This window comes from Styela clava, chromosome 15 (assembly GCF_964204865.1).
Source record: "Styela clava chromosome 15, kaStyClav1.hap1.2, whole genome shotgun sequence".
Classification (NCBI taxonomy): domain Eukaryota; kingdom Metazoa; phylum Chordata; class Ascidiacea; order Stolidobranchia; family Styelidae; genus Styela; species Styela clava.
The window spans coordinates 5,423,280-5,484,227 of record NC_135264.1 but is presented as its reverse complement, the minus strand read 5'-3'; the positions used below and the strand labels follow the sequence as shown (position 1 = coordinate 5,484,227).

The 60,948-nt window shown below is 34.6% G+C and overlaps 3 protein-coding genes, 1 long non-coding RNA gene and 1 pseudogene across 5 annotated transcripts; 1 reads left to right on the top strand and 4 right to left on the bottom strand.

The window, feature by feature from the left end:
- Positions 1-4,254: 4,254 nt before the first annotated feature.
- LOC144432452 (uncharacterized) lies at positions 4,255-21,854 on the bottom strand. 2 transcript variants are annotated; one of them, XR_013480690.1, is made up of 6 exons: positions 21,745-21,854; positions 20,868-20,929; positions 19,820-19,935; positions 17,747-17,888; positions 15,762-15,871; positions 4,255-4,400 (listed from the first exon to the last, which is right to left on the bottom strand). It is a non-coding gene; the product is annotated as an uncharacterized LOC144432452 (long non-coding RNA). The 2 variants fall into 2 exon arrangements; XR_013480689.1 differs by lacking the exon at positions 21,745-21,854 and having other exon boundaries at positions 20,868-20,941.
- A 17,645-nt stretch (positions 21,855-39,499) lies between these two features.
- LOC144411808 (microfibril-associated glycoprotein 4-like) lies at positions 39,500-41,770 on the bottom strand. The gene is made up of 6 exons (XM_078109408.1): positions 41,497-41,770; positions 41,178-41,234; positions 40,554-40,705; positions 40,337-40,433; positions 39,954-40,050; positions 39,500-39,871 (listed from the first exon to the last, which is right to left on the bottom strand). The coding sequence occupies exons 1-6, from the start codon at positions 41,768-41,770 to the stop codon at positions 39,547-39,549; spliced, it is 1,002 nt and encodes a 333-aa protein (XP_077965534.1). The 3' UTR covers positions 39,500-39,546.
- Positions 41,771-46,857: 5,087 nt separating this feature from the next.
- LOC144411807 (fibrinogen C domain-containing protein 1-like) lies at positions 46,858-48,237 on the bottom strand (the record flags this gene model as incomplete). The annotated part of the gene is made up of 4 exons (XM_078109407.1): positions 46,858-47,185; positions 47,262-47,358; positions 47,856-47,952; positions 48,076-48,237. Coding segments are annotated over 4 exons (684 nt in total), but the record flags the coding sequence as incomplete, so codon positions are not given.
- Positions 48,238-52,259: 4,022 nt separating this feature from the next.
- On the top strand, positions 52,260-55,667 carry LOC120343223 (uncharacterized). Its single transcript, XM_078109549.1, has 4 exons — positions 52,260-54,317; positions 54,506-54,569; positions 54,884-54,980; positions 55,174-55,667. The coding sequence occupies exons 1-4, from the start codon at positions 54,180-54,182 to the stop codon at positions 55,274-55,276; spliced, it is 402 nt and encodes a 133-aa protein (XP_077965675.1). The 5' UTR covers positions 52,260-54,179; the 3' UTR covers positions 55,277-55,667.
- Positions 55,668-58,414: 2,747 nt separating this feature from the next.
- LOC144411806 (ryncolin-1-like) overlaps positions 58,415-60,948 on the bottom strand; it is a 2,670-nt pseudogene continuing 136 nt past the window's right edge.

Here is a 60,948-nt window from a genome sequence, read left to right as displayed (position 1 = left end):
CTGAGAAGCTAAGATATTAATAACAATATCTAAGCCTAATAAAATGTGTAAAAATATTTACAGTTAATTTGTAGATTTTCCTTGCATCCGTCTTTTTCTAATTTTCTCAGTCTCTTCATAGTTCTGTGCCTGAGAAGCTGGAATAACATTAAAAGTATCTAAGCCTAATAAAAACCCTATTATTCCTAATGAGGGGAATGGGTCTAAATCTATCTATACCAAATAAAATATTAAAAACAAAAAAGCCATGGCAACCCTGTTAATACTTTTCTTCATTTGTCGGTGTCACGATATCCTGGTTCCTGTTGAAAATATCTTAAAAGTAGAAGAGAAATTAATGATTATGACAAAAACAGATAGGAAAATATGGATACAGCATATTACGAAATAAGCTTTATTAAATAAAATTAAATATTCAATATCAGCAATAAACATAGTGCTTCTTGCATTACTGTATCAGTATTAATATAATCAAAAAAATATTATATCAAACTAAAATTGAAATGAACGAGTAAGACTGACTAAATAAACACTTGTAATATACTTACCGGAATTTCAGATTTGTCTCTGATTTCGTCTTTTAATTTCTTCAGTGTCTTCAAAATTTTGTGCCTGTGAAGCTTCGATAATATTAACAATATCTAAGCCTAATAAAATTTGTAAGAATATTTACATTCAATTTGTAAATTTTCCTTGTATCAGTCTTTTCCTATTTTCTTCGTTGTTTCCTTGTATCAGTCTTTTCCTAATTTCCCTATTGCCTTCATAATTCTTTGCCTGAGAATCTAGAATACCATTAAAAATATCTAAGCCTAATAAAAACCCTATTATTCCTAATGGCGGGAATGGGTCTAAATCTATCTATACCAAATAAAATATTAAAAACAAAAAAGTCATGGCAACCCTGTTAATACTTTTCTTCTTTTGTCGGTGTGACGATATCCTGGTTCCTGTTGAAAATATCTTAAAAATAGAAGAGAAATTATTGATTATGACAAACACAGATATGAAAATATGGATACAGCATATTACGAAAAGCACTATCAAATATATCAAATATTCAATATCAGCAATGAACATAGTACTTCGTGCATTACTGTATCAGTATTAATATAATCAAAAAAGTATTATATCGAACTAAAATTAAAAGGAACACTAGATAGGAGTAAGCCTGACTAATGAAACACTTGCAACATACTTACCGGAATTTCAGATTTGTCTCTGATTCCGTTTTTTTTCAATTTCTCCAGTGCCTTCAAAATTTTGAGCCTGAGAAGCTAAGATATTAATAACAATATCTAAGCCTAATAAAATGTGTAAAAATATTTACATGTAATTTGTAGATTTTCCTTGCATCCGTCTTTTTCTAATTTTCTCAGTCTCTTCATAGTTCTGTGCCTGAGAAGCTGGAATAACATTAAAAGTATCTAAGCCTAATAAAAACCCTATTATTCCTAATGAGGGGAATGGGTCTAAATCTATCTATACCAAATAAAATATTAAAAACAAAAAAGCCATGGCAACCCTGTTAATACTTTTCTTCATTTGTCGGTGTCACGATATCCTGGTTCCTGTTGAAAATATCTTAAAAGTAGAAGAGAAATTAATGATTATGACAAAAACAGATAGGAAAATATGGATACAGCATATTACGAAAAAAGCTTTATTAAATAATATTAAATATTCAATATCAGCAATAAACATAGTGCTTCTTGCATTACTGTATCAGTATTAATATAATCAAAAAAATATTATATCAAACTAAAATTGAAATGAACGAGTAAGACTGACTAAATAAACACTTGTAATATACTTACTGGAATTTCAGATTTGTCTCTGATTTCGTCTTCTTTTAATTTCTTCAGTGTCTTCAAAATTTTGTGCCTGTGAAGCTTAGATAACATTAACAATATCTAAGCCTAATAAAATTTGTAAGAATATTTACATTCAATTTGTAAATTTTCTTTGTATCAGTCTTTTCCTATTTTCTTCGTTGTTTCCTTGTATCAGTCTTTTCCTAATTTCCCTATTGCCTTCATAATTCTTTGCCTGAGAATCTAAAATACCATTAAAAATATCTAAGCCTAATAAAAACCATATTATTCCTAATGGCGGGAATGGGTCTAAATCTATCTATACCAAATAAAATATTAAAAACAAAAAAGTCATGGCAACCCTGTTAATACTTTTCTTCTTTTGACGATGCGGCGATATCCTGGTTCCTGTTGAAAATATCTTAAAAATAGAAGAGAAATTAATGATTATGACAAACACAGATAGGAAAATATGGATACAGCATATTAAGCTTTATTAAATAATATTAAATATCAGCATTGAACATAGTACTTCGTGCATTACTGTATCAGTATTAATATAATCAAAAAAGTATTATATCGAACTAAAATCAAAATGAACACTAGATAGAAGGAGTAAGCCTGACTAATGAAACACTTGCAACATACTTACCGGAATTTCAGATTTGTCTCTGATTTCGTCTTCTTTTAATTTCTTCAATGTCTTTAAAATTTTGTGCCTGTGAAGCTTAGATAACATTAACAATATCTAAGCCTAATAAAATTTGTAAGAATATTTACATTCAATTTGTAGATTTTCCTTGTATCAGTCTTTTCCTATTTTCTTCATTGTTTCCTTGTATCAGTCTTTTCCTAGTTTCCTAGTTTCCCTATTGCCTTCATAATTCTTTGCCTGAGAATCTAGAATACCATCAAAAATATCTAAGCCTAATAAAAACCCTATTATTCCTAATGGCGGGAATGGGTCTAAATCTATCTATACCAAATAAAATATTAAAAACAAAAAAGCCATGGCAACCCTGTTAATACTTTTCTTCTTTTGTCGGTGTGACGATATCCTGGTTCCTGTTGAAAATATCTTAAAAATAGAAGAGAAATTATTGATTATGACAAACACAGATAGGAAAATATGGATACAGCATATTACGAAAAAAGCTTTATTAAATAATATCAAATATTCAATATCAGCAATGAACATAGTACTTCGTGCATTACTGTATCAGTATTAATATAATCAAAAAAGTATTATATCGTAATATAATCAAAAAAGTATTATATCGAAATAAAATCAAAATGAACACTAGATAGGAGTAAGCCTGACTAATGAAACACTTGCAACATACTTACCGGAATTTCAGATTTGTCTCTGATTCCGTCTTTTTTCAATTTCTCCAGTGCCTTCATAATTTTGAGCCTGAGAAGCTAAGATATTAATAACAATATCTAAGCCTAATAAAATTTGTAAAAATATTTACATGTAATTTGTAGATTTTCCTTGCATCCGTCTTTGTCTAATTTTCTCAGTCCCTTCATAGTTCTGTGCCTGAGAAGCTAGAATAACAATAAAAGTATCTAAGCCTAATAAAAACCCTATTATTCCTAATGGCGGGAATGGGTCTAAATCTATCTATACCAAATAAAATATTAAAAACAAAAAAGCCATGGCAACCCTGTTAATACTTTTCTTCATTTGTCGGTGTCACGATATCCTGGTTCCTGTTGAAAATATCTTAAAAGTAGAAGAGAAAGAACTGATTATGACAAACACAGATAGGAAAATATGGATACAGCATATTACTAAAAAAGCTTTATTAATAAATATTCAATATCAGCAATAAACATCATACTTCGTGCAAAATTGTATCAGTATTATTATCTTCAGAAAAATATTATACCGACAAAAATCAAAATTAACACTATAGATGGCAAGCCCTGTTAATACTTTTCTTCCTTTGTCGTTGTCACGATATCTTGTTTACCTGTTGAAAATATCTCCAAAAATACAATATAAAATAATGAATATGACAAATAAGAGAGATAGAAAGAATCATATCAAACTTATCATAACAGGACATCAAACACAGGATTGCATTGCAGGGTGTTAGAATACAAATAACAATTGTATTTATTTTTCTGAGCTATGATTTAATTCATTAATAAATATACAATCAAAAATCCGTTTGCAAATATTCAGATTACATAAATATTTAGTTCCTCACGGGTCGACCCATGTCAAACTTCCGCATATAATTCTTTTACAGTGTGTATGACATTTTGGTATAGTTTTAAACAACAGTCTTATTTGATATAAAAGACATGTGTATCTGCTGCCCAATGCATTTGTTTGCGATCTAATATTAGTAATCAGTGCACATACATACGAGCTTAAAGTACGTATGGCAATGAAATACAGTCTCAAACATCAGTCAATTTTTCTATATCAAAGTCTTGTGTGTGGACTCGATGCATTTGTTGGCTAGCACATCTCAGTTATGTTTAATAAAACTCTTCTTCTTATTCAAATAATTGAGTTGTATTTTCTTTTGAAAAACAGAAAGATTCGTCAAGTTCCATAATTGAAGAATCCTGTAAAAATATATATACATTTATTTCTTATGCACTTTTATAGTAGAGGAAGTAAACTATGAGCAACTTATTACGTATGATGAGGCTCTACAAGACGCCTATAACGTGTTGGGCGGTGACGCTGCGCGACATCAACTCCCTTAAGACTTATAACCTGCCAGTTTTCTCGATATTAACTACTACACATCTTTGAATATGATTGAAGTCTGTTACTGGCAATGAAATATCCAGTCTACATGAACCAAAGTACGAGAAACGAATAATATGTGATAAAAAACGTGAAATAGTGTGCTGATAAAAATGATTATTGTAGAGGTCGAAACGCATAATGTAGAAGCCAAAACAATTAACCCTACTTTTCACATAAGCCAATATATTGCGACATCTGTCATACTCGGTCATAATGTATTGGGTTGCTAAAGTTTACGACCAACCCAAGTATGTCTACAACATACATAATTCCAAAAGATGCAAACAATAGCAACATTAATTTATGCAATTTGAATAAACCCTATCATTTAACCAAAATATAAAACAAGCAAACAATCCGATTATTACAGCAATTAAATTGACACTACTTGAACGACAAACTTCCAATGCGAATTAACTTTTAAATAGCCGACCTGCAATGATCCGAAATAACTATAAACAAACAAGAATATGAGGAGACAATATCGATACAAGATTTTGTTGAAGTCAACATGCCTCTTTTCTCCCCACGAACAGAAGATGAATTGCCTTAAAGAGAGAAGTCTATGAGCGGTCATCCACCGAAAGTACAACGCCCGATAACTTTTGAAATAACTCCGGGTCAAATATATATACAGAAGAAAACAATTAAACTTTGTCTGTTGCTGAGTAAATAAATCTTAGTAGTAGTATGTGTAACATACTATTACATGCTTGAGATGGCTTAAAGATGGTATTTGATATCATACGAGGTTTGCAGTAAAAGAGTACATTGTTTTACAACATATTATTTGATACAATAACGCATGAAGTGTATATCTATTTTAAACAATACATTAACGTCCATTACATTATACTAGAGATTCCAACTAAGAGATGTACCGATACCTTTTGTCGCCGATACCAATCCGACAACAACGATAAAACGACGATATTAATATTTTAAAGCAGAAATTGCCGACATTTACATGCTATGTAATTATTATCTTAGGTGTTCAGTCCAAACAAGTTAAAGTAACAGTTTGCAAGCATTATTCATGCCACACAATTTTTCAAATTTGAAAAAGCCATATTTCAGATAAAAAGAAATTAATGTTTTGGATCCTGCTACGTTTTTCGATTTAAATACATTGTACACTGATGTTAATTATATCGGTGTTCGGTTAGAAAACTCATCGGGTTAGGCTACTGTAGGTGTTAAAAAAAATAAATGTTCACTCAATCTATCCAACTGATAAATCGAGTTGTGTGCGCAGAAATTTATGCCATGCCAACATTGTATTTTGTACTTTTGTAATGTTAAAATTGTCAATATAAAAAATAGGTTGCAAAGATAGTCAAATTAGTTGAGCTAGTTGGGCTGATGAATGGCTAAAATCAGTTCATAATCATATTCCCGTTTCTACTAGCGCGGTTGGGAAAAAGCATTGCTCCTATCTAACGAGGCTAATACCGCGAACACGATCACTCCAAGCAAAAAATAATTTTTATATCAGTATTTCAACCTACTTTTTAATTTCACACTATAATATTATGTTCTTTTTTAAACCAAGAGCAAAAAACTGTAAAATCAAAAACTATCATAAAGTCTTGACAACAAGAAAAATGAAAAAGTATGAAACGCAAAGAACTACAGAAACAAATGTTCGTAGAAGTATGTAATGGACAGACGTTTTTCTTCTTTACAGGTATCCCATATTTTCCTCTTTATATTGTTAACGGCGTTTTATATTTTGTACTAAACTAAAAGAGGGTTTATTTGATTTGGGAGATTTGTTTTCTTTAATATTTATAGTCACGTTAACTTATTTTAGAATTTGATTTTAAAACAATCGCACTACAAATAGGAGTTTCAGGATGTACCTACATGAAAGCCAGTAGAATCCGCATTTTTATTTTTTTAAAAGCTCAGACTGATATGATTTTGTCACAATTACATCCAACACGCGCCTTCAGTTAACAGTTAGCTGGACGTGTTTTATTTATTATTTATAAATGCCCACTTATTAGCAGAGGATCAGCTAAAATAGAAGAACAAACGATTAAGCAAAGGCCTAAATAATATGGCTCGGCATGTGTGCAATGTAAATGGGATATTTTCTGCCTTGCCAGCCTGTTTGGGACTGTTTTCTATGCGCTGGAAAATATGAATATTCTATGTAAGCGTCAAGTATACAACAGTGCAGGCTACTACAGATTTAGCAACCAATCACAAGAAATACATTGGATACCCGACAGCCAGAGTGCACCTTCTGAAAAGGAGTCGGAACAACAACCGTTGGAATATCAAGCGCACAAACCGATTATAAACAGATCGAGCAATAATCAAACACATCAATTTAATCACAATCAAAAACTATATGAAATATTTTGTACAGAGACAAAACAAAATGTAAAAGAAAAAACTAGCCTTGACAAAATGAAAAATTTGAAATGTTAGGAACTCCGGAAAAACGGCCCGCGAATGAACCCGAACGACTTTCGTGTACAAAATGACCACCTATTAGCGGAGGATGAGCTAAAAAGAAAAACATACGATTAAGCGAGGAGGGATTAATAAATATGACCTGGCATGCGTGCAGTGTAACTAAGATTTTTCTGGCTTGTCAGCTTGCTTAAAACAACTTAACTTGTTAACTTTTCGTTCAAAAATAAACCATTTCAATACACATATTAGAAACTATGAATATTTAGTGTCAGCGTCGGATAAATAACAATTCAGCTAATAAAACTGAACTAGACAGCAAACAACAGAAAATATCATTTTACTTCCTACAAGCATATTAAAAAGTTAATATTTAGGGTTGAAAATACGATTAAATTCCACGAGAAACTCAATGTTGGCTCGTGAGATACTAAGTAATTACTTTTCACCCAGTTATTTCTTTCTGGTCTTCCTGTTTTATAATTTGTACAACCCTGCTGTTTGATTTACATTTTTTCCCACCAAAACTAAGTCGTGTCTAATGAAGAATATAAGGGAGACAAAATCCGAAAAGTAACTTGCGTTTTTTTATGAATCTGTTGCTGTGCAGCTTTCAAACATCTGATCAAGCGTTTTCGTTATGGCGGAGATATAGTGTGAAGAATTTTGTGTAAAAAGAGGTGTTAGAAACAAGAATTTTGCAGTTCATTTACCTCTCTTCATTACATAGATTAAGATTTTCGCAAAATATCAATATATAATACAGCAATGCTCTGCAAAAGTACTCGCAATCCCTAATGAAAAACAAACTGATCAAGTTCGCTGCGACAAAATCAGAAAATTCTGGAAATTTACCTCCTAAAAGTCCCCATCTTGCGTGCTTTCAAATCTACCAATTTATTACGCTTCATCAGAGAATTAGAAGTGACCACTTCATTTCTTTCTTAAATTTGTGGAAACGTCCAACGCTTTTTTGTTGATACGTTTTCTTTCATTTCACCACTATATAGCTTAACATTCTTACTTTGCATCTTTATTGTTTTACTCTTACAATAAACATCATTTAGCATTCACAAATGTATTTTTGTACGGCTAAGACATTAACGCGACAATGACATAGAAATAAATTATTTTTATTTATTAGAATTTTTTGTATTTAAATAAAAATTTACCAAAGACAAATCTGGGTCGGGCATTCAAGTTAACAACAGAATTCAATTCAATTCAACGAAAGCATTAATTTCAAAAAACACCACCGAATGCAGATTTCAATTTTTTTAATTATTCCTAACCCGAATCCTAACCCAAGCTGGACAACTACTAATTTGTTATTTTAAAGCTTTAAGTTTTAAGTTCAATTCAATGAAGGCATTTTTTTCAAATCAAATCTCTCATTTTTCAAAGAAACATTTACAACTGTGGTAATATATCTAAATAATTAGTATATTGCACTATACGTTTTTTCAAAAATATTGAATTATTTCGAACTTTTCCGACCCAGCGGGGAAAAATTTGAATATTCCATCAAATCGAGGATTGAATAAATAACTTAAATCAACAAAAAGTTGTGGTGGGACAATGTGGTATTCGAAAATGATAAATTTTACAAAAATTGATTGATTTCAGAAAAATATTTAATTATTTTGATCTAATTTCGGCTTGGGGGTTAAAATTTGAATGTACCAATAATTTTTCGAACTATGGCATTATGTGAACTATATAAACTATGTCAAGTTTTGAGTTTATGAATGACAGAAAATGTAATTTGATAAATTAGATATGAATTGGATACATATTTCAACAAATCTATTTGTACCTGTCTGCTGTAGCAAAAAGGCAACATCAAATAAAACAACACTCCGTAGAATTTCCAAATTCTAAATCCTAACCATTCCAAGCTTGTCGAACTCCTGCGCTATCCTGAAAGCTCCCGCCAAGCCCCATTGTACCAAATGGTTGTAATTGAGAGCCCAATTCCCGACTTTATAAAGGGGAAGCATAATTTCGTGCAAGGTTATAGAAAATTAAAAGATTCAGGTTGAAAATCCTTGGCTTGCCATAACAACCCAAGATGTTTCAAAGTCATAATCAGAAAGCATCTAAGGGCACTATCATATAAGCAGAAACACCAGAGCGCGCGACATCCGTGGAGATGACGGGTTCACTAAAACTTACAACTGTGCAACGGTATACAAACAGCAACGCTAATTTATTAGTTGTTGAAAGTTTAAATTTGAATATCTGAGATGAACTGTAGTTAAATTTGCATAATTAATAGATAATGTGATAGAAAAGTCCCATAATATAAAACTGTTTTAATTTAAAGGAACCTCGTCGAATCTCTGGAACAACACCAACAAACACCAAAAATTCGATTAAACCCTGGTTAATTAAAAACTACTGTTCTAGACTATTGAAAAACTGACAAAACGCTATGGCAACGAAATAAACCCATGAAGTACGAATACAATAAATACTATGAAATGAGGCCCGACCAATTGTATTAATGCAGCTGCAAATGCCCTCATTGCCTGTATTATAACCCCATTGATGGCGACTGGCGCATACGCCGATACTTGTCAAACGATGGAAGAACGCCCAAAAGGGAACATAACCCGCGTCTTTCCGGAAATTATGTATACGAAATTAACCAATTAGCAAAATTTATCGCATACCAGCTAAAAACTGCACACTCGCCCGTGAACTAGAGGGTGGAAACCATTGCATTACATGACTCTACGAAATTATAAAAAAAAATGGGCGAAATATTTTGGACATCTTGTGAGAATAATTCACATATTTGCAGCTCTTCATGACTAGCGGGATTTAACATCATATATTAGTTTATACCTGACAAAATATGAATTGAAAGATTTATAAGATTACATACTTGCTCTTTACTCTCTAGACTGAATAGGCTTTCATCTAACTCTGTGATGCACCATACTATTAATTAACACTGTCGATTCCGTTTGATGCAATGACTTTTTCAAGCAGTGTTTTAGAAAACTGAAAATAAATATATGGTTTCATTATCAAGTTTTGGAGTCATAAATCCCAAAAAAATGCTGTTCGACATAGGTAAAGCAAAGGTAATCTTTTAATAAAAATACATAAAAATATCAATTTAATGCCATATTATGTGCATACCGAGTCCATCTTACTTTAGGTGGAACTAAATTTCGTTGACCTAAGACATTATCAAGTTATTTAATTCACAAGACAGAAATACAGAGAAGAGATATAGTTAAAATAAATAAATGTTCACTCATTTTATCTAACTGATACATACTGAGTTGCGTGCACAGAATTTAAGCCATTATAACGTCGTATTTTGTTTTTTGCACATCGAAAAATTCCCATTCGATATATTTCTTCATAATTCCCGTGCAATGTTAAAAATGTCAATATAAAAAATTCGCTGCAAAAATAGCCAAATTAGTTGAGGTGATAAATGGCTAAAATCGTGTCATAATCATATTCCCGTTTCTATTCGCGCGGTTGGGAAACAACATTGTTCCTACCTAACGAGGCTAATACCGCGAACACGATCACTCCAAGCAAAAAATAATTTTCATGTCAGTATTTCAACCTACTTTTTAAAACATTCTGGAATAGAATAAAAGTTAATTATCTTGAAAATATCAGTCTACACTTAGCCGATATCGATACGAATTGCCGATATTACCGATACCCGATACCTTTTACCGAAAGCTTTTTAAATTAGTTTTGAAAAGCACTGACTGTATAACGACATTGATCATTTTAATCATTCCAAACCGAAATTGAAATAAATGAAAAGTCAATTTACCGCAATTAATGATAAAATAAAACAAGTAAATAATACACGATAGTTATATGAACATTTGTTAAAAAATTACTATTCAAGGCAAAAAATAATATTGCAAAATGAACATATCATATTGGGTTAGTTTAGCTGTCCTCAGTTAATATTTGGACGTGATTCGACTTAAAATCCTTCTAATTTGAATCGAGCAATCAAATTAGAACCAAGTTACAGTAAAAAAACGCGAATATCAGAACATAACCCGTAAGTTCAAATGACATTATTATTTCATGGCATCGTGATACCAAAACAAGTTTATATATGACCTATTATTAGGGGGGAAAAGGAGAACAAACGATAAGCAAGAGACTCAAGTAGAAAATGCGTGTAAAAATTCACACTATAATATTATGGTCTTTTTTAAACCAAGAGCTAAAAACTGTAAAAAAAAATCATAAAGTCTTGACAACAAAAAGAAATGAAAAAGTATGAAACGCAAAGAACTGCAGAAAATGTTCGTAGAAATATAAAATGGACGGACATTTTTCTTCTTTTACAGGTATCCCATATTTTCCTCTTTATAATGTTAACGGCGTTCTATAAATTTATACTAAACCCAAAGAGGGTTTATTTGATTTGGGAGATTCGTTTTCTATAATATTTATAGTTACGTTAACATATTTTAAAAGATGATTTTAATTAAAGCAATCGCACTAAAAATAAGAGTTTTAATATGTACCTACATGAAAGCCATCAGTAGAATTCGCATTTTTATTTTTTTTAAAAGCTCAAACTTGTATAATTTTGTCACAATTACATCCAACAAGCGCCTTCAGTTAACAGTTGATTGGACGTGTTTTATCCTAAAATATTCTAACACTCTCCATCTTCAAAATTAGAAGCAATTTGAGAGGGAAAAACGAGTTTATAAATGTCCTAAAATAGAAGAACAAACGATTAAGCAAAAGCTTAAATAATATGACTCGGCATGTGTGCAATGTAAATTGGATATTTTATGCCTTGCCAGCCTGTTTGGGATTGTTTTCTATGCGCTGGAAAATATGAATATCCAGTGTAAGCGTAAAATATACAACAGTGCAGCCTAGAACAGATTTAGCAACCAATCACAAGAAATCTTTTTTTTTTACTACATTGAATACCCGACAACCAGACTGCACCTTCTGAAAAGGAGTCAGAACAACACTCGTTGGAATATCGAGCGCACAAACCGAGGATAAACAGATCGAGCAATAATCAAACACAGCAATTTGATAACAATTATAAACTATATGAAATATTTTGTACAGGGACAAAACAAAATGTGAAATAAAAAACTAGCCTTGACAAAATGAAAAATTTGAAATGTTAGAAACTCTGTAAAAACGGCTCAAGAATGAACCTGAACGACTTTAGCGATTATTGCTGCATTGTATTGTATTAGCACTTATTAGCAGAGGATCAGCTAAAAAAGAAAAACATACGATTGAGCGAGGAATTATTAAATATGACCTGGCATGCGTGCAGTGTAACTAAAATTTTTCTAGCTTGTCAGCTTGCTTAAAACATTTTAATTTTTCGTTCAAAAATAAACCATTTCAACACACATATTAGAAACTATTAATATTCAGTGTCAGCGTTGGAAAAATAACTATTCTAAAGTATTCGCAATTCCTAATGAAGAACAAACTGATCAGTGTCGTTGCGACAAAATCTGAAAATTCTGAAGATTTGATAAAAAGTCCTCATGTTGCGTGTTTTCGAATCTACCAATTTACTACGCTTCATCGGAGAATTAGAAGTGACCATTTCATTTATTTCTTAAATTCGTGGAAACAACGAGCGCTTTTTTGTTAAAACATTTTCTTTCATTACCCCACTATTTAGCTTAACATTCTTACTTTGCATCTTTACTGTTTAACTCAAAGTAAAATACAATTCACATCATTTAGCATTCACAAATGTATTTTCGTACGACTGAGACATTCACACGACAATGACTTAGAAATAAATTATTATTTATCAGAATTTTTTGTATTTAAATAAAAATTTACCATATACAAATCTGGGTTGGGCATTTAAGTTAACAGATTTAAATTCAATTCAACGAAAGCATTTATTTCAAAAAACACCCATGAATGCAGATTTCAAATTTTTCAATTTCTCCTAACCCGAAACCTAACCCAAGCCGGACAACCACTAATTTGTTAACGACGGATTTAAATTCAATTCAATGAAAGCATTAATTTCAAATCAAATCTCTCATTTTTCAAAAAAACTTTTCCGATCTAGCGGGGAAATATTTGAATATTCCATTAAATCGAGGACTAATATAAACAAGAGAGCTGTGCTCAAATATTTGGACACGTCACAAGGTGTCGCTATTTTTTATTCCGACACATAAAAAACGCGAATCTTTGAGGTCCACAGAAATAATTGAAATAAGTAAAAGTAATAGCCTTCTGGCAAAAAAATCAATCTTTAACCACTGAAAATTTCAAAGCAATTGTTCAGTATTCGTAAAGAAAAGCGATTTCATCATGACGAAAGAGAAGAATACTAACATAAACAACAACAAAATATTGAAACGATCGTTATGTACACTGACGTGTCCAAAAACTTAATTCAACAAAAACTTGCGGTGGCACAATGTGGTATTCGAAGATGGTAAATTTTACAAAAATTGATTGATTTCAGAAAAATATTAATTATTTCGATCTAATTTCGGCTTGGGGGTTGAAATTTGAATGTACCAAAAATTTTTCGAACTATGACATTATGTGAACGATATGAACTATGTCAAGTTTCGGGTTTATGAATGACCGAAAATGTAATTTGATAAATTAGATATGAATTAGATATATATTCAAACAAATCTATTTGTACCTGTCTGCAGTGGCGCAGCCATTCGGGGTCGAACCCCCCCCCCCCCCCCCCCCTTTGGAATTTTTTCGAAAACAGAAAAAGTCGCCGATAACACGTGCAATTGCTTTCTGCTAAAATCGCCGTATATTTTCATCGAGGCGGCGTTATTTACGCCGTAAACGCCTTCTCGTTGGTATTTATTCTCTCTAAATCACAAATTTGTGCCAGGGGAACAATTATAATTATTTTATTTTTGTACTCGCACGGAATTGTGAAAACTGAAAAAGCGTGCAATTGCCTTCTGCTAAAATCGCCGATTGATTTCATCAGTGTGCTATTTAGGCGGTAAACCATTACTTTAAAATTGTCGTCGAAAATTTTAGTGTTATCATTAAACAAGGTTGAAAACGCGTTTTTGCCCCTGCTAGTGATGATATATAAGATAATTAATCTGAAGTATATCCATCAATTTTTATTCCACTGAAATAAATTTTACTACATGAGAATTTACAGCAGATTTACGGATTTTTCGAAAGCTTTTATCTTTAAAAATAATCGGAGTGGCAGCATTGCGATTGAACGGAGTCAATGTTACAAGCACATCTCAAATTTGTCGAATTCGCAAAATAGAAAAAATACGGATCAAAATAATACATAATAGGGCAGTTTACCACACAATTTTATGCGGAATTCCGTGATGTTTTAGAGTGGCTCTTGTTTTGTCGGCGCAACCGCAGGTTAAATTGAAGACAATTAAATTAATAAAGCAGGGCATTTTAAATATGCCCTTATCGGTCATGGATTGGTTACCTTGCGCAAGAGAAAAATCATTTTTCGTTAGAAAAGGCGGCTCTTTTAACAAGTGACGCAATCGCGGCGACTGTTCGGCGTGGATTTCGAGGCGGTAAATTAGTATTTTTGATTTACTGGTATACTTTATATCTATTTTCATTGTATGAAGTAAAATTGTACTACACGTGATTTTATATCAGATATCGAGATTTTACTAACGACGATAACGAGGTCACAAGATTGCAAAAATACGTATCAAAATTAAATATATCAGGCAGCTTATCTCATTGTTTTATGTCCACGGCAGTAATGTTTTTATTTTGACGTAGAAAGTCGAGACCGCGAGTTGCGTTGGGGACAATAAAATTAATATATACGTAAGGACATTTTAGAATCTCGTGGTTGTCATGAATTGAATATTTTACGCGACAGAAGCTGAGAAGGCGGCTCTTAACGAGCGCGTGATCGCGGTGACTGCTACAGACGGCATTAGTAATTAGCAATAGCTAATTAGCCACTATCATATAAGCACAAACACCAAATCTCGCGACATCCTTGGAGATGACGGGTTCACTAAAACTTACAACTGCGCAACGCTATACAAACAGCAACGCTAATTTATAAGTTGTTGAAAGTGTAAGTTTAAATATCTGGGATGAATTGTAGTTAAATTTGCATAATTAGTAGACGCTGGGATAGAAATTCCCATAATAGAAAACTTGCTTTAATTTGAAGGAAGCTCATCGAACCCCTGTTACTCCAACAAAAAAACAAAAAGTCGATTGAACCCTGGTTAAAAACTACTCTTATAGACTATTGAATAGACTATTGAAAAACTAACAAAACGCTATGGCAACGAAATAAACCCATAAAGTACGAATACAAAAAATACTATAAAATGAGGCCCGACTAATTGTATTAATGCAGCCGCAATTGCCCCATTACCAGTAATATAACCCGATTGCTGGCGGACTGCCGCATACTTTGATACTTGTCAAACGATGGGAGAACGCCGAAAAGAAACATAACCCGCGGCTTTTCCGGGAATTGTGCATACGAAACTAACAAAGCAGGAACATTTATTGCATATCAGCTAAAAACTGCACACCTCTCGTGAACTAGCGGGTGGAAACCATTGCAATATATGACTTTACGAAATTATATAAATAAAATTGGGCGGAATATTATGGACATCTTGTGAGGATAATTCAAATATTTGCAGTTCTTCCTGACTAGCGGGATTTAACATGATATATCAGTTTATACCGGACAAAATATGAATTGAAAGATTTATAAGATTTCATACTTGCTCTTTACTCTTTACACTATATAGGCTTCCATCTCACTCCGTGAGGCACCAGACTAATAACAATGTCCGTTTGATGCAATGACTCTTTCAAGCAGTGACTTAGAAAACTGAAAATAAATATATAGTTTCATTATCAAGTTTTGGAGTTACAAATCACAAAAAATGCTTATTAACAGAGGTAAAGCAAAGATAAGCTTATATCAAAAATACATAAACAATATTATTTTAACCACGTGGAAATGCCATTATTGCCGATTCATTCATGGGTTAGTATCAATTAAAAAAGTGTTTTAACAATGTTGAGTTACGTGAACATTCAACAGTATTGTAGTGATTACCAATTTACGAAGTTCTTTAATTATTATTTAACACGAAAAGTAACACCGACTCGATCTAAAATTAAACGCATAGAAATGTCCAACTATCCGCTTCAAAAATATCGCACCCTGGGGTCAATAATGATGGTATTGTTCGCCCAAAATTGGGACCGTAATTTACTAACTGTGATAGAAATCCTACACAGAAGATAGAAATCATAATAAAATTAATTTGTGTTGTGAATGCACTTGTTGTACGTGATTGTGAACTCACAATCATGTCCGAAATATAAAAACTACGATATCAGCCGTGATAATTAATATTTACTAGTGGATAAAAAAGTGCTTTAAATATAGTCTAACAATATTAATTGGATTGTCGGCCGCCAAAAAGATCGCGGTGACAAATAATTCACTGAGGCCTTCGATTACGACAAAATTATGAAATAAAAATGCCACACTGTTCAAGTAAAATCCGAAAAAAAAAAGTATTGTCACGGCGATGGTTTCGGCGGCCGACATCCCAATTGATGTCGTTCAAAATGACAATACTGATTATTCGGTGTCCGTTAAAAATATTCGATTAACTCGATTAAAAAATACGATTTTGCCCGCCAGTGATCACGGCGCAAGTAAATAATCATTGAATGGAAATAAAACTTCAACTTCATAACAATAAATTCCAAGTAATAGTTTCATATTTCGTGCATTTGATCGGCGCTACATGCGAGCGTATTTTTGTACACATAAACCATTATGACACTACTGACATCTCTCTGAAATTAATTTTCCCGAATTTTTAATGTTTTATTTCCAAATGCGGGTACCCGCTGACTACGGATTAATAGTCGACGTTTAAAATACGACTTGTAAAATATTCACCAACACCATCAGGCAAAGAGAGACGGGCTACAACGTAACCTCCATTGAAAAATCCTGGCTGCATCCCTTGATGCGGCAATATTTAAAATGCGGTATCTATTGGCTTAATTGTGTTCAATGAAACCTGCAGTTGCGACGACTTACGTCTTACGACAATATAAAATCATTACAACTCAAAATTACCGCGTCAATCAGCGGACTTGAAATGAAGAACAATGAAACCAAGTGGAACAACACTGAATCCGCCCCGCCGCAGGCCTGTCACTCTGATTATTTTTAAGGTTTCACCGTTTGAAATATCCCAAGATATAGACAAAATACGAACGATTGTAATTTAAATTATTGCGAAAAAAAATCAATCGATAAATTTTGCATTAATTATTTTATATATCGTCACATACCGAGAAAACGTCGTATGCGGCTCCATAGGTAGTTAGTTGCAAAATAGACAAAAGGTACATCGCTTGAATAATTTACTGTGTTTCGATTTCAGTTACTATTATGGCATATATTTTGAAGAAATTCTAACATAACACCAAATTTTGTGATTTACAATGTCTAAAAAGCGTTTTCAATCTGCTGCAAAATTGCTAAAACAAAACTTATGGTGATATCTTCCGTTTTATATTTTAATTTTAATATTTTATAATGCCGCAATCAAGAAATTGGGTTGCGGATTCACCTCTATATCATTTATTTCTTCACCGATTTTTATAATATAGTATTCTAACTTGTTTGTGATTAATGTAAATTAGAAAGATTCAGAAGATTTTAAAAACATACCTGCTCTTTAGACTCGATGCATTCACCTCTCTCAGTGATGCATAATCGGACAAATAACTCCGCATGTCTTTTGATGTATAATGATAAACTGTCTTTTCCGCTTTCAAGTTTCAGAAAGCTGAACTTTATGCGAGATAATGAACTGCAAGTAAATTTTGTATAATATTGATTTGAAGACATTTTAGACATTATATATATAAATATAAGAACATGACAGATCATGACTAGGGAAGAAACGATAGCAAAATAAGGAATATATTCCCAGATTCAAACGCTTATGAACATAAGGCTACTAGCAATATAGATATAAGCTGACTATAGTAGATTTACAATTTGTGGGATCTCATGTATATAGTAACCTTCGAAATTTTAGTCTTCGACACAAATCCCATTGTTAACCAGTACTAAAGGGTGTACGATAACCGGTTATATTGATGCATATTGGTGCACTTGATTCTACTCACTCATATAATATCGTTATTGGAAACTTAATGCGATTTTAGTTCGAAACACATGTGAACACGAATGTCATGGTTAACTAGTACCAAAAGGGGGTAAGATACACGATTAATCAAGTCAAGACAAGTTTTTTTTTCCAACCAGTAATAAGTATCACAACCATAAAATACGACACGAAGAAAATTTACACCGTTTTACTGGGGAAGGGACGTAGCGGGGAACCAAACTGGTTATCGAGCAGCAACACCAAAGTTCCTAATATCTAATTAAAAAAGTAAGAATTCTAGAATTTTGAAACTACTATATCTTATATTGACGGGGAGTGACGTATATGAAAGAGACCATTCAGTAGAAATTATATAGGAGAGTTTATATTAATTAAGCTCTTTTCAATATACATGATTAGGCATAACATGACGTGACCCGCACTAACAATGGGGAAAATAGGACACGCATTTCTATTTCTCTATTTTTAAATAGACATGAACATGGTTGGTATGATAACATAAGACTTTTACCAAGGGGATAAGAACCAAAAAGGTGTTTACACTTGGTTGAATATACAGTATCGTTTTTGGAAAATTTAGTTGAAACGCGAGTTCTTTAAGGTGTAAGATTAACGGCTATCTTAATTCACATAGTATGACTCACTCTGATAATATCATTATTGGAAATTTGGGACGATTCCAGTTTGAACTAGTTGGGAACATCATTGGCATGAATATCAACTGTGAACTACCCGAGCGTACAGGTCACAATGAACCACAGTTACCTTTAAAAAATTAGCCTGATTACTTTATATAGTATGTTAGTTAGTGTCAACTACCATTTGTATTCATCAGATTAATGAAAAAGATCAGGACTACGATTTCAAAAATGTCAGACATACTAGTATATATAGGCATCCTATGATAAACAACAAGTTAAACAATAAGTTTTAATATTCGCATGGTTATTAAGTTGGGGTTGTGTTTTAACCGAATTGCACTTAACGAGGCATAGTTTTATTTATGCTGGCCTAATAACCTTTAAATAGACTGACTTTTCAAGATAGTAATTGGCCTTTTGGTTTGGACGATTAAACGAAACGACAGCAGATGGGACAACACAGCAGTTAGCCCCTGCGCTGTATTGACTATGTTATTATTCACCGGATATTGCTACAGTTAATTGTTAGGACAGAATATTTAATTCCGCGATTCTACGTAATGAGCATGGTTTGGTTTAACAGATTTTGCCATAAACAATTATGAGCGCGCATTGGTGGCCCAACTGACAAAAATAAGACCAATTTAATGCATTCCTGTATCTCGACTATTAGGCGGGAACGAAAACAAGCTTAATTTTTATTTCTAAAACATGGCCCTAGCCTTATTCACTCGGCCGACTCAATAGCCAGAATAAAACGGTAGTTGTGCGTATCATGTTATTATGAAATTTTGAGATTGTAATTTTTAGAAAATTTCATTTGACACACAAACCAAAAACTGAGCTCATACTCAATATATTGAACATAATATTTGTTTGTAGATTTCCCGAAAAAAATACAATATATCATTTATTTATACTATAGACATCTAAAATGAAAAGATTTCAAATGATTTGGTTACATACTTGCTTTTCAGACTTGATAGGCCTCCATCTCACTCAGTGATGAAAAGCTGGCTCTTGACGAATTTCTTTTGGTACAATGATAAATTGTCCTGTCAACTTTCAAGCAGTGTTTTAAGCTGAAAATCAATATATATGTCATGATTTTGTGCAAGCCAATTCTAAATTTGATTCAAACTAAATTTCGTTGAGCAAACTATGTCATTAGGTAGTTAATTCACACAAATGCTATTTGACAGAGACACTGCAAAGCAAAAAATATACGTTGGTTTCAATAAAATACGTAACGGGTAAATTTAGACGAATAAAATTTATTCAGGATTGCCATTAAATTTCAAATATTATAGATTACCATAGAAATTGCTTTTCATCGACTCTACAGTTACAGGTATTTGTAATCATTCAATTTTATAAATTCAGCTTAATATTTTATAACATATCAGGTGTAGTTTTTAAACTGCACGAGTTGCAAATATTACAATAACAGTAAAATACCCAATGAACTTTTATTACTGTTTCATGGAGTATATGACTAATTACCTCTGATCAGTAACTTGTAGAATTATCACATTGTTCACGGTGGGGATCGCAAACTGGGGATCGCTATCCAGCAGAGAAGCGAGCAACGAATTTCAGGGGTCGCAAAGAGTACACCAATTTGATACAAGGTACTGTATTTATAGTACTATTTCGGACTTCTGCTTCAAAACACAATTATTAAAACTTGTGCAAAATCTAAATATTAAATTTCGATAGAATGCACAGGATAAAATAAGCGGCATAACAATGTTGGCTCGCATCGAACTATTTATCATTTTAAACGTGAACGTGGGTCTTACTTTTTTGGAATTTTGATTCGGAAGACAATTATTTAACTTTGTGAAAATATAAAACACACGATCAAATATGTGGCATGACTATGCCGACTTTGATCGCAAGACCCGAGACGCGGTGCGCTCGCATCTAATTGTTTAGCATTCTAAACGAAAACAGTGGTGTACAGGAATAAAATAGGCAAAAAATTCAAATAAAATGTTTAAATGATATTTACTTGTATTATTCCTCGTTCGTTACTTTGTGTCTTTGAATCTTCAACCTTTAATAGTTTTGCATCTGAAAAAAGTTGAAATATTGATAAATAAACTGTCGCAGAACTGTAGCTAGCATATTCAATGAACAGCGGGGCTGAATCTATCGGGTTTTCTGCACGAAGCTCCCGCCGCCTTTTAAAATGACATATTAGTAATTATCAATTTGGGGGTAGGAACGATTTATAAATTTGAATTTACAGCACAATCTGCATTCCTAACTTAAACTACCAAGATGGCGCACAACCTGAACCCTAACCAGGTACACATACTGTGTTCAGGTTGTGCGCCATCTCGGTAGTTTAAGTTAGGAATGCAGATCGTGCTGGAAATTCAAGATGACGCACAACTTGAACCCTAACCAGGTACACATACTGTGTTCAGGTTGTGCGCCATCTTGGTACGAATACTATGGGAGCACCCTATACACAATAAAATATGAAAGTGGAAAGGCTACGCGAATCTCTAATAAACCATTGATTTTGCGCTACATTTGCGAAAGTTTTGAAAGTTATGCAATACATTCATGTAAATCTTGTCCTGTTGAATGCAGCTTAGGTAGTGACGTAGATTAGTATATTACGTTTAAGTTTCTTAATATGATAAGTCTATGTATTGCCATATAGCTTTAAAGTTCGACCAGTTGTGAGGAAACGATTGAACCCGATGTTAGTGAGTTCGATGCAAAAGAGAATCACCCACCAATCAAGACTTCTGTAATAGGTTAATAATTCCAATTCGTATAGGCCCGAAAACCTCTAATTTACCACTTATACAATAGAAAAATGAAAGCAATAGAATAGCAATGAAAACAATAAATATAAATAACATTTAGCTCACCTGAATATTGTTTCGAACTCGCTGTCATAACCCAACAGTCAGCTTATCCATACATCCTACCAAAATCAAACCTTATCCTACGACAAACATTTGTGACTGCGATGTCGCTTGTGGCTTCCCGCGCACAAATATTTGACGAAAAAAGCTAACTGATTGTTGTAATCAAATATTTTTAACTGATTACTTTGATTACTCCAGATTGCCGTTACTAGCCGATCACGCTTCTAACGCATGATCTCAAAAATGCAGAATGAAGATGACGGTTGGGATTTGCTTCATACATTTTCTGATCGCATAATAAGGTATTTTCGGGGGTGTTTATCTCGGTGACCGTACATTTTAACCCACGTACATTTGAACCATGTACATTTGAACCCATGTGTATATCCGCGGGTTCAATCTATATGCGGGTGCTAAAACCCATGGGTTAGAGTTAGTATGGGTTCAGATAACCGTAAAACAAAAAAAAATCCTTAAGTGCAATAGTACGCAGGTGCAATTGTCGTAGGTTCAAATGTACACGGGTTCAAATGTAATGGAACCGTTCATCTCAGAGCTCACATTTTTACATCAGTGACGGGAGCTTAGTACAAAGAATCCAGCATTTCCATTATATTTGTCGTTTCATATTTGTCGAGTAAACGCGCACCTGGATGTCATCAAAAATGTAACCTTCCTTCCACTCAATGAAAGAAAAACGGCGTGTTTAGCGTTATATCAATGCATTCTCTAAATTGACGTACAAATCTTAGCTCATTGACTTTCGCAGACAAGAATGTTTTCATAAAATAACGTGCCGGCGATGTCCCTAAAGGTGGAGTCACAATGTGACGTTGTTTCGATGCCTACCCCTACAGTAAAGGTAATTTCTCCGCCCAAACCAAACGGCAGAGACATAACATCAGCAACAGCATTAATCACGGTTCTATGTGAAGTAAATACGGTAATTGACTGCTCAATACAAGTGCATACCGACGACAACGACTGATTCACATATTTGGTGTTATGGTGCTCGTGAAGAGATAGACTGTTATTTACGGAGCCCCACAATAAGAACGTAACAAAAACAATGTGTTACTTACCGATTAATATTAATGAGTGATTTGAAATTACTCTATTTTTATAACTCGGATGTATTTGATGCTTCTTAAATTTTATTAACGTCATTTTGAATAAACGAATAGTTAATGGAGACTCTAGTTCTGTATGAAGCACTTTGAGTCTGTCTCTACAGTAGACTTCTTGGTAAAAAGCGATCATGATACAGGTATGTACGGCCATAAAGAACAAACCTGAGATTTTGTCATCCAGCGTAAGGGTATAGACGTATATTAATGTGTTTAGTATCTATGTCAGTGCACTGCAGTTGACTACGTTCGCGTTGAGTGGCGCATTGTGCTAAGCCTTAGGACTGCGCTTGATTTCTAACCTAAGATTACCCCGCTTGGATTTGCAGGTTCAAATCTAGTAGGAGATAATTTAGTACCAGATGATTGCTGGCGGCTTTCTCCCGCTATCCCTACCCTAAGCTAGCGCTTTCCAAACTTTTTTTGCCACGGAATATTAATACTTTTCACGATGTAATTTCAGTTTTTTCTCTATTTTCGCTTGAGGCACATAATATGCAGCACCTACGCCAAATGGATTTTTCGAACCGTCAGTAAATACTTGTACATAGTCTCGATATCTTTCGTGCGTATGGTCAAGAAATGGCGTTTGAAGTATTGTTGGTGAACATGTTGTACCATGAATCGTTAACGATGTATCAATTTGCGGTGGCTCCATTATCCAGGGAGGAATCTTGAAATTGCCATCTTTTGCAACAGAGAAGTCGGTAAAAAAGCTGTTGGTTGTTTTCATAATAAACGTTGCAAACGACGGTTTGCCAGGAAAATATTCTTCCTACGATTGTTTGAATAATTGTGCTGTAATTTCGCTGTCATAAAGAATAATTCTGCATTTGTAATGTAGACATTTTCTATAATGTATAATGTGTAAAGGCATTTCGTTACACTGGGATTGTAATGCTATAATAGGAGTACTTTTTAATGCAACCAAACATTGTGATTGGATGTATAATATGTAAAGGCATTTCGTTCCACTGGGATTGTAACGCTATAATAGGAGTACTTTTTAATGCAACCAAACATTGTGATTGGATGTATAATATGTAAAGGCATTTTGTTACACTGGGATTGTAACGCTATAATAGGAGTACTTTTTAATGCAACCAAACATTGTGATTGGATGTATACTATGTAAAGGCATTTCGTTACACTGGGGTTGTAACGCTATAATAGGAGTACTTTTTAATGCAACCAAACATTGTGATTGGATGTATAATATGTAAAGGCATTTCGTTACACTGGGATTGTAACGCTATAATAGGAGTACTTTTTAATGCAACCAAACATTGTGATTGGATTACAGCCAGTTTCCGCAATATAGTCGTTGTTCTTATTGTTCCTGTTCTTGTTCTTTGACACGTTTTTAAAAAGTCGCTTTTCTCTTTGCTTACTGGACCAATTGCTTTGAAATTTTCAGTAGTTAAAGATGGAATTTTTTTCTAGAAGGTTATTACTTTTATTAATTTCAAATATTCTTGTGAGCTTTATGAGATTCGTTTTTATTTTGACCTATGACGTCATCAGAATTTGCCAGCATGTGGCGATTCCGCAAACATATATCGATCACTTGATCAACGAACAGGTTCCGTGGTCAAGCCTGCTGGTAAGTTACCGTACCGTACCACAGTGAATTTCAGCGTAACGTGTCTATATATTTGAGCATAACTCTCTTGTTTATTTATCCTGACTGTTGATTGTAATAAATTTGAAGGTAATTTTTGAAGTGTAACAAGTGCAGAAAACAAATTAACTTTTACTTTGCATACAACCGCAAGTTTAGAGCGGAAACATCAAACGCATTAAATGAAATAAAACTATAATACTTTTTCAGCACAAAATAAATGATGCCCTAATCATATAAAATGAATAATTCCAAAGTGTGTAAAATAAGGTCTCAAAACTGAAACCGTGGCGCCGTGATTAGTTCATACCAATATTCACTATAATACTCATTTTTGAAATACAAAGCTATTTATAACATAGTCTCAAATTTTTCAGGTATTCGATGAATCGGAGTGTATACACCAACATCATATATCCAACAGCGGAAGATCTTCTTGGCGCCAGGAATACTTTAATTGATTTGAATGTGACATCACATCTAAGCAGCGCCGGATTAACCATTAAACAATATAGGCACGTGTTGGGACCAAGCGAAGAGGGACACCACAGAAATTTTAGAGAAGAATTTTATATAGTTTATCGGTGTTTATTAAAATATTACGAGTTCACCAGGCGACTCAAACTTCGAAATATTCGCTTATTTTTTGTCTTCTAGTATCATATTACCCTTCTTTACTAAAAATTAACACTGAAACGTATTTATTGGACACGAAATGGGCCTATGAGTCGTTTTCCTAAATTGTTGTTGTTTTTTCTTTTTAGTATTCACCTTGTTGTCACACTTTTATTTTGAAAAAATTTCTATTCTCTTCAACAATTAGACCAATGAACTATTTACCCTATGTGGCGGTTCCACGATCGCATTTCAACGATATATTGGTCAGCAAAGTCGGGAGTTTCTTGATAAGGTAGACCAGGGTGGTCCAAACTCTGTGATGCTGATACATTCCGTGCGGCTCACAGAATAATTTTAGCGTATATTTGTATCTAATGGAGTAACGTTTTTGAGTTTTTTTTTTAGATATTCCAACTGGGGTTGGGATCCCGAAATTCAAACCCTTTTTCTAACGCTTTGTGCCTTTATTTTAGTAAAAACACTCTCTGTTTACAAGCGTCGGCCATGTGACAGTAGTGACGAAACGCAGAGCCGACATAACGCTGCGTAATCCAGTTTTTTTTAGCTAGGTCCCGAAAACCAACTTAGACTGACTTGAATTTGAGTTGGGTTGCGCGAGACGAACTTCCTATCTTTTCTCTATGCCTTTATGCTAGTGGATCCGTATGCGTATACTGCAAGGATACTGTAGCTGGAATAAACATGACTATTCTATTCAATTAAAGAGTCCAGCTGCAAACTAACACAAATGTATTTCTGTAACGTATCGTCCGACCAGAGTCAGACTTCCTCAGACAAGCAGTTTACATCAACGATTGATTGTTGTAAACTGCTTGTCTGGGGAAGTCTGACTCTGGTCGGACGAAACGTTACAGAAATACATTTGTGTTAGTGTGCAGCTGGACTCTTTAATTGAATAGAATAGACTGACTTGGTTGGTATTTGACGATGTCACTAAGCTTGCTCACGCTGTTTTTAAATTACTTAATATAACAATTCGTAATAAAATGAGTGTCTCAAGAAAGGTGACATAAGAGAACACGGCGGAAATGTATTTCCTTGCCCATCACGCAGTGTCTGGTTTGATTTCAAGTAATATCTGTCACGAAAGAATATAATTTGAAGCGACATTGAACGCGAGATGCGCAAAATACAACGGTAATTCTCGGGAATTAAATTTAAAATAACTGAAGGCTTTAAATATCTTCTTTAAACGGACGCCAACCATGCAACATAATAATAGTCTGATTAGAACGGTAAACTTTCGTTGTTTATTAAATTTAAAGTAAGTAAACTCGCGGTATTTTGACCACTTTTGGGTTTTCTCCGACTTGCGGCCCGCGAGACCTCCTCAAAAGTTTTTGCGGTCCTTCAACCTAGCAACCTTGAACCACTCTGAGGTAGACTACTAGGTACCGGTAAAATTTCAAACTACAGTTGTGACTTGTATCCTATGGCATTTCGATTCACGTTGAGACTGGAGGCATGAATCTTTATTGTCACACTTCCTCAGAATTAGAGCTCAACCGATATATCGGCCCGATATTGCGTGTTTGCATATATATATTATCGGCAGTAAACGGCCGATATATATATCGGCTATATATAAGAGTTAAAATCATCAATCATCAATCATCATTTTATTCGTCAGCACAAAATAAACGTATCATAGGAAAAAAAAAAAATTTCAAACACAATATGAACTTAACTTAAGTTGTGTGACAGGAGTCGCGAGGGACCTCATACGGTCTTCAGGCAGCGACACCTAAAAATGTTCGTAAAAGTTGTTTATTTACTGTTGGTTGTGATTATTTTTAATGGATAATACACTTATGTGGTTTATTGTTTTTATAATTAAATTACACATGAGGGGGCACTAAAGTCTTCAGTGCTTAGGGCACCAAAGGGGCTTAATCCGCCCCTGCCCTTTTGCATACTTGAGACCGGAATTCGCGTTCCACAGAGATTAGGAAGAGAACAAATGTTTCGGATGTTGATATGAGACCACCTCTATTGCGCTCTTCAAAGCAATTGGGAAGATCACGCCTCGAAGCTTGGTTTTGGCACCAGAAAGTACCTTCTCCACCTAGACGCTATATTCCCCGTTTTAGCAATCCCCCAGCTAGGTCATCAATCATCATTTTGTCGCCTTTGGTTATTGACGTTTGCATGAATGGTTCAGTTACTTCAAATGCTTCTTTTATAATTTTTGGTGCTGCAGTTTTGATTATGCGTTTTAGGTCCAAATGAGAGAGTTCAGAATTGTTCGAATATGGCTTTTGCAATTTTTCAATGTATTTAGCTGTCATTTTACTTCTGGATTCTTCCCTAGGATTTTCCATCATATCCGCTATAACATCTGCCCATAGTGTTGATTCCTAATTTAATGTGATGATCAAATCATTCAATGCAGTCTGCAGTGTCTTCTTGCAATCAACATTTCCGTAGTCGATTTCTACTACAGATATGCCCCATTTTCCTTCTATCTCGTCATCAAGCTGTGAAATATATAAAATCGGGTCTAAAACAGTGCCTAAGTGCTTGAATAAAGCAAAACAAATGTGATGTAAAAATACTGACCAAATTTTTAGCAAAACAAAAACGGTCTCTACTTTCATATATTAAACTACGGTAATATAAACTCTTACTATTCCTTCTTTCAGGATCAAAACCTATTTTAATAAGCAATCAGTACTATGTAACTCACGTCATCAAAAAATTCAAGCATTTCTTCCTCAGATAAATCCATTTTCATTCGAACTTTGAATACCGTTAATTGAAGAGTTAACAGCGAGCAGCCTAAAATATACTGCCGAAGACGCTGTGGTTATGAATTATCCACGCCAACACTAGATGACGCTGTGAACAACAGATCAGTATACGGCCTTCCAGACTAGTTATATAATGGCTCTGATATAACCAACAATTTTTGATGTGTTAAAAAAAGTAATTAGAGACTTGTAATCATCATTAGCCGAAGCTACAATGGCGTTTCTCTGTGTGAAACATCACCAGAGTTACAGATCTAACGATTGTACGTCAAATCTAATAAAGAAGATTTTTCCAGATTCAAATATTTCAAAAAAAATATTCTTGTGCTCGGACGAAAGTTGAAACTATTGTGAATAATATTCTAGCCTCGATGACTGTTCAACATGCCACAAATAATATTCAACAACTTGATATTTTGTATCTCGGAATAGCGACAGACGGCAGTAATCATAAGGCTACAAAACTTTTCACGATAGTTGTACAATATTATGACTAGAAAAATGGTGGGTTGCAGTCTAAGTTGCTTGAAGTTAAAAGTACTACGAATGAGAAATCTTCAACAATTGCGAATGAAATTAAAGAAACTTCGACCAAAATGAACCTGTTTGAGGAATGTGTTTCATTTACTGCCGATAACTGTAATGCTAACTTTGGCGGATTGGCTTTTAGAAAGGGCAATAACGTATTTTTTCGATTGCAAATCGACCTGCCAAATTCGATTGGGGTAGGATGCCCTGCACATGTTTTGAATAACTGTTTACACCATGGCACCAATCAGACGAGCATTGATGTGGAAAATATTATTTACAAAACGTACCAATATTTCAGCATATACACTGTACGCACAGAAGAACTAAAGGATTGTAACTTTGTGGATACACAGTATCAAAAAACTGCTTTCCCAATGCGTGACCAGATGGCTATCACTTTATCCAAGTTTATCTAGAATGATTCAGTTGTACCTTGCCTTGCAATAATATTTCCGGTCTATTGAAAAGCCACCTGTTGCTCTAAAAAGATTTCATGAAAATCCTGTGAGTGAGTTGTATTTAAAACATTTGCAATCGTTTGTTGCAGTGTTTAATGACCAAATTAGGCATATTGAACACTCAGAGGCCTCAATTATTAAAATCAAAGCTTGTCTTAACACTGTTAAATCTACGATTGAAGAAAAAAAAACACATGTTCATACAAATCCAAATTAAATCTGAATTGCGTAGACTCAGAGACGAATGAAATGGCCGCGAATGTGATGTATTTCTCTCAGATGTGGCTTTGTTGTACGAGTCATGCGTACAATACCTCGAAAAATGGACAGCTTCGTTTAAGGAATTCAAATGCGTTGACTGGATGCTTCTGATTCAAAACACCGAGTGGAGAATTGTTGAACCGTGCGTTGAGTATCTGCTTGCGAAAAATGTTTCGATTGATGAAGTCAAGTAATTCGGCCAATTCCAAAACTTATGCAAGTTCGTAGAAAAGCAACTTCAATCCAATTCAGTTTCCTTCTGTAAGCTTATGGCACATGAAAGATGGACAGAATATTTCAAATCCTGCAGCACCAGCGACTTTAACAGCGAACTGATAAAGATCGCACAATATTACTTCAGCATATTGCGCATAACGCCAACGTTGAGCGCATTTTCTCTTTAATGCAACCACAATGGTCGAAGGAACGCGAAAACTTCCTATTTGAGTCTGTTGCTAGCATAATAACTTTAGTTTACAATTTTAACGACAGTTCTTGAAGCCAGTTTTACGATATTGCAAAAAATAACCCAGCAATGTTGATTAGGATTAGAGGAACTTCCAAATACTCGTGGTCTAAGGACAAATCGATTATTCCGCACATGTTTTTTTTTTTCAATAAAGACAAAAATGCATTAACTCATTGTCGTCACATCGTCTATTGTCACTTCTATTTTTAATCCTAGAAAATTTAGTGGATATATAATAGGTGAGATATGGTTCTACCAAACAATATGTCCTCCTTCCAGGGAATAGAAATATGGTCACCCTACTAATAGCTGACGATTAGAGTTGCCAAAACTTACTCAAATGACACTCAGCGTGGGTCTTCAGAATCAACCAATCAATTTACTTCTGGTAAAATAAAACAACATAAAATATTACAACAAAAGGATAAACAAAATGCAGAGATACCCAGAATACGAGCATAGCTTTAGCCTTAAGACAAAGTTAAAAACATACAAGTACGCCCGTCTACAGTTAAAACGAACAACACATTTAACATATAGAATACTGTTGTGTCCCTGGCACTGCCTAATGAACTATACAAGAATCCAACTTGACAGAAACATCAATTTAATGAAAACAAACAATACCACCGCTCAGCAAGCAAACTCAGAACAGTGTACCGAATCACTAATATCACACAAGGCTCTACAAGAATGATGCAATAGGGGAACAACGTCAACTAGTGGAAACATAAAATATATGAAAAGTCAATACATAACATATACAAAATCGGCCAATAACTTTTGAATCGATTTAAGTTATGAAAACACTGCTCAAAAGAAGAGCAGGACAACACTTTGCCCAAATAGAATTCAATACATTTGTGTAGCCGCGGTTGTCATATGGTGCAATATTTTCAATGAGGATAGAGATACATGACGTCACAAATTTTTTGTTAGATCTGTATGGAGGTTGATGTACTGCCAAAACCACAAATGTAATACAATATTCTAGGGTTTATGAAAACTGCATATGGCATACACGTGAATTTCATTCGCACTATTCCTGTACAATCCGTTGCCATGGTAAGGAATATTTTAGTTTTTCAACCTTAATCTGTACAACACAAGGCTATCGTTGCTGTCCACTAGTAGTGACCAATTTTTTATTATTATTTGAATGTACTGTGTCAACTTAACTGTACTTGATTTACTATTGTCGCGGACTAAAGTGTCCGTGTTGATATCGTGTGTACTGTATATATATTTTTTTTTTATGTTTATAGACTGTTATGTTGCGAACTCCCTCCGTTTCCCAGACATTTTTAAAAAACAGGCGCTGTATAGCAGCACTTAATACCACAGAAATCCGCGTAGAGAGAGTAATAAATTTAGAATCGAATTTTATTTTATGTATTAAATTTCGGGTCGTTCGAGGGCTGCAACAAATTAGCTCGTGGGCCAAGTTTGCCGACCCCTGCATTAAAACATGGTTTTCAATTCACTGAGCGTGAAGCCTTTCGTCCGCGTTAATTTTGCCAATTCGTGGTTTATTTTGTTGAAAATTGGAAGGTCCCTCATTCTGATATAAAGTATGATCTATTGGAGGGAGGCCTACAGCCATGTATGTTTTGGAGTTCGTCATATCGCCGATATACAATATATATATATATATATAAATTGGCAGCGATGCTTGTTAAGTTAAACTATTGTAAGTTAGGTTTAACTTTATAATTGCACAGCTGCTAATCACAAACAATTCTAACTATCGAGATCCGAATAGTTGAATTGCAGCATGATGTAATATTTATTTGCAAGTGTAAATCAAACCAACAAATAATTCATATAAAAAGTGAACATTTGTGAATTAGGCTATATATATATATATAGCAAAAAATTTACGAAGGTAGTAGTTTCAATTTTTTGAATCTGCGAAGGAAACGTGCATATTTGTTTGTTGACTTTGTGGACGCCAACCCTTGGCTTAGTTGCGGTATTGATAGTAACAAATTCACCAATAAAGACATATCAGACACCCTTTATATGTAAATATAGTTTGATGTAGTGAGTTTGTTTTGTAAAGATGAAATAACGAATCAACATACAACACTTGATGGAGTGAATACACCGAAAAAAGTATATCTCAATCAAATTTATTTCTGTCGGGCAAAGCACATATCTTCCCATCCTATACTTGTTTTTTGGTTGTGACTGGCAAATGCATTCCACATATTATAAATTCCCTTTGCAGTCGGGGCTAGGGTTTTGAAGTGTGAATATCCCATCAATCCTGAAAAATGTTATTGCTATAATATTGCATGTACTGATTTTATATATCACAATGTAACACTATTATATTTACCTATTGGTGTGCAGAACCCCAGAAACAAATAGGTGTCGTAATCTGTCATGAAGAAATACTCTCCTCGGAATAGGTTGTTTGCATCTGAAATGATTGTTATAGGCGAGTGCTAATAATGTGAAGCTTGTTCCTGATATTGCAAATTGGAAGGATGAAAATACTCAATAAAATATCATTATTTGTTTTTTTTTATATATTAGCGGAAAGCCTTGGAATTTATTAGTGAAAAATAATCATAATCAGCGCAACAATTTCTACTTACACGTCTCTATATCATCACCGGTTGCGTCACCACCCGGGGTGTCAGAATACAACTTCCTCGATTTTGCCACAAACGCAGGTTCTAAAAGAACAATAATCGGTTATGTCCAGCAATGTTGAGAATACAAAGCAAGTAATATTTCTACACCATCAGAGGTATAATATGGTACGTCGATGCAAATTTGATTCGAGTTTGAATGGACATTGTTTATAAATGAAATCAATCAGATAAATTTTGTAGCATAGGTACCGCTTGACGTCATTATCAAGTTTTATTAAAAAATAAAATAAATATTGAAATTGCGATTTGGTGCGATGGCGTCTCGCTTGGGATAAAAAATTATGAAAAACGGTTTAGAATTATTACAAAATAAATTCAATGGGAACTATTTCTACTTGTGTTATGTGCGTGTCACGTTATTGATCATAATTATAATTCATATGATACAAATTTGCTCTCACTGAGTTGTTGATCTATTACGTATGTTTCGTCCTCTCTTCGTATTAGGTGTAACCGAAACTCCAGTGTATTATCCTTGTATACCCTTTTGGAAAGTAATATTCAAGCAAGCATATGAAAATGATACTAAAGAGGTCGTCAAGATTACTGCTAGTTTACCCGCGAACGATCTCAGTCAGGTTGAACATAACTCCATTTTCCACTAATTTGAAATGATGTATGTCATGACAAGTCCTCCGGAATTCATGTGTATCGCCGGGATTCGGGATGTCGAATCCATCGAACCATTTTCCTTTAGCTTTGCTGAACTGAATATATAAACACACTTTCATCAATTCGATGCTTGTAACGGAGCCCATCAGGTACTTTTCCTTTAAACGAATCTGCCCAAAGCGCAAAAACGTGTAGGCCTACAGTAGGCTAGCCTATAATATTTTGTTTTTTTATGTCGTACCCGATCGCTGATTCCATAGATTGTTATACACCGGACGTGAATAATAATGAGAGACATGATTTTAAAGTGGCATGTGAACCTACATTAACATATATATTCAGAAATTTGTATTATTGAAAAAAAATTATTTAAAAGATTTCAGTTTTTATAACTTAATTATAATGAATTTCATATTTAGTTCTGTAAGGAATAACGAAACTAAGTTAGTGATCTATTTCCAAGCTTACTTACCCTGTCCCAGTCGATAGCTTGATATTCTTCCATTTTGGGGCAAACTTGGGAAATTGCGGTTCCTCCCAGAAAACATATTACAGTCAACAATATGTAGCCGTTTGTTCCAACCATTCTTGAAAGAATATGTCGCAGGTACTGTTGTCAAATGCGCTCATGAAAACTTGGTATTCCTTTATATAATTTTCTCAAATAAATGTCGTCATAGTCAGAAAAAAATGTGTTTGCTTGATTTCAAGGGGCAGAGCAATTGCTAACATTTCATTTATCATTTTTTCACACATGAAAAATCCAATATAAATAATTTATCGAAGCTAATTTAACAGCTGTAACTTTTCGTTGACACGGAAGGAGTAAGGTTTTGGCATGCATTTTGTAAATTCGAAATGTCAACGTCGTCAAAATAGAAGGGTTGAACTATTCTACCCCGGATGTTGACTTCACTGTTGTTACTTATCGATCTTGATCGGTAAGTATGTTGATAGGTATTTGTCTGTTTGGAATCGTAGAAAAACACAGGAAGTTACATGAAGTTATTTAATATCCGAAGTTTCTTAACGCCATTGTCATTTTACCAGCAAGTGTTTTGGTTGATATATTCCTAACCTGTTACACATACTACGTTTCACTGTCCGCCAGCTTGGTTCACATACTACGGGAGTAGTAAGATCAAGTAATGGCACTGTACACGACTTTTAACATCTCGGCCGAGATTGTGGTCGCCAAGAAGATCTGGCCGCTATTACCACTATCTGTTTTATGGTATGAATTCACGTTGTTCTCGCCTTTCCAAAGCAAAGATCAGTCAGTATTCGCCGACATGCGACGCAGGGTACTCCCGAAGTATGTGAACCAAGATGGCGGGCACCGGAACGTAGTATGTGTACCAGGTTAGGATGAGGCTATAATTTCATTCCAAATTTCCTTATTTTAGTTCTTTCACGAGTTCGGGGACTAGCCAAGTGACCCACGTAGTATTTGTACCTGAAATTATGGCCTAACCCTTCCCTGATACACACACCACGTTGCGGTGTCCGCCATCTTGGTCCACATACTTCGGGAGTATCCGATGCAGTGTAGTTTACCTTCTATCTCAGAGGTCAAACGGTGTTGGTGGCTAAATCGACTCATAGGCCTGGCTTTTTTCTCTTCTTTCTGTTTCTGACAATGTTTCGGGTTTTTCTCGAATGTGTCTCATCCAATTTCTTCCAAATAGTTCGATCGCTTCTACTAATCGGCCCGATCAACCGACACTTCTATCTCTCGGGCCACGTCAATCCCAAGTGAGTATATTTCAGAATACCCGATGATTTGGACGGCGAGTCACGTTCTTGTTAATAGGGAGTCCTGCTGTCTTTTCCGCGCCATTGGTCGAGAAACCCCTGCAACAGGCCATGGGCGATTTTGATTATCGGAACCTGTAGGTATGAATCATTTTTCGCGCATAACATTAGATGGAATCAAGTATTTCCAAATATATCATTTATTATTTAAACGTCATGAGTATGACACTTTTGGCAATACACTTTTTTCATGAAAATAGTCTCAATATGGGCACAAAGAAAGAATTTTTCTGGGATAGATTTTCATGGTAGGCGAGACCAACGGGCGTCAGTTAAGTTTTTCATTGTTCAACGAGATAAAGGACGTCATTTTGTGAAAATTTTGATAACGAAGAATAATGGCACCAAGCCAGCCTGAAATTTTGGGGATAAGGGTGATTTTTACGACTTCTTACTCGCGTCTTTTGATTCAAACAGGGCGAGGTTCAGGCAAGCAGTCACTGATAATCCAACAATATATATCTTTAAAAGATCTCCACAGAATACTTCGTTGTCGAATTGATTCAAGTTATACGGGTGCGCAATTTTTCGTTTGAAGAAAGGCTTGATAGTAGGCAAAAAAATGTCGGGTTATCAGTGAATCGCTCGCGGGTAGAGAAAATAGTATTAAAGGGCGTAGTTTGTGTCTAACTGTAAATGCCGCAAAATCGCTTTTCAAAAAGCATAAGGGCATGATCCCCAGCTTTATGGATTACGTCAAGCTATGAGGTATCTAAATATATATCAAAATAGGATAGGATAAGTAATAAAGATAGGATAAGTAAACAGCTTTGTTCCAAACTTGACCACTTATGCACAACGTTCTACCCTTTTTGATCATTTCTCTAAAAGACATAGCGAAAATCGATTTGACATTAAACAATTTCAGTTCAACAATCGTGTAATGTCATTTGTTTTTCTGGCACAGTCTAAAGATGAGCAGTTGAGCCGTTTGAAGATGTCATTTTTAATACGACTTTAACCTCGTTTGTTTGTCTTTTTTCTGTATGTGACATCCTAATAGGTAGGGTGACCATACGTCCTCCTTGGATTTGTCCTCCATTCAAGTTTGAATTTTTCTGTCCTCCGAGGACGCTCTAAAACGTCAAAATGTCCTCCTTTTGCACGGGATTAAATAACTAAAACTTCTAATGATATAATCCGAGCCATTATATAACTAGTCTGGAAGTTCTCGCTTTTTTGCATGACACCGAGTTGTTGACAGCGACATCTGGTGTTGGCGTGGGCTTTACATCCCTGTCGTCTGCTGGTCAGCCGAATCAGGCAGTTTGATGCAGGTAATGTGTGATTGTTCTCAGGCCATGTTTACACATTTCAAGTTGCGCGAAGTTGGCAAGCTATAGAAAACTGAAATAAAAAGGCCAGCTATTATTATTAAACTTAAATATAGACTGTGTATGCTAGGCTACTGGTAACTCCGGTGATGGTAACATTCGTTTTTTAGTTACCGGTACAGAGGTAATTATGGTTCCAAGCAAGCATCGTGTCCAGGATGGTAAGAAAAGGAAATTTGGAAAGCCTTCAAAAGAATGGACACAAAAGTTTCATCACGTTTTTTTTGGCATCCGCAATTTTACCATATTTTATTTTGGCTATCCAAAGCAAGGGCAAACTTTAATCTTCCATTTCAGAAATATGGTGTAGGCCAGTGGTTCCCAAACTTTTTAGAGTTGGGACCCACTATTTATCACCACAGCTTATGGCGACCCACTTAACTTTTATTTTATTTTTTTTATGACATAACACAGAATACAGCAATGACTAATCATCGCAAAACTACCTTCTTTCCTCGAAAAAAAGGCCTGGCCTGAAAATAAGACAATAATTTGAATTTTGAAAATGATTTTAATTAAACCCTACCCTCAACATAAATTTAAAATGTGTGCGAAAGTAAAGGTTCATTGACCTGAGGCAAAGTGAAGATGACACCACTATTTAAGATGATGTCACAATGATGATTAAGTATGATGTCATAATCACAATTATGATATTTGTCATCTAAATCCTGTCGGGGAAACACCTAAGATCGTTTGAGAAGATCGTAAAAAGGAAACTTTCACATTAGAATTTAAATTCAATTTAATTTTTTTTTTCTAAGATTTACGTATTCGAGTCACCACCGATCCTAATAACCAGTATATATAATTAATCAAAGCTTTCTACATCTTTTAACGACCCGAATAAATCTTCTCACAAGAATGGTCAGAATACTGGATTCACTGGGGGTGAAGGAGTCCAGGTCAATATTTCCGATAATACGCCGTTCATCTATTACCCTTTTCAGAATATTCATAACGTGCCAATGATACTATTATTCCTGGGTGCGTTATTGGAAGCTAAATTTAGAATAGCCGTATAACACATAAACACTTGTGGTTAGCATCTGATTTAAATCGTGGCATAAAATTATAATCAAGTATGCATGTAAAATATTTCTTTTTCCTTCCTTTTTCCCAAATTCTTCAATCTGTTATATGTAAATGACCGTACGTCTAATAGCATTGTACAAAGGGTCCAACTCGTACTATCCCACATGTCAGATATTTACTCGTTTGGGTAGCTGGCTTTGTTTATAAAAAAAAATACCGCCTTCAAATCGATATATTCCTCCAATTATAAAATAATTTTGATTTGGAAATATACTATTTTAATAATGTAAACCCACGATTGAAAGACAATATTTCTTCAGTATCTGAAACCCATGGGCTATTTAGTAAAATACAGTTGCCCAGTGATATTTTTCTTCGGTGAACCTATAATGAGCTACAACTCTACTCAAACGCAGTCTACTGCTCGATTACCAACACCGTCGACAAGGAATATGGTAAGTCATATATATATATATAAATGTTCCAGCGACATGCATTATTTGGGTTGGTGGCGAAAGCCGTGTTGCTTTTAAGGAGCTAGAGCCGAGGATCTAAGACCTTTATGGCATTTTACATTTTCCTGAATTGTCTTAGTAAACGGGATTTGAATCTTTTAAAATAGGTTACTTGTTATCATGGTTAATACCATCGAACCTGTTATTAAATGCGTGTGTTACGTTCTTTTGAAATTTCTTTGCATCTAAAAAAAAAATTATCCGTGCTATATGATTTCTTATTGCTTGTCAACATATAGGGAAGTACTGTAATTTTTCTCTCAAAACTGCTCACGCCTATTTAGGATAAATTGCAAGCGTCACATTCTGATACGACATTGCCCAGTTGATATCCTTTATTTTTTATATCATATTTCAGAGTAATTTAAAATACATAGCTTGTTGTGACACCAAAGAAATGTGACATGACTATTATGCAATATACAGAGAAAGATTATCGGCCAGACGCAAATAATTTTCAAAAACTTCGCTTCATCGTTTATAGAACATTTATATACAAATTTATTGCAGTCGTTAAATATCAGATTTCTCCTTCAAGACGCACGATGCCCGAGATCACGTGATATTCCATTACCACGCTTCAACTGCTGCAAACATTGCAAGATCAATCGTTTCGAAGGAGAGAAAAAACGATGCGATGCGATGAACTAGCCTTTGGTAATAACTCTAACTAAACTTTTTGGCAATGAAAATCCGTCACATGCTTGTGTAATAAAATGTTGCGTTACAGATATATATATAGAGTTCAGCTAATAAAAATTACACAATTTTGACAAATGGGCTGACGTCCATTCAAGCGAGTGAGGTTGGAAACGTGATATACATATACAGCCAAAATATGCATATACCGCTAACTCATATACATACAGAGCCAACTAAGTGTGCATATGCAGTCAATGTTATATGCATAAACAGAAAACCTAATACACAAATACAGCCATTTGGATAATGTACATACATAGCTTATCTCCTATGCATATGCAGCCAATTGAATATACATACTGTAAACGTTCATTCATGTAATGTACATACACAGACAATGTTAGTTATATGTATATATCTATATATAGTCAACTCAATATACTCATAGGCCTACAGCTATTTAAGTCATGGACATAATAAGCCGATGCCATACGTATGGATAGTCAACTCTATATACAAATGAATGTGTTTATTCGATGCGAATATCTAAGTCAAATCATATGCATATACAACCAATGTCTACGTATAGTCAATTCAATATACATTCATTTATTTGGTGTACATACAAACGTGATATGCGTCCGAATATACTTATACAGCCATTTGAGTGACATATCCTATGCTGATTGATGACAAATTGTTGTATACTTGGAGTGAACAATCCCAATTAACATTCCTATAATGTGAATTACTGTTGTATTTACATGTGTAGATATTGTTGCTATTTCTCCAAGAAAGCGGGTGTAAGATGACACTGATGACGTCATTATCAATGCTTCACTTATGTCGCTCAAAGTCGCTCTTTGTCACTGTTAACCTCTCTCAATCAAAAACCATATATATGCTCAATCATCGAACTATGTTGTTTACGATGCGATTTTGGGTACGATGTGGACCTTAGGGTCGTTTTGTTATTATTCATGCTGTTGTTGGAACAATTGCTGAGAAATTTTCATTGGTAAAAAAGACCGTTGTTGTCTTCACAAGGCTTTCTCTTTTTATAGTGTCTGTGGACTCTATGGGTTTCGGTTTTCTATATGAAATTTTGTGTAATGATGTCATCAAAAGTAAAGAATTGTTGTTTATATAACTTTGTGTGGTTCATGAGATTTGCTAGTGTTAACACTTTTTAAATCTCCTTATGCCCCTCCTCTGATTTCTAAGTTTTCATTTTTTTTTCTTTTTTGCGTGCTTTCGTTGAATATACCAAATTAAATCATGTCTACTATATATGTGTAAATTTACTTCATGAATGTAGTAAGTTTGTAGTTCACAGTTTTTGTCTCATTTTCATTTCAACAAACTTCAGAGAATATTCCAGGCCTTTCCAACTATACCAGACCACAGATATTCCATATTTCGCTTTCCCTCCTTTGATATACAGTCCATTCAAATTTGTTGCATGACAAGCTCCGTACCAGAATGCCCCCTTAAAAGTAACAGCACAGTTGTCAGATGATGTATCATGATCCGCGTCTTTAGTTGTGAAGGGTCGCCCTAGATGTTGAGAATGTCCAAGTGAATCGCCAGCATTTCCACTGTATTGACCAACCGTTACACGGTAATTTGTTGAAGAATCGCCAATCGAGAATGTTCTAGAAATAATAGAGTATATAAAAAGATGCAATTAAAAATTGATTAAAGATTTTACATTAAATTGAAGGTTCGATGTCATACCCATATTTTGCATAGGCTTTGTTTCCTTCCCAGTCTTCCATGTCTACTCTGAGTTCATACGTCTTGTCTTTCAATATATGATAGATATTTTCTAAACCTAAAAATCAGTAACGTGAATACGTTTTTTTTTGTCAAATTTGTTGTCCGCATAGCTATATAGTGCATTTCACATAACTGTCTGTTAATCTCTCTGTTGAGGTTAATTTTGGGATATGGGCAACATGAATATGGATATTTAAAATGGACGGGATGAAATATATCTCCAGCATTTTTCCATTTTTTTATTTCATTTTTTTTGTTTATTTTTTTATTGACAGCATTTATAAGTAACTTGTTGCAGCATAAAAGGTTGATACCATTTAAGTGGATAAAAAAAAACTCACCAAGCCAAAATTCTCCAATCGTATTCCCAAACCCATTCACATAATCATTCCATCCACGATAAAAGTCTTCAGAGCCATCCATTCGACGTTGAAATACCTTTGTGAAAACATTACACTTTCAAGTCAAGTTTGAATTGGTTTGTTTTTATTATACATGGAGATTTTAGATAATTTTTCAACAAATTCTAATTTGATTAAGTGAATCGATTCAACTTACGATCCATCCACCTTCATCTGTCATGAGATCACAGTAAACTTCAGTCTTTTCAGAAACAGGGGTAGGATAGATTTCAAAAACTCCTCCGGTTTCATTCCACGAAAGTGAATTGAGTTTGTGTAATCCTCGACAACTATCCGGATAATACCGATCTGAATAAATTTATGAAATTTTGCATATATATATTTTTAATGTAATGTCGTTGTTTTTTCAGGAACAACGTATTACATTACATTAATTGAAAAATGAGATTATAATGTACAATCCATTCGCGTATAGTATTCAAATTTATTGGTATTTTTTCATACAGAATTGCCTAAAACAAAATTTGCCAGAGCATACATTTTATCGGTGTCAGAGAACGGAGGCAAGTTTAAATCTTTTATTGGTCAGACATTGAGCGTTCAGCAAAATTTCACATTAGTTTTATTAGTTGATTTAGCTCTGTCGATTTTATAACGAGAATATATTTGTGTCGCCGACATATGTGGTAGATTAAAACAAGGTAACATGTCACGAATTGAATCCCAGTAGTCGAGGACGTAATCGCGACAGTTTTTATTCGGCGAAACCAAGTTGAGCCAATTATGGGATCGCTTCATGACTTCAAATACCCATTTTTACCTCTGTGCAATGCTTCTTCCAACTTATTGTATTTTTGATTTAGACGCATTTCCGCTTCTGCAATGTTGAAAAGAAAGTAATTGCTAAAACTAATTTACCAATATTACATGCGGATAAGTTGTAAATTAATCACAGGTGCCGAAAATTTGATGCTTGAAAATGGGTAGTTGATTGGCCGAGATTTATTTACTTATATATGATTGTGTGCCAAACTGACTATACTGTATATATTACATATTACGAATTGCTCGTCTGAATCCATGAAAATTAGAAAAGACCGGGACAAATGTATGAAGTTAATATTACATATATATAGTACCTGTAATGTCCTCTGATATTTCGATATTGACACGATTGTAATCAACGATTCCAGGTTCTCCTTTTTGTCCCGGCATGCCACGTGGACCAGCTTTTCCAACCCGACCAGGTTTTGTTTTCTGATTGGCACATGATTCACTTTGGCCACCGCTTGTTTGGTGTATTTTGCAGTATTCGTAAATCGTTGTGCAGAGCCCAGTGTCTTCTTGACTAACGACTGAACTAATACTGTACAATGAAAGTACGAGAACGATGTATATGTCGTATGAGCTCATTTTAATATATCTGATAATGGAAATATATATTCATCCAATTGAACAACACGTTTTGTAGAAATATAGTTAGCAATATACAGAGGTATTCAAATCAGTAATCTATATTTGATTGAATATTTCCCTAAAAATACGCCTGTGTACTTCCTGCTACACTTATTGCTATCTAAAATTCATATATCATGATTGTGACTTGAATTCTGGATTACTATTCCTTGTTAATTGACAAATACAACTTGAACTGTATTTATAATGAATATTAAAGCATACAATGCGCTTGATATTGTTATCCTGTTTTACCCAGGATGGATGTCTGATTACTAATTCTACTACACGTTCTCAGCTGTTTATGAAAGTTGGTACTTCAAGTTTCGAATGCCTTTCGTTCGCTTTAGCTTATCCCCCGGGCGGTAAACACACCATGACGTTATTCTAATCTTTGCATTTCGGTCATTAAACTGCTTCACAGTATGCCAGTTTTTGTTTTCAAAAACATCCTACTGAATAGAACGTAATGCTAGATTCAATATATATAATGGTCTTCTGAAAGTGACGTCGAATGCCGTTTGGAGACAGTAAATATCTCATTGCGGATAGCACATCGTGGCCAATGAGTTGAGTGGACGTGTTTCCATAATACAGCTTCCTCGTTCATACTGCCAAATACAATTCGAATGTTTTTGAGATAGGAAGTGGCAGAAACTTGTGACCTACAAGGCTACAAAGCGAACGTTTCAATTTCTTACAATAACTAACTTTTCTACATAACTTAGAATTTTAAAGAAAACAATTTGACCGTAACAGGACTGAATGAGTCAGTTACAACTGTTGGTGTTAAAGGCGCAGCAGAAAACGGCATTGCCTGAATTCACGGGTGATAATATGAAAACTGGGCTTGTTACGTTATTATTTACAGCATTTTCATGTAAATTTGCCGAAGTAACACATCGAAACAGTCTAGTAACTAGCAAGATGTAACTGGAAAAGTACTTCGTAACAGGAAGTACTATAATCATATGGATACGAAAATCAAGTATAACCCTAAATGCCATAATTTCAAGTTCAGTGGACGGGAAATATGGTAATTTGAAACCTTCGACACTACTTCCCGAATATACTAATTAGTGTCATTTAATTATAGGTATATGACCAATATATTTCAACTGCCAACTAATTCTGAACTTATCATTATCGTACAATTATCACCAACAATCATATTTTTGATTTTGTGATTTCTTGGTGACGTCCATGCATTTTATTATTTTGAATTAGAGACCACCAGAAAAAATTTGTGCAAATTAATAATTATTGGGTAAGTGTAAATTAGAATAGGGAATATTACCTGGAATTGCCCGTGAGCATCTAAGAACGATTTACTGATTACTTATTTCCAGTCCTATCTAAATAGAATATGACTACTTTTGAAAACTACGTTGTTTTTTAAAATCAATGTTTCCCCGTCTGAAAAAGATATTCTTTTTTAATTAACCATTCTTCAGTGGTATAGGTTGTTTGTTCAGACTTCAGAGATTTGTTAAAAAAATTGTTTGAAAAGGCTGTGATGAAAATGAGGTAGCTTCATCTATATTGACTTATGCAGCACCATCAACATGGGACCAGAGTTGGATCAATTACAATAATTCAGTTGAATTACAAATACCATTACAATTACTCCCTTAAATTTTTCAATTACATCAAAATTACTCCGTGCAAAAAATATCAAATTACATTTACAAATACATTTACAATTACAACAAAGCAATGCTCAAATATATGGACACGTTACACAGAGTGAAGCAGTTTTTACCCTTGACGCTGCCGATACCCTCAAAAAAATTCCGAGTTTCGCGTAGCAAGAATCAAATCAGACAGCCAGTGTTCCCATGAATAAAATAATACAGCAAAATCTTGGACGAAATATCCGATTTCATACGAAATTTAGAAATGAAAAAAGTAATATCCTTCTAGAAAAAAATTCCATCTTCAACCACTGAAAATTTCACAAAGCATTTGGTCCAGTAATCGAAGAGAAAAGTGACTTTTCAATAACTATGTCAAAGAACAAGAACAACAACACAAAATACCAAAAGTTTTGGTCAAAACGATCATTGTGGCCACTAACCTGACTAGTATATTTTGATTCGTATTTACAGTTTCACTTGCTTAAAAACTGTTGGATTGCACTGGATGGAAATTAGGCCGCGAAAAGTTTCTGACCCCAATAAATTTATTCTTTCTCAAGGGACTGATGTTGATGTTAGTCCCAAATAATTCTTGGCTAAAGAAGCAAGCCTGGGAAATTCTTCTGATTTTTTCTTCCAATGCATTAATGGGTTTTCGTCAAAATGCAAACTATCGAATAGCATTCGAAATCACAAAATGAGGTATTGTTTACGACCACGACTGAAAAACTGTCTGAGTGTCTTAACGGATGCGAAAAGGCATATTGTTACGTCACTTTTTCGGATCTTGCTGATTGACTAATGTTACGAAATAAAAAAGGTAGGCGATTCTCGCAAAACAATCCTTGGAAAAATATTTCGCCCTTTTCGTGTCATTGCGGGCCAGATGAAAGGACGCCGTAGTTTGGTGACCCCTGGTCTAATTGAAAGTGTAATTGAGCCAAAATTTTAGCAAATTACAGTTACACAAAGAGAAAATGCCTCAATTACATTACAATTACACGAAAAACTGTAATTAATTACATCGATTACAAATTACAATTGATCCAACTCTGCATGGGACACGTGGAAGTGTGAGCCATTCGTTTAGCGTGCAATGCCTTGCGAAAGACTTCGCTACAAAGGCTGAGTCCATTCTAAGAATCCTAGTCTATCGGCAAGACGACGACATTCGTAAAATTGTTTCGTCATGCTAAGATGCCCTTTGCTCAAAAATATCTTCTTTCTATAAGGAAAATGCTTATACTCATGAAGCTATGCTCTATTTCAGGGTTGTACAACCTCCCATACAGGAGGGCCAGATACGAATAACTGGGTTGACCGCAGATCGCATCTCTGTTTAATGAAGATTTTGTAGTTTTGTAAAACACCAAATTTTCTGAGGGTTCTATACAGACTTGGCAAGATTGTGCATTCGTGAAACTGCACGGCTGAGCGTGATTTGGTTCCAATTCTCAATTAAAAAAGATGATTGACAAGCACTTAGCAATTGCTTTAATATTTGGTTATCAATGAAGGGGTTTATGAAATTTAGATACATTTGCCTACCTAGCGAATTTCATTTAAAATATAACAAGCTGACTTCTAAAAACTCAAATTAAACTTTCCAATAAAGCCAAACCTAATTTCAACAGGATGCAATTAACTTCCAATTACCTACCCATTTTCTCGAAACTTCAGATTTTGCTGTACTCGTTAGCATTGGACGTCTTGTTTACAATTATTATTGATGATTTATCCAGTGCTCATTTTTTCTTTTTGCAAAACTGCGAAAGTGGACTTACGTCTGGAATTAGGAAATGATTACATATATCTGGTTTGATAATAAATAAAATTAAAACGTAAAACATAGTCATGAGAACGATTGGATGGCGTTGTTTCAGTGGCTATAGTTATATGAGATTTTGTATAATTTGCCTGAAAAAGTGTCGGAGTATTCGTAGGATTCAAGCCTGAGTGCATTTCGGAAGCATAGGAAGCATTGAGAAATCCCCCGGCGTTGTGTAAAGTGCGGGAGACAAATTGAAGAAATCACTGAATGTTTCGGCGCATTCCCCAAGCCTTCATCAATTTCATATCCACTTGCCAACGCTTCGTTTGTCAATTATCGCAATTAAACTAAAAGGTAACGCATTAATAGCGGGTATAATTTTTGTTAGGTAACCTATTTTTCAATTCAATTCATCTCAACGTGGTCAAAAAATGATAGTATGTTACTTGAGTATCACGGTATAATAAGAGAAACGAAACAAGTATTATGCCGTAATACAGGGGTCGGCAACCTACGGCCCGCGGGCCGGATTCGGCCCGCGACGCTTCACTAAATTATGGTAACAAAACATTCGTTTTGACAAATATATTTTTTGTATTATAACCTAACGATTATATAATTCACAATTACTCGTTTATTGAGCATATAATTTAATTATAATTAAGCAAATGGCAACAAAACGCAGAAAAGTTGATGCTAAGTGCAAAGGGTTCAATGGCGCCGAAAATATTCAAATGGAATTTTATGAGATGCAATGAGGAAATAAATCTATATTCTATTCGAGAGATGTATCACTGCTTAATTTTTATGATAAAGAGTATCATCCGTTCGATTTTTCAACTTTCTAAAAATATGTGCGGCCCGCCAATGACTTGCAACCTTAATTTTGGCCCACGAGCGACAAAAGGTTGCCGACCCCTGCCGTAATAGATTTGTAGTAAGATTGCACGCTTAGATCAATGTATTCAATATACTGTGACCGTATTATTGGTTTGGGTACCCGTTCCGTAATGTTACCTTTAATTATCAGGGATGCCAAATAGTCCTTTAACGTAAGATTTAAGTCAATATATGAAAAAAATAATGAATTTTCCTCTCAAAACTGCTCACACCTATTTTTGATGAATTGAAAGCGTCACACTCTGATACGATGGCCCAGTTGATATCCTTTTTATGTCATATTTCAAAGCAATTTGAGAAACGTGGCTTTTTGTGGAACAAACGAAATGGCATGCCCATTATGCAATATACAAAAAAAGATTATCGGCCAGGCGCAAATAATTTTCCAAAACTTCCCTTCAACGTTTGCAGATCATATATATATATATATATATGAATTTATTGCAATTTGTCAATATTAATATTGATTGATCACGTCATAGTCCATTACTTAGCTTGAACTTCTGCAAACATTGCAAGATCATTTGCATTGGAAGTGCGACAAAACGATATGCGATAAACTAGCTATTGTTAATATAAAAAAGCTAGAGTATATCAAGAAATCTTTATGAATCTATTTAATATAGCCATCATAAAAAAACTCTCGATTTGTATAAGTTATTATTAATATTGTTGTAAAGTATATATTTTACAAATGCTGGCTAATGGATATTATATGTAAACCATATAAAATTCGTCTATTGCTTCTGTCTCATTTTCATTTCAACAAACTTCAAAGAATATTCATGACCTTTCCAGTCATACCAGACATCAGAGATTGCGTATTGTGCCTTTCCACCTTTGATATACAGCCCATTCAGATTTGTTTTATGACAAGCTCCGTACCAGAACGCTCCCTTGAAAGTGACAGCACAGTTTTTGTCACGATATGTATCATGATCTGCGTCTTTAGTTGTGAAGGGTCGTCGTTGATGTTGGGCGTCTCCTAAAGAATTTCCAGCATTCCCACTGTATTGACCGACCGTTAAGCGATAATTCGTTGAAGAATCGCCGATTGAAAATGTTCTGAAAATATTAGAGCATACAAAAACAATCAATTATAAACGTGATTTTAAATTAACATGAATGTTCGAAGTTATACCCATATTTTGCATAGGCTTTGTTTACTTCCCAGTCTTCCATGTCTACTCTGAGTTCAAACGTCTTGCCTTTCAACATCTGGTGGATATTTTCTAAACCTAATAAAATTTTGTAGTTTTTCTCTAAATGAATTAAAATTACACGTTAAAATCGGGAAATGCGGATTGAGAACCCTATGATAGATCATTCTTCGTAACGAGTTAAAAACTCGAAAACTATTGATTTTACATCGACACAACCCGAGATAAATTCTTAAGATCCCAGATTAGTAAGATTCCCACGGAAATAACCTTTCCGTGAACAATCCTGATGAATGCGTTGATGCGTTTAAGAGGAATAAGTTAGGATATAACATATTTGTCTTATTCATCAATGGGAAAAATGAAATGTTTTTCAATAATTAAGTAGGCCTACATTACCGAGCGAAGCAAATTAGAACAAAATGATCAGAAACAAAAAAAAATCTTCTGCTGATTTTTCACGTATCCGGACGCACATTATCCATGTCCTTAAACGAAAAAAATGCACATCGCACATCTATTCGTATATTTATTGAAGGCCATCGATGGTATTTATGTGAATAGGCAAAACTCACCAAGCCAAAATTCTCCAATCGTATTTCCAAACCCATTTACATAATCATCCCATCCCCTATAAAAATCTTCAGAGCCATCCATTCGACGTTGAAATACCTTTGTGAAAACATCCAACTTTTAAGTCAAGTTTGATTTGTTTTGTTTTCATTATAAATAGAGATTTTAGATAATTTTTTATTTCTAAATTCTATTTTGATTAAGTGAATCGATTCAACTCACAATCCATCCTCCTTCATCTGTCATGAGATCACAGTAAACTTCAATCTTTTCAGAAACCGGAGTGGGATATATTTCAAAAACTCCTCCGGTTTCATTCCAAGAAAGAGAATTGAGTTTGTGTAATCCTCGACAACTATCCGGATAATAACGATCTAAATATAATTATTCAATTGTTCCGCGCATATTTTTAATGTCATGGTGTTTTTTCCTAAACAACTTTCCCATGACACCTTTTTCAGGCATAATTTTACTCTATGGTAACTATGGACAAAAGGGGGGTCGAATACACAATCAATTCGTGTCTAATATTCAAATTTATCGGTATTTTATTTTTCCATACAAAATTGCTTAAAACAAAATTTGCCAGAGCATACATTTATTTTATCGGTGTCAGAGAGCCGGTGCAAGCTTGAATCTTGTATTGGCTAAACAATCAGCGTTCAGCATATTTTCACATTACTTTTTCTAGTTGATTTAGATTTGTCCAAACGTTGCTGTCTTGTCGATTATATATCGAAAATAAATTTGTGTCGTCTACATATTCGCTAGATTAAAACAAGGCTCTATGTCAGGAATTAAATCCAATTTGATGAATGTATTGAGAAGATACCAACATAGAGTATTCAGGGGCGTAAGGGCAAAAGCTATTATTAGGCGAAACCTAACTGGGCCAACTATGGGATCGCTTTATGTCGTACGATTTAAATATTATTTTTACCTCTGAATAATTCTTCTTCCAACTTATTGTATTTTTCATTCAGACGCATTTCCTTTCTGCAATGTTGAAAAGAAACTAATCGTTATTACTAATTTACCAATATTACATGTGTATAAGTTGTGTGTTGATTATGGGTGCCGAAAATCGGATGCTTAAAAATGGGTAGTTGATTGGGCTAGATGTATTTACTTATTATACATGACTGTGCCAAACTGCATATACTGTATTACTTATTACTTGTTTAATTCTCAATTACATCTTTGCTATTCTAGCATGTAATTGCAGGTAATATTATTATTAAATATTTAATTTTGATTATATGAACTAATGGATAATCGTCTGCATCCATGAATATCAAAAACACCAGGACAAATGTATGAATTTAATGATTAATATAGTACCTGAAATGTCCACTGATATTTTGGTATTGACACGATTGTAATCAACGACTCCTGGCTCTCCTTTTTGTCCCGGCATACCACGTGGACCAGTTTTTCCAACCCGACCAGGTTTTGTGTTCTGATTGGCACATGATTCACTTTGGCCACCGCTTGTTTGATGTAGTTTGCAGTATTCGTAAATCGTTGTACAGAGTCCGGTGTCTTCTTGACTTAAGACTGAACTACTACTGTACAATAAAAGTACAAGAACGATGAATATGTCGTATGAGCTCATTTTACTGTTAATTTATCTGTAATATATAATATAAGTATATTTTTATTCAATTGAATAAAACGTTTTGTAAAATATACTCAACGATACTCGAAGATACATTTTAACTATAGTTAAAATCTCTAAGAAATGTTCGGTAAATTTTCCCCTCATTTTGTGGGTAAAAAATTACAAAAATGAGTCGGTAACGGATTTTACGAAAAAAAAACGGTAAATATTACAGGCATTGGGGGCGGGGCAGTATATAACACTGCGTGCGCACACTGCTAAAAGACAGCAGCCAATAAGAGGCGGTATTCAATCACGTGAATTATCACGCCATCCGATTCTTTGTCTTTTGACTTGTAAAATTGGACTTTGAGCGATGCTCTTTGTCCGTTTGTTGGTTATCGTCAGTTGTTATTGTTACCGTACCGGAAGCAGGATAGTTGGGCGATATGCAGATTTGGGTTTGCAAATGTCATAATGTATGTGTTGTGTTTGTTTTAGTGCCAACTATTACTGTCTAAATAGGATTCGATACTTCTGTACCGTAGAATACGATACTGATCTATCGTACCGTACCCTGGTACGGTACCGTACCCATCACCGGTCTTACTACTTACTGAATACAGCGCGAAACACCGCAAAGAGCGCGAAACAGCGCAAAAGAGCGCGAAACAGCGCAAAACAGAGGGCTCGCGCTGTTTTCCTCCGTTTTGCGCTGTTTCGCGCTATTTTGCGCTGTTTCGCGCTCTTTTGCGCTGTTTTGCGCTCTTTGCGGTGTTTCGCGCTGTATTCAGTAAGTAGTAAGACCCCCTTGTTTTGAGTTGGATTACCACGGCAGCAAATTAAAAACACAAACCAACGTATGTAGCCAGTAATGCTGTAATGGCTTGCTGGTGACACATTTTGGGTACTATAATTTAGAACATTTTCCATGTGGATATGGTTGGCTTTAGGGTTAGGGTTAGGTAAAAAGGGACCTCCAGAAGTGTGTGTGTGTAGCGGAATCAGGTTGTGCGACATATTGGTGCACATACTTCTGGAGCACCAAAAAGATAGATAAAATTTCGCATGATGACCAATAATCCGGTACATAACCTTGTAAATATACCGGAAATAGCGCCATAAAACCATGGCGAGAGGCGCCGTGGTTCTTTCGTGGCAGGAGGTGGTAATGACTGCGTCTCCTGTTTTGCGCTGTTTCCCTCTGTTTTGCGCTGGTTTCCTTCTGTTTCGCGCTGTTTTCCTCCGTTTTGCGCTGTTTCGCGCTATTTTGCGCTGTTTCGCGCTCTTTTGCGCTCTTTGCGGTGTTTTGCGCTGTATTCAGTAAGTGAGGCGCAGTTTTTACCACTTCATGGCAGCTCCTGCCACGAACGAACCGCGGCAGCTCTTGCCATGGTTTTATAGCGCTATTCAGTATTCAGTAATCAGTATTAACGGTATATTCACAAATTAATGTACCAGATTTTAATTGATCATGTGGAATTATATCTACTTAAACCCTAACCCTAACCCCAAATCAATCAAAACTGTATCCATAGGAAAAACGTTCCAACTTACACAATATTTGTCACCATAATAGACAGCCCTGTCTTTACGGCCCACCTGCCGCGGTTACGGCAGCAAAATTTTACCTGCCATTGGTTTTCAATTTGCTGCCGCGGTGACGGCAGCTCGACATTGGTTTGTGGCAGCTAAAAAGTCAGTTGCCATGAGTTTGGCCGTAGCGGCCATGGTATGGAAATACCGCCATGGTTTTGCGGCAGCTGCAGATGCCACAGAATACTTGAAACTGCACTTGCAGTAAGTAGTAAGACCCCCCATCACTGCATCATGTTTTGGATACCGGTACGGTACGGTACCGTTATATGTTTTTGAGATCAGACAAGAGCTAGGGTTTCCTAGTTTATATTTTTCGGACCTGCGGACTTGCAGCATTGCTTTTTACCCATTTCTGCATTTACAGATTTAGACTAACTGTCTGACTGTACCGATATCGGCCACGTTAAGGTCAACGGTACGGTAACTAATAAAATTTTGGTGATGTACGGTACCGGTACCTAACAGATAGTCTTAACTGATTCAGTGATTGCCGGTACATAAGTTCAGTAGTTATTGAAGTATTTTTTAAACTTAAGAATAACTACCGGTACAATGACTTCTGGACTTTATCAGACTGTATTGGTATAAGGCTGCAAGTCACATTAAGTGTACCGGTACATCCCTTTTAAAGTTTGATTTGTTCCAGAGTTCATATAATCTGCAGCGAATGCCGATAATGTAGTAATAGAATATCGTATCCTGATAGACTACAGTTGTACAGTCGTAGCGGTATGTTCTGGTACATTCAGCATTTAAATGTTTGTGTATATTGTCTACTCTCTGACACTTTCTATAAATCGAAGGGCAAAAATAGCTAACAGTATGGTACCGGTATGTAAGCTGCTGTTTCTGTTTAAAATCTAGTGACAAAAACAGCCGATTGTTATTTTCCAGTGATATCTGGATATTGAGACCGCTGCTCTATTGATTGATTGATTATTGTCTATGGTATTACAATATTGTAGTAGACTAAATATAAAATCACAATTTTATTTTTGTTAACACAGTAACATCACATGAAAAGTATTTAAATTTTGATAATCCATGGAAGTTAATAAAATTGCTGCATTGCTTCCTGTAGTTTCAAAGGAGATAATTTGAAAGAAATTTTGAAGCATTTGAAGACTCATACTAAATTTGGATCAGTGATTATTTGCCCTTATATAAACTGCTTGAAAGATTACAGCAATTATAGATCACTCTGTAGTCCAGGCTGGATTCCATGGCAGGTGCACGCCCGAGGGCGCTAGCGCTCCGCAAAAATGCACGCGAGCGAAATCAATTTTGCACGCCGAAAATTTGCAATTGCTCACCAATGTAAATCGGTTTAAATGGTTTTAAAATCAATAATCCAGTAATATAAAGATGCCAAAATATTATAACTCCACAATTGTCGACAAATACCAGCTTGCAAGATTTGGTCTGATCGAAATATTGCGAAGCAAAAAGACCATGGACCTTTCCCCAACCTTTCACCCGCGAAAAATTCCTCTCATTGTTACGTCCTTTTTGCATCTTGCTGATTGGCCAATGTCACGAAGTAAACAAGGTAGTCGATGCTCGGGGAAAGGTCCATATCGTGTTGAATGATAGGAAATAGGAATCCCGTGAGAATAGTTATGGACGAAAAGATCGCCTCCGCACCAATGGCCAAGTACGGCTCTGATTCAGCGTATTTTTCATACAATAATTTTACACGAATGTACTGAACAGTACCGGTATCTAAAGTTGCTCAAACACTCCCAAAATTAGTGACAAAGTATGAAAATAATGTTTGGGGTCAAAGGTCAAACGTCCATTTTGCTCTAATTTGACGTATTTTTTATCCATTAATTCTACGTAAAAACACTACCAAAATTAATGACAAAGTATGTCCATTTTGCTCTGGTTCAACGTATTTTTTATCCAATAATTTTACGCGGATGTACTGAACAGTACCGGTATCCAAAGTTGCACAAACACTCTCAAAATTAGCGACAAACTGTAGAAATAATGTTTGAGGTCAAAGGTCAAACGTCCATTTTTTCTCTGATTCAACGTATTTTTTATCCGATACCGGTAATTTTACGCGGATGTATTGAGAGGTATCTGATGTCAAAGTCAGTTGCACGCGAGTGCAGTTGTTTTGCACGTCGTGAGCTATAATTGCACGCCAGGAATTCTTATTTGCACGCGGGAATTTCTGATTGCACGCCCGATTTCTCGTTCAAAAAGGCCATGAAATCCAGACTGGTCTGTAGTCATATTTATCGTTGTCATAAATCCATACATTATCCAATATGTGGAGCAACATCTTCATCCATAGATACTGAAGCTGAAACAAACTTTTCCGACGTGGAACCAGTGGCAATATCAGAAAATCCTTCAGAAATATTTTATAAACAAAGTGCGCTTTTTTATGCATCTCTACAATATAGACATTTGGTTCCCGGTATCACAATTGACAAAATAATACACCAAAAATCATTGCTCATAATCAAACAAAGTGAAATTGTGTTGGATGTCATCAAAAATATCTCAACCAGTGGGGGTGTTCCTGAATCCGTAATTGAGGAGCTGCAGAGTTCTGTTTCTAATGCACTAATGTCAAATCCAATCAGTGATGGCACTCTCCGAACGAAATATTCTCCTGAACAATTTTACAAACGACAATTTCCATTTGTTGAACCAATATCTTTCAATATAGGGCGTTCTACTAACCGTGAATATTTGGAGCCGGCAACCTATGAATATGTCCCAATTTTACAGTCTATAAGAGCTTTGTTCAAATTTTCTTCTATCAGACAACAGTTTTTGAATCCCCCTTGCAATGATGGACATCAAGTAGATGTAAAGGATGGAGAAACTATTATGAATAATACATTTTTTCAATGTAATAACTCGTTACCTCGACTTCAAATAATCTTATATCAAGATGCTTTCGAAATTGTTAATCCCTTAGGATCTGCCAAAAGAAAGCATAAAATTCTGGCTTGTTATTTGTCTCTGGGAAACATCTATCCATATTGTCGATCCAAAATAAACTCTATTCAGCTGGTATTGCTGGTGAAAGAAAAATATCTTGAATCTTCGAGCGTTGAAGATATTTTCAAGCCTTTGCTGAATGATTTGAAAATTCTCGAAACTGATGGTGTTGATCTTGGCTTCATCCATAAAGGTCGAGTGTGAGAAGCATCAGTCTAAAGCTCCAAAAACTTTGAGATTTCTGGATCTCTTGGCATGTTATTTCAAAGAGGAATTATCATCCATTTACCAGATATTTGATGTGGGTACAATTTTGGAATTGTGTAAAAAAACTACTTATTCTTCCTAGTGAGGTTTATTTTAAATTTGTAAGTTAAATATTTGGTCAGGTCCATCTGGCAGTTAACGATATGGGGTGTGATATTTGGGAATTTTAATGATATATTTTATCATATACATTACTCAATCCTTTATTTTATCCATCTATAGGAAGATGTAACAGACGAGAGAATATGTGAGGTTGTGCAGCCAACACCAACAGTTATCATTCGTGGTAAGAATGTTTTTTTTGTTTAATTTTATCAGAAAAACGTTATAACCTATACACTTCATGATATTGGTCTGTATCTACACAGACATCCCATGCTTTTTGACATAATGTGAATGATCACGGCTAATATCCAGAACGCCATTTGTGCCCACAATGTGGAAAAAGACAATTTCTTTATATCCGGTCTTTACGCATATATGTCGATAAAAATTGTAATAGAATATAATTTGAATATATTTTCAGGCACCTCTCTTATCAATGCTAGAAAGCTACATGTAATACGGTATTGGAAAAGTCTTTATATATTGAATGTGCAGATTTCTTCGATGCAGTGACATGCGCCTTTGGATCTTATTACGTTTTCAATATGCAATACCCGAAGGAGGCAAAGAAAACGTACGAGTTTGTACAACGGTGAGCTATTCTGAATGCTAGTTTAACAATCATATTATCACTTAATTAGATATACTCTGCGAGCATTCAGGCTTGCAAGGGCATTAGATTGGTTGGCGGCAAGTATTTAATGCTAAAAATATTAGAACTTAGTCAAAAGTTATTTTTATTTTTGTATATTTGTCGTTGAACCTGTTTACACATTCCATTTCAGATACTTCGCAGGAATTGGTGACAATGCCCCCCGCTCAAAAAAGAAGACTGATGAAAATAGACTACACCCAAAAGTTCAGGCCCTACTGGAAAAATTCCAATAATTCAATATACCATCAACAATGAAAACTTCCACAAACTTTATACAAAGAAACTTGCACTGCTTTGGACAGATTACACTTTTTCACTGTTTAAATTATATTTCAGATGATAATGTGCCTTATCCATTTGACATATAAAAATTTGGAATTTTCTCATTTTCAGGTTTTAGCTGTTTTTATGAAATTTAGGTTTTTTTTCACTCATTCTATTCCTCAGTGTTTCTATTTTATGGTTTATCACTGTTTTTTTTATACAATTTTTTTCTTCAGGGTTTATTACTGTTTTCACCATTTCTTTCTTCATGGTTTATCACTGTTGTACAATTTCTTTCCGTTTCATTCGCATAGTTTCCAATTTCATTTTATTTGTAAATAAATTCGGTTTCTTATAATAGCCTGTAATATTTACTGATTATGTCCGGTAAAATGTAATGCCAGGAGGATAACGGTGATTTTTACCGGGTTTTTGAATGTAAGTTCACCGGATTTTAAACGTAAATTTACAGGATAGCGTCGGTAAATTTTACTACGGATTGCCGGTAATAATTACCGGAAAAAACTTGTAAGGATTACTAGTAACATCCTGCGAAATTCACGGGTGATTAACGGCGATTTTACCGGAAATTCCTGTAATTTTTACGCTAAAATTGCATTAAAGTTTCGCAGCTGCATCCCTGTCATATGTAATGCCAGGCGATTACCGGTAAAAATTTCTTAGAGTGTAGTAACTAGTGGTTTATATTTAACTGGAATTTTGTCGTTCAATTACGCCTGTGTACCTTCTGCTACACCTAATGCTATTTAAGATATTATTATGAATATGAACTTAATACAGAAGTCTGATCTTAATTTGCTACACACTCTCAGCTATTTACGAGAGTTGGTAACTTAATTTTCGAATGCATTTAGCTCGCTCCAGTCTGTCCCTGGGGCGGTTAAATACACCATGACGTTATTCTAATCGTTGTTTTCCGGTCATTGAACTGCTTCAAGATATGCCTAATTTTGTTTGAAAAAACATCCTACTGAATAGAACGTAATGCTAGATTCAATGAATATAATGGTCTTCTGAAAAGTACGTCGAAGGCAGTTAATATCTCATAGCGGATACCACATCGGGGCCAATGTGTTGAGTTGACGCGTTTCCATAATACAGCTTTCTCGTTCATACTGTTACAGACAATTTGAATGTTCTTGAGATAGGAAGTGGCAGAGACCTGTGATCTACAAACCGAACGTTTTAATTTCTTACAATAAAAATTCTATTCAGTTATGGAAATCATCTCAATTCAAATCCATAAGCAAGTTTAGCTTTTCTACATAACTGGAAATTTAATAAAAAAACTTAAAATTTGACAGTTAACTGGACTAAATGAGTCAGTTAACAACGGCTGGTGTTAAAAGCACATGAGAAAACAGCATTGCCTCAATTCACGGGTGATAATATGAAAATTGGGTTTGTTAAGTTATTTTTTACAGAATTTTCATGTAAATTTGGCGTAGTAATACTCGTAACTGTCCTGATGGATTAGTCTAGTAACTAGCAAGAATAAAACTACTTTATTATAATGAGAAGTATTATATTCTTATTGATACTGAAATCAGACATAATTTGAATGATAAATTTAAGTCTAAATTTTGTATTCAGTGAAGCGTCGGCAGCACTTTTCGTAAATATTAATTTTCGTTTGCAGAATCGGCATTTGTAAACTTGCATTCAATAGCCATTGTTAAAATTATTGTAATTCGAATATGGTTGATTTATGAACAATATATTTTGATTGGGAACTATTTATTCACTGTCATCATCAGTCATAATTTCCGAAATATGTATTCGTTATAATTTATTGGCAGCACCCATTAGTTTTATTACAAGGAAAAATATGTGCAAATTAATTATCATTAAATGAGTGTACATTTGAAAAGGGAATGATACCTGGAATAGCGGTTAACCGTCAAAATTATTTGTAACCCGAGACCAAGAACGATTTACTGATTACCCATTCATTCCCTGTCCTAGTCTCATCTAATCAAATTATATCTATGTTTGAAAACTATGGTGTTTCTTCTTCTCCATCCTCCTTCATCTGTCCCTAATGTAACACAAGGAAATAGAAAGGAGCAAAATACAGTTTCGTCACAATTGTTTGCACTGGTTTCACAAATTATACGAATCAAAAGTATACAAAACTCAAATGGAACATTTCGGATAAATACTCAAGACCGTATACTATGAATGAATTAGTAATCAGGCTTGAAACCTGGGTAGAGTAATATCAAGAAAAGAATTAGGCGCATTGTATGCTATCATATTTTCTAAAAATAAAGACTCGTATGTAAAAAGGAATAGTAAGTCATTTTCTTAATCGAGTTGATATTCGTGATATCTGAATTATAAACAGCAATAGGTGCAGCAAAAAGTAAACATGCAAAATTTTACAATAATTTTTCACCCAAATGTGGAGCGTTTATTTCCTGTGTATATTTATCCTAATTATTTTGCAAAATATATAATTCTATTGAATTAACATAAACTTCTGCCAGCATATAATTTAGTAGAAACCCGAGCTCGTACGACACAAACATAAACCTATGTGTTAATCAGATAAGGGAATCGTAAGGTTCACTTACGTGTCATCACATATCTAATACATTATGTCCATTTCTTGATACTGTTAAATGCTCTGTAACAAATTAACCGATAATTTTGAATAAATTGACATCAACACTAAAAATAGTTTTCAACGTCATAATATTGGAAAATTCGATAACATTCTATTATTGACTTCCGAAATTAAATGTAGCCAAAATGAATATTTCGCATTTGATTATTAGCAATATGCATAATTCATCTTCTTGTATATGGATTTCCATCATGTGGATTGTTTTGCAACAATTGAGCCGGAGCAAGATCCTGCCCCGTGAAAACGGATGGTTTTAAGAGAAAAAAGAGAAAGACGATTTTAACGAGTAATATGAAATATATGTGATCCTTTTTAAAAAGCGATTCTCGAAAACAATTGTTTAACTAATTTCATCTGTCAATGATAATAATTTAGAAGTATGAGTTGTCTATGTGTCATAAGTTTATTGTCATATAATATCGATGGAAATAAAATCTTATAGAGACATTCGCTTGATCCTTACTGTTATATCAAATTAACAGCTATTTCAGTTACACGCTAACCCATATTCTTTGATATTCTGGAGTCAGATTGGAATCTAGTTTAATTAGTAGTTAAAATTTGAGGCGTTTCAGCTCTTAAATTTTAATACCTAAATGGCTAGCGTTAGCAAGGTTTTTTGCGTTAGCTTGCAAAACCTTGTGTATAATTTGTGAAATCTGTGCAAGAAATTGTCGCGGGACTGTATTTAGCTTTTTGTTATTCACTTATATTACATTAGGGACGTGTACAGTAGTGTGTCGAGTCAGAGTCATAATATAAGCTGATAATTTTTCCACCAAAGTAGATATCCGGTTATTCATGTTTGACTCCGAACACCCCTATCAATGTAACCCAATACAGGCTCCTTTTGTATCACTGATATTAAGGTTGGTCGTGTTTTTGTTGCCCTGTATTTTATCTAATCAATACATTTCTGCTGGATATTAAAGTTTACCTATGAGAGCAAACCATCGAACTAATTATGTGGCTTTATAGCAAACCAATTCCTCGGAGGGTTTTACTTGCTTGGCAAGATTGCGTGTTCGTGAAACTGCACGGCTGCACAATCGTTGGTTCCACCATGGTTGCAATATTCAGGGTTATTGCACATAAATTTGAAAGATTTGGTTGCCTATGTTTCTAACGTCTACTCACTTTAATTATTTTTACCTTAGCCTATTAATCGAACGGATGTTGTCCATTGTCTCTTCATACAGGCGATGTTCTTACGCTACATCTTTTTCGACCTATTTTCTTTACTTTTATCTCATATTTGTTTGTATTAGTATATCTCATATTTTCAAGATTATCATCACGCTCAAATATATTGTTTTCAGAATTGTAAGAACAAGCATTATACAGGTCTATACACATTTATTACCATTTTTAATTTGGACAAGTTTTTACATAAAGCACTGCACTCCATTGGCAGTATATATCTTGTTCAGTTGCCATAAAGTCCAATCTCGCTGTCTATATGACAGCGATAAAGTATGAACAACACTCCTTGGGTGGCTAGACCCTTTGTAAACAGACTATCGGATTTCCAAAAGAGCATTGTCACTTCCTAAAATCATATATATGGCCATTGTGACCATTAAAACTACTTGAATCGCGGAGATAAAACGTTTGTATTTTACAAATGCTGAATAATGAAATATTGTATGTAAACTCATCGCATAATTCGGCTACTGCTTTTGCCTCATTTTCATTTCAACAAATTTCAGAGAATAATAATAGCCTTTCCAAGCTTTCCAGGTAACAGATATTCCATATTTCACATTTCCTCCATTGATATACAGCCCATTCAAATTTGCTGCATGACAATTTCCGTACCAGAACGCTCCCTTGTAAGTGTCGGCACAGTTGTAAGATACTATGTCATGATCTGCGTCTTTCGTTGTGAAGGGTCGTCCTTGATGTATAGGGGTTGTCCTTGATAGGAGTCTTCTAAAGAATTTCCAGCATTTCCACTGTATTGACCCACCGTTAAGCGATAATTTGTTGAAGAATCACCGATCGAGAATGCTCTAGAAAAAATAGGATATATAAAAACATACATTTATAAACTTGATTATAAAGTTTACATTAAATTGAAGGTTCGAAATCATACCCATATTTTGCATAGGCTTTGTTTCCTTCCCAGTCTTCCATGTCTACTCTGAGTTCATATGTCTTATCTTTCGACATCTGATAGATATTTTCTAAACCTAAAAATTTAATGTACTGGCTTCATAATGTATATCAGTAACACAAATACGGGCTTAATTGTTGTCCACATAGCTATATATGGTGCTCTTCACGTAATCGACTGATGTCATTACGTCTAACAGTTGCCGCGAGTTAATTTTCATTTTTTACCAGATTGTATAGATTCTATAGAATATCGTCATCCAGTTTCTGGTTTGCATAAGTTTCATGTTTCATACTATGATCAGGAGTTTTTCGTCAACCATTGAAGGTTGCATGGTAGGAAGCAATATATATATATATTTAAAATGGACGCGATGAAGTATATCTCGAGCATTTTTCAATTGTCAACATTTTTAGGAACTTGTTGCAGCAAAATAAGGTTGATGTCATTCAAGTGAATAAAAAACTCACCAAACCAAAATTCTCCAATCGTATTTCCAAACCCCTTTACATAATCATCCCATCCACGATAAAAGTCTTCAGAGCCATCCATTCGACGTTGAAATACCTTTGTAAAACATTCTATTTTTAATTATATACCTTATCGATTTAGTTTTAATTGTACGAAGATTTGGGATAGTTTTAATCTGACACCTTTGTCTGGATGAGTGTGCTTGCATGAGTTTTCATGGAAAAGATTGATCAGATAGATTTCCGATCACTGATGCGCTCGGAGATTTATATTAAAATATACGGTATATACTTGCGATAGCGATCAATTTTTCAAAAGAGTTCCACAGTAATTTTCGAAATAACTAAAAATAGTAGTTTAAGAAAAATGCAACTAGAAGAAACTACAAAAAAGAATACAACAAC

Excerpts from the sequence above, each read along its gene's own strand:
- LOC120343223 (XM_078109549.1), top strand. The coding sequence starts at position 54,180 with ATGGTGTTGATCTTGGCTTCATCCATAAAGGTCGAGTGTGAGAAGCAT. Across the intron at positions 54,318-54,505 it reads CCATTTACCAGATATTTGAT|GAAGATGTAACAGACGAGAG; the intron begins GTGGGTACAATT and ends ATCCATCTATAG. Across the intron at positions 54,570-54,883 it reads ACCAACAGTTATCATTCGTG|ATTTCTTCGATGCAGTGACA; the intron begins GTAAGAATGTTT and ends TTGAATGTGCAG.
- LOC144411808 (XM_078109408.1), bottom strand. The coding sequence starts at position 41,770 with ATGAGCTCATACGACATATACATCGTTCTCGTACTTTCATTGTACAGT. Across the intron at positions 40,706-41,177 it reads GGAAGAAGCATTGCACAGAG|ATCGGTATTATCCGGATAGT; the intron begins GTAAAAATGGGT and ends AAATTTATTCAG. Across the intron at positions 40,434-40,553 it reads CAGATGAAGGTGGATGGATC|GTATTTCAACGTCGAATGGA; the intron begins GTAAGTTGAATC and ends GTTTTCACAAAG.